This window comes from Apostichopus japonicus, chromosome 13 (assembly GCF_037975245.1).
Source record: "Apostichopus japonicus isolate 1M-3 chromosome 13, ASM3797524v1, whole genome shotgun sequence".
Lineage (NCBI taxonomy): Eukaryota > Metazoa > Echinodermata > Holothuroidea > Aspidochirotida > Stichopodidae > Apostichopus > Apostichopus japonicus.
This window is the reverse complement of record NC_092573.1, coordinates 20,336,370-20,408,458: the sequence shown is the minus strand read 5'-3', so window position 1 is coordinate 20,408,458 and position 72,089 is coordinate 20,336,370. Positions and strand designations below refer to the sequence as shown.

Here is a 72,089-nt window from a genome sequence, read left to right as displayed (position 1 = left end):
TACACCGAAGCCCAGTTATTATGTTGCATGGGTATCAGTTTTATATTCCACCTTCATGACATCGTTGTGGGGATGTTAAATTGTTCAGGAAGGGATGTCATGTCATACAGGGTAATAATGATCCATTGTTGGAACGCACTTTCAAATTCATCCGACTGGAAATTTCTATAGTAGGTCGCAGACGATCTGCGGTTCACGATGGTCGTAAGTGTTCATTTAGAGGGATTTAAAATGGTGTCGTATTTTAATTCACAGTCAACATCAGTTTACATGGGAAAAGTTAGATGTTCATCTGTGCCGAATTGTCCCGAGTCACTTCTTAGGAAACCTCATTGCACCATTTGTATTATGGATCATGTGAATTAATAGTGTAGTTTGGTTAGAGGAGTTAAATTGGTCAAATCATCCTTCCCTATTTCTCATTACAGTAGTGGACAGTATGGACCTCATATCAGTTACATATTTCACAGTTAGATATTTAAGTGTTCAAATTTTATGGTTGAGCACTTATATTTTACCGGCGTGAGAGTAATTATAAAGATAGGCCTATGTCATTTTGTTGTATGGGGGACTAGTGGACGGGGAGGAGAGGGGAGGTTGGGACTTTGGTGATGGGACCGGTCCCAAAAAATCGTAACCGGGTACCCGTCTCCACGGTTCGGCCGGCCCCTGGATACCCATTCATTACGTATTCAACCTAAAACACAATTCGGCCTTTACTATAACATATGCTTTATAATGTTACTACGTATATAGGCTATGCGGGCCTTTAGTCACGTAATGGTATAAGACTGTAAACAACTGTTGGTTTAAGTACATTAACCTGCAAACTCATGTATACGACAAGGCTGTATATTTATATCAACTTAAATTACCTCTCAGTTAAAATCAAAAACATGCCATGGTTTTCCCCACTCATATATCATTTCTTAAAAATCTATGAAAAAGTATGGTACGTGTCGTCACTTTCAAGTGTGCAATTTTACGCCTTTCAAGCCTAACAGTGGAATGCCGAAGGAACTGCTTGTGTAAATATGGTTTGAGTAACAATAGTGACCAGCATATTTTGCAATCAAACCTTTCTTACAAGAAAATAACGGCAACGCGATATCATACTCGCACAAGGTCTATCCAACACCTGTTCTATCTTTGTTCTGCACTATGGTTATCGTTCCAGGAGGTCGCGGCTATCTATAGATTTGTTGGAAACTCTGAAAAAAAACTGTAACATCAATCACCCCTTATTATTTAATGGTTGTGTCCATTGTATATAGTAACAAGCCGATCACACGTTGCCTAATTCTTGCAAGTATTAAAAGATTATGTTCGTTTTTTTGGCACCGTTCCACTAAATAAACGGGGAGGAGGGGTGGGGTGGGGGGGGGGTCAACTTATGAGTGTGAGAGTCCCGTCCGCCCAAAACTGACCGGAGAAAGTACAAAAACTTACTAACTAATCAATTACAAGGATATTAAGGAATTTTAAGAGACTAAGAATGGTTTTGGTAACAGTTCAATTATTATAATTCTAGAACTTATTTGTTTATAGTGCACATTAGTATAGTGAGTTCTACGGGAAAAATACTGTTTAAGAAAAGTCACCCAGGAATTAACCTGGGCACGAAAAACCAAACAACCGAACGGCTGATCCGCTCTCAACCCCAGCCCCCTTGCATCGGGACTGTGACTGTGTGATCATCGTCAAGTGTGTATCATGATTCCCCGCGAAGGGCAACATATACTACACATGATCTTAGCCAAAAGGCCGAGAAGCGATCTACGGGGAAAATTGTCGGATTAACTTGCCAGCTTTTAGGGAAATTCTAGTAGCTGATATCGGTACCTTTAAGGTATGATGTATAGACCCCGACAATAGCACACTATCATGGAAAAGTTTCTTGAGATTACGTATAATCGACCTGCCTTGGTCGTAAAGTGACTTCTTTTTACCAATTTGTCTGCAACGCCTGCCACATATTTTTTTCTTGTAGGAGGGTCTTTGTGTGAACGCTGTATGATTAACTACACTGTAGACATGAACATATTTCCACCCAGTGTTTACACAAAGAGCCTAATGGTGTTAAGAAGCTATGCAGGCTAATCTTAGAGTCTGAGGTGGATTTACGACCGTGACAGGTCGCTTACAAAACTTTCCTAGCTATAGCGTGCTATAATCGGAGGCAATTTAGCAGATCTTTAATGTTTGCTATCATGGTAATTGAGTTGCCTTTAAGTTGATTTTCTATAGTTGAAAATAATATGAAAAACAAACGGTAAGTTCATTTTATGAAAGTCTGAATTCAGAGAAAAATTAGCATGATTTAAGCAAACATTTCAACTGTAATTATATTATAAGGATAAATCAACAAGAAGATTAATATATTAATACCAATAACGTTCTTGAAGAGCATCCGTCAGGAAGATGTGCAGACCCTACAAATGTTCTCTTGTGATCTAGTCAGCCCTGGAAGAAAAAAAAAGAAGTTGATTTATCCTTTTAAATTAATATGTGCAATTCATAGTATGGTATCCTTTTAGTGTATTTTCATGTTTACTATTTGTATTATTCTTATTCCATCTTATCATTGTATTGTCTTATTGCGAGCATTTAATTGCCCTTTTTTGGTGCTTAATAAAGTTTATTTGAATTGAATTTGAATTTGAATTTGAATCGAGGGTTTACCCAATCAAACCAAATTACACAAAATCTTTGGTATATAATGACAGAGATATATTTGTGAAGAAACAATGCCTCAAAACAGTAATTACGAAAGTGTGGGAGGGATTGAAGGCTCGCCCCAAACCGCGTGCCTCGCTCTGAAAAAGTTAACTTTCCGTTGCTTGCAAGTGAAGTTTTTTTCTTGTCGCTTCAAAATGCAGACAGAAATGAAACGTGATACATTGTTATCTTTTATCTAGACCGGAGATGTCCATCGCTGCTATGTACACTGTGTTGTGGGTATTGACCGTATAGCTGCATGTACTGACTGTACACTAGTGTCTAATTACCGACGGCAGCAAGCTGTGTGTGTATTCTCTGGGATCGATGGTGGTGTCTAACACTTCTGTTACACCTCATTCGAAACTAGGTCAGATTACCGGCATGAGGCGTTTCTTTGTGCGCGAGTTTTCAGTGTCTTGAAATGTCGTATCTGGGGGCAGTCATTTTGTAAATCTGTGACGTCATAGTGCCACTGAGTGGGATCTGAAACCTATTACTTTCTCTCTGTGTTTCCTATTCATATTATCAACTTGGTTAAATGTATAAAAGCATTTTAGCTGAAACCAATGCCATCATACGATCATGTTGAATTAGGGTTCAATATTTAAGATTCAACATTTGGGGAGTGGGGGTGGGGGTGGGGGAATCTCTATAACAGAAAATAAATATTGTAATAACTAACGAGAGAAGATGAAAACACTTGATACACACGTGGTATGATGATGTCATATTTAGACTTGATCAAGTATGTTGTGAAGAAACATTAAATCTGTGAAATCTCTTAAATGGAGTCCGATTTTTCTTAGCGGTATGGGGAAGTTGTTTATTGTTATATTATAAATGTATGTATCACATATACAAATAATGATGATATTGTTTGTGTCTTCTTGAATAATGATCAAATCTTAAATTGCAATAAAAAATCAACCAAATTCATAAGGTCAAATTAAGGGTGCTCAGTTTCCAGCTAATTGGACAAAAGAATGTTCATTTAAGTGTTGACGTAGCCATATAGAATAAAGTAATTCAGCTGCGGTCTGAAACTGGTGTTAAGAGGTCATCATATATAAACAAGCCAATATCAACAATCAATTATATACAATGGTGCTAAATAAGTTATCAAAGATCAACATTGACATGCAGAATCATTGAAAGACATTTTTCTATTCCAGTTTAGCATTTCCTTGCCAAATGCTATATAGGACTGTTTCCCAGAATTACCCGGCGATTTTATTAGTGAATAGTATACATAAGCTTATGCATACCAATATCAATCATGGCATGCTCATGTGAAATGTTAGCACTCTGAATTCTTTCGTAACATGTTTTTTGAATCCTTAATATATATATATATATATAGACTTTATTGTGTTGGCATTGCAACTCTAACGAAACACGGAACAAGGAAATTGAATCACTGATTTGAATGTACACTTGATACGACTTCCTTTGTAAAAGCAAATTCCAATATTGATGTCTTGGTACTCTCAGCCCACCCCCCCCCCCCGCATAGTTTCCCTCATCCCACCCAATAAACGTCTATATTTGTTAAGATTCCTACGTTTTGTTGTTCCACAAATATTCTAGCTATGGTTAAAGGAAACATATTGAGTAAATTTCAGGCAACATTAGCAGTTTATAAAAACTTTGAGAAAAATCAACTTGTTTGTGCTTTTCAATCTAAATATCACCATGAGTTATATATATATATATATAAATATACATATATATATATATATATATATATATATATATATATATATATATATATATATATATATATATATATATATATATATATATATTACTGGTGATATTAGCAGATATAGTAACTACATACAAAACACTTGCCTACTTTGTATATAAAAACTTATACAGATACGTTTAAAAAAAGTACGCAAGACAGAGTCTGGCCATGAAACCTAAAGAACATGGTGCACGCTCAATCCCAGTCACGCTACGAGACTGTAACCATGCATGTGATCAATGACGTCATATTACGTTCAGCCTGAAGGCCAATCAAATTGTATAGAATTGTCTGTCTAATTGGGATTCCCCTTTTATTCACCCCCTTTAGTGTCCGATGTCTTAATCCATAGTGACTTCAAATATCCCCTTAAAGTATTCCTAGAACTTAAGTAAATGGTTATATAAATACACTTTGTTCTCTGATATGCCGATACCATTGTTTACAGAACTCCGCGATGACACCGTGAAAACTTAAGGTCACGAAATTGGCTCCTTGCGCTAAATAAAGGATATGGTGACAATAAGAGTAATTACTGTGTGTGCTGTCATATTACTGATTAGACATGTTTTCTCAAATCTCCTGAAAATATCTGAACCAAGTTGCATCCAACCCGTCTGCACAAATCGTCACCTCCAATTTGGACTATGAGCCCTTCCATATAAGTGTGTAATGTTTATTCGTTGGCTAGGATCATGATATACACTAGCTGTTCCTCCTACTATGGAACTCCTCATGTACACTGTAGTTTGACGATGATCACATAGTCACAGTCTCGATGCATGGTAACTGAAGCGTGTCCAGGACGGAAAGGGGGGGGGGGGACAAGCTGTGGATTTGAGTGGAGTAGCTGTAACCATCTCGGGTCCAATTCAGCATATTTTGATCACACGGGAAAGTGTCCCAAGTTTTGTGTAAAACATAAAAATTGACCCTATCCATGAATGCAACTACTGGAATTTGTTGCACAGAATGCAAAGAGGGTCCCGGCATTTTGTCGGGGCGTTGAGTTGATTTTGCTGTTTCCTTCTCTTTTTCCCCCTGAAGTCAAAGTCACACGTCCCACTCAGTGCCCTCCGAAGTTTTTGACTCAGACCCTCCACTACCCCCCCCCCCCCACTCCGCTCATATTGGACCCTATTGGACCCAGATTAGTATATTGAGAGTGCAAAGTATAAACAGTGAGCGGTTTACTTTAGAAGACAGTCAGTTATGTACCGTTCTCTTCATACAACCGTTATACTAACGCATTACTGCACACATAATCATAACAATCTCGAGTAGCAGTTTAGAACATTATGTGCTTAATTTACATCAATAGTCTTTAATATCATAAGAAGGTTAAATTATGGTCACTCATACTATTCAAACTTCATTTTAATGTCGCCCTCAGCCAGTGCTTTACGGAAGCTTGAAAGTGCCATTGACAACTTGTTGATGGCACTTTTAAGCTTCAGTAGTTCTTCCTCTCTTTGATATTTCATTGTCCAATTTAACACCCAATATTCTGGGAACAACTTGAAAAGCCACAACCTCCAGAAAAGTAGTTTCAAAGAAGAAAAAAAAATAACAATTTTTAGTATGCTAAATTTGGCGACAATAATGCAGATGGCCTTTAAATATTATTCTTACGAATCTTCTCGATAAAACTTTATAAAAACAGAAAAAGATATTTTGCCACTTTTCGTTAGGATAAGGCTAGCTGTACGTTTAATATCATTTTCACTACAAATTCGTGTTATTTATTATTTGTAAATATTTAATCGCATGTTGTGAAAACAAAATTAAATTAAATTAAATTAAAAGGCCCGTACGGTAAGAGAAGGCGTGAACAGCACGAGGTGAGTATTGCATGTAACGTGTAGGTCGTATATGGCTTAAGTGTGTACTTTCGGAATTTGTTTATTTAAAGCGACAGACGATATGCATTCGCATGCAGGCGCGTAGCCATAGGGGGGGGGGGCGAAGGGGGAACTCGGGGTCTCCCCCTTGAGCATATTTTTTTATTTGTTTTATGATATCGCTAGTAATTTCAAAATAAAAAAATACTTAGATGCACCTAACAAGGCCGCGTGGAAAGTGCCATTTCCAGTGATCTGGGAGGCATTTTCGGCCAATTTTGTTTTGAGCGCTTCGCGCCAACACACGGTGGCGCTACGCTTAGATAGTTTGCTACAGCTGCTACAGTTTTCGCCCCTCCCTTGCCCCTGTTCGCATGAAAGAGAATTGACCAAGTATGTGCCTGGTACGGATGGAATTGTAACCGACGAGAATGGGTACATCCGTATAGATCTATTTGATCAAGGTAAACAGAATAAGTGCTAGTACACTAACTTGATTCTACGAGTTTATCGATCTGTTTGACGAGCTGTCACCAAAACTAAACTATAAGGCAAATAACAGTAAGGAAGTAAAAACTGAGCATATATACTGCACAGGTCTTGGTTATAGACGAATATATATATATGTATATATATATATATATATTTATATATATATATATATATATATATATATATATATATATATAATATATATATATATATATATATATATATATATATTATATATATATATATATATATATGCTCAATAAATAGAAGTAGAGCGAGCAAGTACATATAAACATATAAGGTAACAACATGCTGTAAGGTATACCATATTCGTATATTATATATATGGTATGTGTTTGTGTGCATGTGATTTGCATTCTGGAGTGTAAAAATGTTAAGAAGGCTCCTACACCGACGAATTATGAAGCTCTCAGTCATTTCCAAACAAAGAAAAGGGCATTCACTATACATTTGCGCCTATTATTAAGGGGATAATATGCATAGTTTGCCATTATAAAAATGCTTTTCGTTAGGCGTGAAGACTCGGGGACGCTAAAGAAACAGTCTTAGTTTGTTTTTTCAACCGGCCTAGCTGTTTGTCTATCTAGAAAGACTATTTTTGTCAAAGAAATTCCTTATCCTGTCTTTACAAAGATTTCTTTGTCCGAGTGAAGCAAGCAAATTACTTAACCATAGAATGATCCAATAGGCTTATACTTGGAATAGTTACTTACTGCTTACGTATATAAATTGTGTTCGATCTTGCATGACTCTCTGCTCAGTCTTGACGTCATCAACAGGTCAGACAGAGGTTATTTGTTATTGGTCAATATTTACAATTAAGACGTCATTTATAGAATCAACGGTCAACGCGGTCAATGGTGACCGCGGAAAGTCGGTCGGACACCTGAATGATATCAAAATCGCTTGACTAAGACGAATAGTGATAAAAGAAAATAAGAAATGATTTTTAAGCTATGATTTTTTAAATCATATTGTATATGTTCATTCCTAAATATCGAACGTTCTTGTCAACTCCATACTCAAAATTTAAATTTTTGTCTATAAAAGAAGCTGTGACCGTTTTGATTTCTAGCAAATGCTACGACCTTCTTACGAGGCACATCACGATTGTTAATCGAGGACAGATCCAAGGACAGAACCCGGGGACCCGGGCCTTCCCCTTCTCTGAGTTTTGCACTTAAATTTGCTATAAACATAGTCATTTCTGAAACTTTGAAGGACCATAACAACGACAACAACATATATTATATAGGTGCTTTTTACGACTATACTATATGATACACGGATCCAGTCTAGGGGGAACTTTACTACGCAAATATTTGCTAGTTCTGATGGAATGTAATGGTATATGGGGTTTTTATGGGTTGTTTTGCAACAGTAACAATATGTGTCCCCTGCAGTTCAAACCACATTAGTTCAGTTTAACAGATTTCGCAACTGCCTTCGGCTTCCTATATGCGCAGCGTATACACCTGCTTAAACAGACAAAGTAATTCTACATCATACAATTTCCATGGAATTGCCTCTCAATGGTTTATTATTGTCATAAACGAATGATCGAATGATGCTTCACTTGTTCAAGGAAAGATAATTTTCATGAGTAATGAATGGTGTTTGTTATTTTTCATCTGTAAACACTAGCCAGGAGCGCAAAATTCGTTCATATACCGTGCAGCAATGTTTATACAATTTGATAGTTTAGAACCTTTATTATAGTTTCAGTAATGACTGTTTCATCATTTTATGTTTAAACCATTTAGCAATCTTATTTCTTTCACTTACCATTTACCATATCATTTGTTTAATCTTAACAAGAACTGTTTTTTGATGTACGCCTATTAATAAATATTTTATATTTATACTGGTTTAAAATGAATCGAAATCGAAATCGAGGAACTTAAATATTGATACTGCGAAGTAAACTATATATATATATATATATATATATATATACATATATATATATATATATATATATATAAATATATATATATATATATATATATATATTTATATATATATATATATATATATATATATATATATATATATATATATATATATATATATATATATATATATATATATATATATATATATATATATATATATATATATATATATATATATATATATATATATATATATATATATATATATATATATATATATATATATATATATATATATATATATATATATATATATATATATATATATATATATATATATATATATATATATATATATATATATATATATATATATATATATATATATATATATATATAAGTTCAAAGTATCTGTTCAAAGTATCTCTTTCGAGATCCGGCTTTAGGAATCACAAATGATTTTCGAGTTGGATAGCACCATGTTTGATCTCTAGAGTAGGGCAAAATATGTCACCAAAAACAGAACTAGTATTGTTCGATATAGGTGACAAACGCCTACAGTGGAATTACGATCTTCCTTACCGGTTTCGAACCTCTGGACATACAATCAGCGTCCATAGCCTAGTGGTTAGGGTGTCCGCGTACAGAGCGGGAGGCCCGTGGTTCGAATCCCGGTGGAGGCTGAAAGTTTTTTCACTGTTCTCGATTTTCCAACTCATTACGATTTTCATTTATATATATATATATATATATATATATTAATTTATATATATATATATATATATATATAAATGAAAATCGTAATATATATATATGTGTATGTGTGAGATGGCGCTAGAGTGGTAAGCGGATCGGAAACTCATCATATATATTTGACTATAAAACACAAACGGAAGTGAAGTGGCTTCTCTTTACAATAACAAAAAATGTATTTGTCAGCAAAATATCTTGCAACCTAGAGTAGTTTCAGAGGGTCCAACAAATGGATGTTATCAGAGGACCCAGTAATGCACTACTGACTTAAAGAGGGTTTATGTTATATCATATATCTATCATAGGTGACCTTTTGTATAGTAAGACACAATATCAAGTTTGCTTTATTGGCTCCAATTATTGCACGCCATAGCTAGGAAAGTACGTAATCGACCTGCCACGGTCGTAAATCGACCTCAGGCTCTACAATTAGCCTGCATAGCTTCTTAACACCATTCGGGCTCTTTGTGTAAACACTGTGTGAAAATATTTTCATGCCTACAGTGTAGTTAATCATACAGCGTTCACACAAAGACCCTCAGTCATACAAGAAGAAAAAAAAATATGTGGCAGGCGTTGCAGACATATTGGTAAAAAGAGGTCATTTTACGACCAAGGCAGGTCGATTATACGTAATCTCAAGAAACTTTTCCATGATAGCATGTGCTATAGTTTTACGGTCCGTTACATTAATTACTGCTCTCAATCCATGCAGGTAGTATATTTCTTAATCACTTTTAATTTTGAAGAAAAAAAAATAACCCTTCAAAATGTCCATGCATGATTGTTACCGAGCTTGAACCCTATAATGGGACCATGTGGTTAGGTAGCTTGAGCAAACCCAATATTACCCCACCATCTCTTTATTAAGATGGTATGTCACGGCCATGTACTATTGTTCACAGATCTGGCGAGAAGATGTCAAAACAAACTATGTAAACCAACATTGGAATTAGTTTATCATTACAGACTATATACGGTACTCTTTACCAGTTCCACAAGTCAATATCTTCATTGATTGGTTTGTTATGACTTTGTCCGAGTTCTTGTCTATATATTATTAAGGTCATTGAAGGTCAAGATGTAGAGCAATATTCCCCTGGCAGATATTACGAACAGCTGGGGGAAAGGAACTGCATGGCCCGGCATGTTCACATTGCTATGTATTATATTGTATAACGAAGAACCACAATCTCACAGTCTTGTTCCGATCCTATCTTTATTGAAAATATTTCCGGTTATGCCTGTGCTTAACTGCTGAAAATTGTCAGTATGGAAGCTTAAAGGTCACTAGTGTTGACCCCAACCTTAGCATGCTAAATTAATTTTTGCTACAAGGAAGTTTGCCAAAAGTACTCCTCTTAGCTATAGTCTGTTGGAGCATGGAGCTATTAGTATTATCGGTAATAGCTCCATGGTTGGAGGTTCGTGACTGTCCAAATGATTCCCAGGCCAAGACAAGGCGTTCACTTCGACTGTGAATGATATTTCCACGCTATTGAGAGGGGTGGGGTGGAGGGGGGTGCTCTGAGAGTGGCAGTAAAATTTGTCTCGAACTTTGATCATGTTTTGACCATTTTATTTGATTTTCTAGCATATTTGGAGGTAATAGTGGTGACTATTAATACCTGCTTTGTCAGATATACTTGGCTTCAGTCCAAGAAATGAGTCAGAAGGAGAGCTACAGGATATGATAAATGTTACTTGCATGACTCCGTTGACTTCCTTTAAATATATACCTTCTTATTTACTTTTTTTTTGATCGATATGTCATATAGTCGAAGGTTCATTTCAAAGTTTTTATGTTGTTTAATGTTGCTGCTCCTCTTTCTCTGTAAGAATATTATATTTCTTCTGAATATCTTTAAATCTATTTAATGAAGGCGTTTAATCTGATTTATAAATCCCGATGCTGTCATTCATTCTGTTGTACACATTCATACTAGATACAAATTTCTTCTCTTAAAGTTGTTTTTCTTAATTTAAGGGGGAGGGGGGCATGGTGAGCTTCAGAGAAGAATTAATTGACCCAAGTTGAATAAATTCTGGGAAATGCATAGTCCTATTCGTTTGTCGCTTCAGGCGTTCATTGAATATTTCCAAAACTTTGCAGCAGAGGTTATGAATGGGTATCATTTGTAAGTGTGTTTGTGTGCGTGTGTGTGTGCAAAGAGCGTGCATTTTAATTATTGCTAGATGGTACAAAATATGCCAACTTTTCATTCGTGTAAGGTGCTGATTGTTAAATGTCACCTGAAAAATATGTCAACTGAACACATTTCTGAAAAGTTATACTATTCAATTTTCCACCACTGAAGACAAAGAAATAAGGCTAGACCAACAAAATCATTGTTGAGGCTCAAGATTTTTACGACTGTAAGTTCATTGGGAGTATTATGTTTGCTTCCCTTGGTTGAATATATTGTTAAGTTGTATAAAGCTTAATTTTGGTTCTTGTCCATGTCAGCAAGTTCGTATGGGTTGGCGTAAGTTAACTTCAAAGTCGGTGTAATAAGTTGCTTAAAGGTATTGTGACATTTTTTCTATTAAATATAGGAACACGTTGCAACTGAGCGTGATTGCGCTCGATATTCTCTTTAAAAGACTAACTTGTTTTCATACCACTGATATTTGGAAACAAGGATCGGTTCGTCCGACAATCGCGAAACTGCTTAAAATACATCACCGTTCAAATTGATTACAGTTTGCCAAATCCTTTGTACACATTTGACTCTATTCGGGCTAACCTGTTAAATTCAATCGCCCCAGTACTTTCAGCTACATTCCTATTATTTGATCTTATAAACTGACTAAAACGACTGCAGTGGAACTTCAACTTATGTGGTTAAACAAAACATTAACAAAGATTCAATGATCTCGAAAAAGACAGTATATAAAGAATATGAAAACCATTTCTGAAAAAATGATAAAGTGTAAAAAAAATGATATCTTTCCTTTTTTGTCGAATTGTCGAGAGACTATGCAGACGCCATGTTTGGAGTTATGTTAACAACTAGTTTATTTTAGTAAAAAGAGGGCGCTCGGCCTTAACAAACAATGTACATATATGACATCTCCCTTTTTTTTGAAAAACAAGATGATAATATACAAGTTATTGGAGTGATTCTTGCTGTAAAAATCAGTTACTTAAGAAGCTTAACATGCAACTGAAAATAATTAGATATGCTAAAAACAAACATAGCCTATACACACATTCCAGTAGAACTGAACTATCTGTATCTAGCTGGGGGATCACTTTTCTACCGGCCTTGGTGCAAGTTGATGTTTCTCCATCCAGACCTTTACTCTTAACCTCTTACTATGAATGATCTAGGCATTGCAGTCTCATCAGTGATAACTGCAGTATTCCATGTTTTTGACTGACCAGTATACACTCTCACTCTATCACCAACTGAGAAATTCTGCGATGGACCTGCACTCCTGTCATAATATTTCCATTGTATCTTTTGTTTCTGGATTATGTTCCTTTCTACATTCTTATGCACCAACTGGGGGTTTTAACTGTTCATTTGTCATATGCCAGTTGATCTCTTAACCTCCTTCCCATGAGAAGCTGTGCCTTTGTATGGATCTTTTCCTTCATGTGCAGACTTCTTGAGGATAGCTTTGACCGTGTTGCACTGTCCTCTCTACAAGCCCATTCGACTGAGGATAATTAGGGCTACAATTGTTACATGCTTGAAATCCCACTGCTGACACCATGTCGAGTTGTCGAGATACTATGCGGACGCCATGTTTGGAGTTACGTTAACAACTGGTTTATTTTAGTAAACAGAGGGCGCTCGGCCTCAACAAACAATGTACATATATGACACTTTTAGGCGAAGCGAATGTCTTATAACCCTGATGTTACTAGTATCAATCCAGTTGAAATAGCCTAATAGGTATTTTTTTCTTTTCCATTTTCTAGTCAAGGATTTTTGTCATTAAAAAATATAGCATATTAAGCCGATTTTCTGTTACCAACGCTTCCCTGTCACTCGCTGGGTGGAATCGAATGCCACCTGGGGGTGTTCCCTGATGATACGCGCTATGCAAGGTACCACATATGTATTCTGACCCTCCGTTTCAGTTCAGATGATCTGCCAGTGGAGAGCTATAAATACGATTAGCTTTATCCAACTCCCAAGCACATAGCCAGGCTAGACACATTTGGACTCTCTACCGCCCCCCCCCCCTCTCGGGCAGATTGTTTGCGCCAACTTCATTCCCTCCCCGCCCCTCCCATCTGTACAAAACAAGTTACAGACACATCTTTTTCCCGTCCATTACATTACATTTTTGGTACCCCTTGACCTCAACCTACTACCCATCCTTACTTGGCAGAGCTTTCTCATACCCTTCTCTCAAATCTTCATTGAGTAGGGAAGAAATGCCATTTATTGCGCAGTGTGCATTCCACAATGAAGAAGAAGATTACGTCATATCATGATCACGAGTTCCGCGAAACTTCCTCCCAATGTTAGCTAGGCTATCGTTAACAGTACGTTAGGCTTTTGAATACATTACACTTGACACACAACATATAGTAGTATTAAGTTGGGGTGTAGCCTAGGACAAACAAATCGACTAAACAATCCAGAATCTCTCTAGGAAATTAGACATGAAAATGTCAGATTACCATCGCAGTGTAAGTGAGGATGAAGAGGATGATGACGACTTAGACGATGATGAAGAAATTGAAGGTACTCCAGAACTTGAAGACAATCTCAGCAAGTGGACAAATTACCTCCACGGTTGGCAAGACAGATGGGTGGTGCTACGAGAAGGGACTCTATCGTACTTCAAAGCAAGAAACGACATTTCCTCGGGGTGCAGAGGATCAATAAGTCTAGCAAGGGCCGAAATTGAGGTTATTCTGAACTGTCATAGTTTTCAAATCATATCTAAGTCATTTGACAAGGACATAATATTAGCAAATCCAAGACGAGACCCTTTTACAAATTTAGCTTGACCACCCTCCATGCAGCCTAACGTTGAAGCAATCTGGCGTAGGCCTAAGGCTATTCTATCATTTAACTTAGGCCTGGGCTTATGTGAGGCAACAACTTGATCATAATTCAGAACCTGGGGAAAGCATAGTCTGGTCAAACCATTCTGTGCACAATGTATGTCCACATCAGCATATTGAGCACTTAGGCTAGAATCTCTATAGGCAAAGGCGTGGTTCAGCGGCTAGAGTGTCCACCTCAAAATCCTTAAGTTCATGGATAAAAATTCAACCAGGACTAGGAGCCAGATTATCTTGACCTTTCAAAAATCGCTGCAGTGCAGTGGTGATGTGCGGAGTCTTCCGTGGCTATCGTATTCTGGTTTGTAAACTTGGGAACAGTTTTTTTTTTGTGTTTTCACTTGGTTTCAAAACAAATTTGGTCGTCATGGCTGCACTGCAGTGATGTTAAACGGGGTGCCTTTGTCTACCTTAGTATTTGAGAAAGTGGTCAGATGCTGGGGCACACTCTTGTTGGATGGGGACGTTAAATGGCGGTCCCGGGAGCAGGAATGGGGGCTAATTCACACCCCTGCCTCGTTATCCTCTGAATGCTTATCGAAAAAAGAATGCTTTGAAATAAGCCGGTGTTCATCCAAGATCTAACACAGATAGGGTCTCAAATAAGCTACCGTAAGGCTCCCTGATCCTTGGGTCGCTAAACTAAATTAAGCTAACTCACTGAGTTGCATGCAGTGCATTGAAACTATCGTTAGCCTAACTTCTAAGGCTAACTGTTAATACACATTAGGCCTACGTTTACATGCAACTAGTAATATGTCTAGTCGGTAGTAATATGCAAATTGGAAAAATATACAAATTGGAATGCAAATGTCAAGAAATTCATCTGAAAAGTTTTGGGAGCAATTTTGATCTATAGTTATCCTTGTACATTAGCATGTTGTGGAGATCTGAAGGTATCACACATAGGTATGAAATTTCAGTTTGGGTTTATTGCTTTTACAGAGACAATATTAATGGGACAAAAACAGTAATGCAAACTAAATAACATTATAAAATAAAGTGTAAGAAAGTACAGTTTATCTGTGATAACCCAGTAACACATGTTTCTTAATTTTTTGCATAAAGTAGAGACAAATGTACAGACTTTCTTACTGTACCATTTTTGAGGCATTGCCATTCTTTTGCAGCAATTATTTAATCTCAATAATTGAAAGCCTTGGAGTAACAACATTTAGTGCAGCAGAATTATGCTAGGAATCAGCAAAACCGGCATCGAGTTTGAAAGATTTGCCATGAAACAGTAAAACTTTACCACAAAGTTTCTTCACTGGATTAAAGAACTGTGGCTTACTGTAGGTGCAGCTTAGTGGATATGAACATGTATATAGAACTCTTAGACATTAGTTTAAGGGGTATCTAACTACAAGAGTCTTCTGTCAGGGTAAAATTTCAATAATCCAACTAAATCTGAGTATTACTATGTGTATGACATTGTAAAAAACATGGAAGTAATAACCGGAGTACTTAATACTTTCATAGTGAACTTGTATAGGACAAAATTACATTTCAAACCCAAACTACAGCTTAAATTGCTGCCCTTTGTTTAACAACTGTTTTGTTTATTTTGAACCGAAACAGGCACACCAGTTTGATGACAGGAGATTAGACATCACAGTTAATGAATATGTATGGTACCTCAGAACAAGGACCTCAGATGAGAGGCATAAATGGATTGATGCCCTGGAGGCACAAAAGTCTTATGCAGAAGATAGTGATACCTCAGGCCTGAGGAGGCATGGATCCTTGATGTCTCTAAGGTCAGGGTCTAGCTCCACATCAGCGTCATCTTTCAAAGTAAGAACACGTTCATATTTTTGTTTTTTATGGATTCATAAGTAGCTTGTAAAATGTACACAATAGAAAATCAAGAGCCAAGTGTCCGCCGAGTTGTATTCACCGTTAATGTTTCATTTTTTGTGATGCAAAATGTTAGTATTCGTTCTCAACACAATGTTTCGTTTATGCATGAAGGGAGCTTTAGGTCTCTTGGTTCGTAATCGAAGATTGATTTCATAAGAGTAAAGATGAGGTCAACTCTTTACCAATAACCCTAAAGCAAGATTTAAGATGGGATCCATCACTAATGAAGCTCAATATAAAGTTATCCTTTAACATTTTGTACTTTTGTATCGCAGAAAGGAAGAGGGCTGCATGAGAAGTTGGCCGAAATGGAGACATTCCGAGATATCTTGTGTCGACAAGTAGATAGTCTTCAAGGGTTCTTCGATACCTGTGCCGAGCAGTACGAAGACCCTTTGAAGTGGTCGGACGACGGCTGTGAGTAAAACTCCTACTCAAGACAAATTCCCCTTTCTTCTTCTTCTTAGGTTTTGAAGTGTTTTGGTATGCAGAGGAGTGAAGACAGATATATCCAAGTATGTAATAAGAAAATTCAGCGTGGTTTTTAATAGGACAACAGTTAAAACAACAGTCACTGGTTCTTTGTTTTCATCAAAAGTAATCTTATAGACTCCCTACAAGTAACAATTTAACTTGTTTAATCGCATATTGCACTGCCGTTGAGAAATGCATGGACGTTGGTACAAACAGTTGAGTGCTATTTCGAATATTAAAGAGAAATTACCTTCTTGGAAAAAAACATGTGATGATATAATCCTCCACCTGTTCTGTTTCCTTCCAGCGGAAGAAGAATTTGGTGAAACTGACAACCTGGCAGGGACTACACCCACCCCCGAAGCAGATTCATTCCTTCTGAACGGCCCTGAAAGCCACCGCAAGAACAGTAAAAGTAAGGGCTTAACCCTTTGCTGTGGTGATTATTATCAGCAATATGGGGCCGGGGGGGGGGGGGGAATGGCAAGTTTTGTAATGTATTCGATTAAATGAGTATGTGAGGGTGCTTGTTTGTATGTTTTCATATGACATATGCTGCACGGATTTGGGTACTTATTAAACGATTGGGGTGAAAAAAGCGAGGGGTGAGGGAAGAAGGATGGGAGCGGTCATATGGGAACCAACCAGCAGTCTCTCTTCAAAAATAATGAGTGATTCATTTGTAACGATTACTAACTTACCTCGTCTCACCATAGACTACCGTCCAGTCATCCAAGCTCTGATTTAAGGCTCCAATACCAAAGTATATTTTGGCAATGAAACTTGTGCAGGTCTCAAAGGCAAAACTATCTGCAGCCGACCCTTGGAAAAAATAAATTGATAGCGGTGGAAACAAGATTGATTCACCGTTTCCAGTGCTGTATGATTGAGTAGATTTTCGCTTGTTGTCTGTTGCTGCCCTTTCTCAAGAACATTCCCATTCTTTGATGAGTGACTTGGATTGCAGAGAATAATTCATCCAGTATGCAAAATAATCAAATCGCTCTACGAGTCCAAAGATTTATAGCAATTTTCATTTTTTTGAGGAACCAAAAGATTTTATAACAGACAAAAAAAGCTCAGAGCCTTTAAAATTGTTACACAAAATGGAAAAAACTAAATCATTCCCTGGAATGTCTTGGCAGGAAAAGTAGTCGGAAATTATTTTGTACCTGAATTTATAGATGCAACAATTTATTTTTGGTTCTCTATGTCGGTTTACTTCCCTTATTAAAATGTCTGAAATCAGTCAAAGTCACAATGTTTGGAATTAGTTTGAATTGTCACAGAATACATATCCCATTCCACAATCAGTTTATTGACCGATTTCAAGTGGCAAAACTTTAGTGCGCCTAAATCACTACCGGTCGAACACTAAAAGCGATTTGCATTTTAGTGAAAGTGTCTCAGTAATTCCTCTTTCATCCGTCTCTTTTTTTTTCTCTTTTCTTCAGCCGAGAAGCCCAATTTGGATCTGGCCACCATGGGGATCGACTTCCGAGGGGAAGCGCTGACATTTAAGGCCACAACGGCGGGCATATTGACGAACCTATCACACTGCATCGATCTGATCAGACAGAGAGAGGAACAGTGGAAGAAACGATTGGAAAGGGTCAGATTCGCAGAAATTGCTCAAAATTAATCCCACGTCTCCCAAACTGTTGTTTAGTTTCTGTGTATCTACAAGAGTCAAACGGAGGAGATATATATATTGCATTCAAGTTGATTAATGTCATGTTGTTGTTCAATTTAATGTGCAATATGAGATGGGTGCCTGAGAAATGTTTTTTATTGGAGGGGTGGGGGTGTAATTGGGAATGTCTGCACAAGAAGTCACTTAATATCTTGAACTTGGATTATATGAGAAGTTTGTGTCCCAACTTATCTACTTTCCCATTTCTACATTCTGATGAAAATTTTAATCTTCACTTTATTTTCCATAACTTATTGGCATTTTCTTATTCTTTGTAAATTGTTGTGTTCATCCCATAATTTTGTCTGCCTACCTACCGTTGGTGGCACCCTGCTAATGTTTCCTTGTCCGTCACATGCTCTTGAAATGTGGTATATTAGAGGGAAAAATATGTTTTTTTAAAAGAACTTTTAGTACAGTAGGACTAAATCACCATTTTTAAAATTTGCTTCATGGATTTACTGTACTAGTATGACAAATAGTGTAAGTCCTGTTAGTGCCAGTTAGTTGTTACCTCATTTAGGTGTAAATAAACAAAGAGCTATTAGTCTACGCAAACGAAGTTCAGTGGTAAGCAGGTTACCCTAATGAGGAAACGTTTCACATTGATTGTTGAGAAATGGCTCAAGTGAGTTATTTAGGAATTTGAAGCCAATGTTACGGTAAAAGGTCAATTTTGAGGTCACTATTGTTGAGTACAATGTCACGGGTACTCTTATTTTTAAATCTCAACATATTTCTCTTTCTGTTTGTTTGGGGGAACAGGAACAAGATAAAAGGAGGAAAGCAATGGAGGCTTACAAAAACATTGTTAAAGAAGTCAAAAAGAAGGCTCTTGAGGGCGGTCCAGACTTTCAGGTTAGTCTCTTCCAAGTATATTTTTTGTTGGGCGAGAAGAGGTAGGGATGCTTGATTTTTTATGATCCTCTCTGATCCCAGGGATCGTTTGCTCTGTGAATATGTTTCAGCAAGTGGTAAAACTTTTTAATCACATTGCTATCAAACTCCATGTAGTGTTAATATCGAGCCTCTGTCACTCTGTGAATATGTTTCAGCAAGTGGTAAAACTTCAAATCATATTGCGATCAAACTGTAGTATGAATATTGAGCACTGTGCAGATTAAAATGTTCATTTCAGCTGTTACCAAAATCCCAAATGAGTTATTTTGGGATCCTGTCGATAGGAAATTTGGTACACATGATGGATTTTAAAAACTGCGGCTGAACTATTTGAACCGTTAAACCTCAGTTGACAATGTCATAAAACGTAGGTGTCATGACACCTTGGAAATAGGTCCTTGTCTCCCTCCACTGATATCAAAGTTTACGTCGACCTTAGACAGAATCATTTCTTGACTGAGTAGAGGTATTGCACAGATAGTCTTTTTCCATGTTTAATTTCAGTTTTAAATAGTGTCTAGCAAGCCAGCCATCATGATCAAAGATGATAACATATTTGGCAAAACATCCAATGAATGTCGTCTCATCCTTATTTTGTTTTCTGCAGGAGGGTCCTCACAGCTTGTTAAATGAGGACCAATTCTTTGATGCAATAGAAACCGCCTTAGATATCAACGACAGTCAAGAGGAAGAATGGAACAGACAGGTAAGGCATAAAAAACAAGCCCTCTGTGAACGTTGTGTATTTGTATCACCAAGAGAACTGCCAACCCGAAGGGTAGCTAGGGGGTGTTTGTATCGTAATTTGTTTAAATGTCAAATACAATGGAATATTCAAATGCAATTCAAAGTTTAGCTTCTTACACAATTTCAATGCAGGTGTATTGTATATAAAGTTACAGTAGTTAATTGATTAATTAATTCCACTGCATGTGATAGACACGGTAAAATACAAATGGTTTGTTTAGCAAATTTAGTGGCCACAAGAAGAACAAACAGGAAGAATGGGAAATTAAAAAAGAATGAAACAACAAAATTGTAGAAAAACAAAGAAATGTGAAGCAATATGGATATTTAAGTCCTATAGTACATTAGAGTGTGTCGTTCTTTAAATGCGTGATTGAAAATTTTCAAGGTTGCGAGCTTTAAATACAGATTGCCAAGTATGGTTTGGTGGATGTATAACATTGGATAATAAAATTGATTCAGATTACTGCGATAAATGAACGCAGTAGTACGACCAAATTAATATGTACGAAATGTTATGAAGATAATTTTCAAGTGATTGCAGAACTGAGTTGTGCAGTATTTTCATCATAAATTTTAAAGGACAGTTTAAAAGTGAGAAAGCGTTGCACTTGCTTTTTTACAAAACAGACATACTACCCTTTCATAGCAAACAGTATTTAGCCTAGCCTTCTTTACATGTAAGATTCAGGGCTGATGACCTTTCAGTTGTGAACTGGTAAGGTTTTGGGAGAAATACTTCATAGAAGATGCACAGAACATTGCTGGAAAAATAAAACTTGAAACTGGCTAGAAGAGGAATGTTATTGTTGAAGGCAACCAGCTGTATTTAAAACAGATATTGGAATGAAGTCTCCTACCACACAGATTCGCCTGCTTGGTTTCATGTATCATGTTTCCACTTATTTAGTACATTTCACACAAATTTAACATGGTTAAAATGCTAACAAAAATAACATAATATCTAACATTATTGTGCACTGCTCTGCCATATTAACACACATGTTAACAAAGTGCTTCTTCCCTCTGCGAGTACTATGAAACATCGTCCCCTCGCCAGAAATGTGACAAGTTACATCTCATTACTTACCTAACCACTTGAGTTTTATAATGCAAATGAGGCTAGGCCTAGGTACATCATACATGGATGTAGATTTCGGTCTGTATCATGCTGTAATGCATAACAACAGCATCTTACAAAGTCAAGAGAAACCAAGCTAACAATGCAATCAGTACTTATGCATTTGTATTCACATATTCGCTTTACATTGTGCACACCAACAGCTATCATACGTAGGGTTACCATCTTTGATTTGAAGAGAGAGGAGGAAAATTGCAGTCAGGAGTGGGCTGGGGGGGGGGTAGGGAGTAGGGGAATTGAAGGGTTCCTCCTCTGCTTTGTGGAAAAATTTGTATTGATGGGTAACGTTCCTAAAATGGTACAAGATTTGAATCTAATGGGAGTGGCCAAAATCCAAATCCATGAAATGCCAATAGATCGACTGATCGGTCTTCGGATTGTTATGTTCGACAATTTGCCCTTCTCTACTCAAATTGGAGTAGCTAAATGGCTAAATCATAGTCGAGAAATTTTGCCACTGTAGGTCAAATAACTCTGAACTTAGAACCACCCAATAATCTGGACGCTATTTTAAATTTTGTGAATCAACCTGGACGTTCACATAAAATCATGAAATCAGAGGGCCGTGTCCTGGGAAGTCCAGAAATATGGTAACCATAGCTATAAGCTATCTAGATGTTCCCCAATCATGATTAACAAAGCAGAATCATGTTTCAAATCACCTTCACGAATCATCGTAACAAACGTACACAACAATCAAAGTATCAGTTCGGAACTTCTTCTGTACTCCCAACATCTCATTATTTTTGGGGTATTTTTAAAGAAATTCTCATTTCCCTGAGCCACCCCCAAAATAAAATGAAAACTACGTTTCCTTTGTTTAACAAGATAAACCAAAACCCGAAGTGGAAACGCTTGTTCGGTTATATGAGACCATTTATGGAAATATTTCAGAAGAGAAAAAAAAGCGAAAGGAGACTAAAAAAGACATTGCTGTGATTCAGAACTTTTGGAATCGGAAGTTGGATTTTTTACGCAAACCGAGATTAATCGAGTAAACACATTTCAGCAAACACATCATAAACAAGACAATGTCTGGATCAAGAACAAGCAAACAAATTAACACTGCTCAGTTTTTGCTTGCACTTTGTTTTCTGTTTTTTTTGTTTACCTTTATAGAAAGAAACTGGCTCCCTACACACACCAAATTACATATCTCCAGATTTTCCACCCAGCGAGCACAGGTTATCGAAAATGGTGAGTAAGGAAGCCTGTTGGGAACATACTCGAGGACACAGTGTTTGAGATCTCTGTCAGCATTCTCTGACCAGTGTAGCTGGTTCGAAGGATTTGATCATACCTATTTACAGCATGCTTCCTATAAATCATCACACCAGCTTTTCATTTCCTCAAATCACCAAAATATTTTGGTTATTTAAAACAGATTGTCAGAAAATTTCTTGTTCCCTCATTGGTTCCCACCAGTATCATATTTTGTTGATTAATTCACTTCACGTTTACCTGTTAGGCCCCTTGTTGAACCTAGCCTAAGCTGTGATTTTTTACAAGAACATATGCAAAGTTTCTTCACGACATGAAGATGAAGGAAATCAGATCATTGACTAATTTTACAGCTTCCAATTCATATGAAAAGTGCCATGTTGCACTAAGAGATGAATAATGAGGTTATCAGTTACCTTCAAGGTTGCATGGCATTGAATTGTTTGTCTTAGACTAAATACTTGTTTCTGAATGAGGTGTTCTTAACTTGGACATTTGATCAACAACCTTGAAACATAGAACCACCTGGAAAAACCATTAAACATACAGTTCAGGGAATAACCCCTTAATGACAGTATGGGCAGGGGTGGGGGGGGGGGCTGGGTGGCAGCAGGTAGGATCAATGTCAATAACATGTCACAGATTTTCCTGAAGAAAGTATTGTCACCTTATATTATTAACACCTCATTGGTCCTACATAAAGATCTGACAGATTACAATAACTTGGTTGTTCCTAAGTAGCAAGTTCATTCACTTTGTGATCCAAGCCATAAAGGTGGGAGGAGGGAAGGGGTGGTGCTGACAGCTTTAGTGATTTGGAATTGAAATTTCAGTTCTTCAAGTACACAAATAGGTAATGTTATGTCAACAGACTCATCTCAAAGGACTTTGTTATGAAAGGAAAATAGTTTACCCCATGGTTACCTGATAAAAAAAAAGGAAAAGAGGTGCTGCTGTCAGATGACAATATCATTTCATTCCATTTTACGCTTTGGTGCAAAATGTCATAGCTTCCATTTTTAATAACTCCAAAACAGTGGTAGAAATATTGATTTTAGATTTCATCCGGATGCTTGCAATTCCTATTTCATCCGTTTTCTCATTTCTCGCATGACTAATTGGCTTAAAACGATCTCACGTTTGGGGGCATCATCAAAGGCCATACCCTTTTATTGTCTTGATAATGAAAAAAAAAATGAAAAAAAAAAGGATTTTGTTCTGGTGGTGAGAGGTGATTGTTTAAAAAATAGAAAAAAAAAGGTGCTGTAAGTGTTTTTGCACTGAGTAGCAGAAATGTATATCCTGATAAAAAAAAGTGTTCATCTGTGAAAAGATTTAAATTTTTTTACATTTTCTGATAAAGTTTTATGAATGTATCTGGTAACATCAAAGTGAGTGACCTCTTTGTTTATTTACTTTCATATATTTCCCACTTCACAGTGCCAAGAAAAAGTCGATGAAAATGTGAAGTATGCTTTCACGAATATTGAAAAAGAATGGGATTTGGTACACCAAGAGGGAGAACTACAGGTAAGATTTGTAGCTTTTTTAAGCAGATTTGTAGCTTTGTACTATGGTCATCTTTTTGAACAATTGAACTTCCCACAAAATGTCTTCGTTGAGCTCGGAAAGCAGGATTTTCCAAACTTCGGCTTTGCACCTTGCCTGTTTAACACAATATTCTCTGAATTGACGATCATTATACCGAACCTGCGGATTACATATTTTCAGTTTAGTATTTTCATATGGTTTTTGTGAAGTGTCCAGTGTCAAAGTATTAAAGTAACCAAAGAGACTATAAAAATGTGAAAACTGTGTAAACGTGTTATAATCTCAAGCATGTGAGAATTTTGAGATCGCAAAACTTGACTTACAAATCATTTTTTCCCATTCTCATTAACTTCCAGATTTTAATTGAAAGAACCACACATTATTTTGCTAACCTTGAGCTTATTTATTTATATATTTTTTAATTTTTTTTTTCGGTCAAAGGTTTACAAGAGTGAGCAGGAAATAGACGGCATCATTGTTGATCCACTCAAGGCCATCCACACGGTCAAGGGTGTCTCGGCCTACGAGATGTGTTTCTCTTTCTGGGACGTGAAAGTCAGAATGGAATGGGATCGTAAGTATTACAGAGACAGGTGCAAACGTTATTCCTCTGTGCGAGAGAATGGGCAGACGGTGACTACCGGTTGCAAATGAGTCGTCTGGAAGCCTGTATCAGAAATATGCCGTGACAAGCTCACCATTGGTTCCCCGTGTAAAGTCACGGCCTGCTGGAATACTCATTTTTGCAGGAAGTTAGCACTGTTGCCAATTTACATCTATGTTGCCACAACTGAAGTTTTTGAATGAAGAGATTTTTTATAGCATTAGGTTTTGAGCTAGTAACAGTTACAGTCCTTCTGACCGCAAGCCCAGGTTTACACTTTTACAATCACTTCCGTTTATTTGGTTTTTCAACACGTATGGTGAAATTTTCATGTGGTGATAGGTTGTGGTTGGAGGAATCAATGATCCATGAAAACTATCCATATTGAAGATATGTCTCCCAAATATTATATTTCTACTCTGTCTCTTCTTCTCATATTTTTTTAATAAAAGACCCCTAAAGTTTTCCAAATGATACAGCATCTTACGTTGTCTATCATTTGCTGTGTTACAACTTTGAAGTTTGTACTCAACATTCGTCTCAGTTGGTTAATTCTGTTTTTTGCTTGATCTTACAGTCGTATTGGATTCGTCACATACCCTTGAGATCGTATCACCCGATACCGTGATATCACATCAGCTGATGAAACGGCTGTGGCCTTCGGTGCAGAGGGATACCTGCTTTGCGTCGCACATTCGTAAATTAGATCTCTCTTCGCAAGGCGTCACCAGCATCAATAACTGGATCTGTAGCAATTTTTCCGTGGACCATCCCAAAGCTGTACGTTATCACATCATCCCTATTACTTGCAGTCCAGATTTCTTCATGGGTGTTGTTTTTACAATATCATGCTTATTTTACTTTTCTCCAAGACAGTTTGGTATTAGGCAAGAAGTTTTGGAGGTAGTGGAAGGAGGAGGGGGCAGCTGTGTTGTTAAGTTTGAAGGGAAAAAATTGCTAAGTTTTAATAAGTTGCTTTTGAGTTTTCTGGAATTGGAAAATAATTGTCACTTGCACCATAAAAAAGTTTCTACAAGGTTTATTGTAGGCTACTGTTTTCCTATTTCTTGTCACGTACAGTTATTGTTTTTAGATCATTGTACTCCATCTGTGCATAGTAAAGTTGTGTGCACAGTCAAATTTTGTCAGATGAGGTTAACAGAGACTAGTAACAGTGTAAGAAGGCAAATACAAGGGTTGATTAGATGAGTGACAACCTAACTCTAACCCCCAGAATCTCATGAAGGTCACTGAATGATGGTAGTAGATCAAATGAAAAAATGTCTGAGGAGTTTGAGCTTGAGAAACATTTTAGAATCATTCATAGTAAACATTCCCAGTGAAGGGAGCAATTCAAAATTACCCTGATTTGATTGTCGTATCTCCGCAGACCTCCGGAAAATGTATCCGGGCCAAGTTGAACGTCAGCATGCTGTGCCAGACGTTTCTGGATCCTCCCGACATCAAACCAGAAGATGCCACCAGGGATAACCTACTCTGTAAAGTCTTTTACATTTCACACGGTGAGAATGACAGTCTCGTTCAGTTTCCCGAATCATAAATCATAACGATGATAAGAACGGTGAAAGTAATAGAAATCTTTATTATGAATAAAATATGTCAGTAGAGCGACGATTTAAAGTGCTTCACGAGACAAAGCATGAAATACTAAAAAAATAAGGAATTTCTTCAACTTGGATTCTATGCTTGCCAAAATGATTCGAACTTTCTCATAGAAAAACTTTGTGTAGCAGCTTTGAAGTCTCTGAATATTGTCTGTAATAAAATTCTCTGTAAAAAAACATCTTTGCCCTTGAATAGCAATTTGGCCATTTTGCATAGCAATTTGGCCATTTTGCGTAGCAATTTGCCCAATTTATGGAAAGGACTATTGCGGTAGGATTGCAGTCGAGTAGTGTGATTGACAAGGAGGGGAGGGGGGGGGGACTTCTATTTGAACAACCAGGGTAAAACTGGGCCATTGGTAGGGACGCAGGAGTTTTCATTGATATGAGGAGTGCCCACGGTAAAGGTGCGAAGGACAATGAGCAGTACCTTAAAGATGACTCCTGCTGGAAAAGCAGCCAGTGAATCGATTAGATCGTCTGGGTTGTTTCAGGAGGTACATTGACTATCGTCATAGACAAGATGAACAAGAACGCCCGGTCTCAATCAAGAAGTCATTGCTCCCTCCCATTGTTCTTATGTGTTCTGTCAAACAAACATTGCAAAATTGGATCTAATCAGAGTCGTCAGTCGATGGTATCGGCTGATATTGAAGAAATTGTTTCTTGCTGGTTTTCTCTGGTGGTAACATTGACATTATTTGGAAGTTGTTAGCAGAGTAAAGTGTTTTTTTTTTTTTTTTTTTTTTTTTTTGTGTCACCCAAGATAAATGTACAGTGTTAGTTACAACAGTGTTCTTTTGCAGTGAATAATTTGTTAGTCTCTGCGAGAAAAAGCCCTCAATGTTAAGTTTGGTACTTGGAAAAGAATTTATACCATCTATGTCCATCAGGCAATACTTAAAGGACTATTCTGGTGGCTAAAGTCCATTTATCATCAAAACCAAATTTGTGTAAAAGCATATTGTATTGGGAGAGACATGTAAATGTGTTGAAATTTGAGGAATGCAAGATCTGTGAACATCAGATTTTGGTTTAGTATTGTCATCATAGCAGTTCATCTTCTTTTCATGTTTTTTGTTGTGATGTAGATATCATTTATCTAGTATTACTTAAAGGAAAAGAAGAAATTTCTAAATTAGGAAACATTGATACCTAGGAAGCAAACGCCCTAAAATGTGTTACATTTCAAGGATAAATTAACAACAGTATTACAATAGGAAGCAACAGGGAAGGAGGAGTGGAGGGTTTGGGAAGGGAAAGAAACACCTTTTAAGGAATGTCAGCCAAGATGAATTTACGGATCGAAAAAATAATTTAGGTAAAGTTGACTGTAATTCGATATTGAAACAAGATGTTGAGATCGTTTTTAGCTCATACCAGCATGCTGGTGTGAGCTAGTGTTACAGTGCAGCGTCTATCACTCTATCATTCTATCACTCTATCCGTCAACAATTGGTAAAACCGCTCCCACTCGCACAGTGTTTAATGGAATTTCATGAAACTTGGACACAAGGACCATTGGGTATAGGGCCATCAGATATGGTCCGAAATTTGGGGTCAAAGGTCACCTGTGGGCCGTAATGGGCCATTTTGTGGAAATACGCAAAATGCTTCTTCTCCTACAGATTCCATGGTACAATGTTGAGGGTTTGTCACGATAGTACTATGGAAGTTTTATCTTCAGGGTGTTCATGAATTTGAGATCAAAGATCAACTAGGGGTCTTTTGTGGCCTGGGCCCCATCCCTATATTCTCAAATTGCTTCTGTTCATACAGTGTATGGCCAGTTATAATGAAACTTGGTCACAACGTTCCTCGGGATGAGGGTTATGAGTGGTGTTCGGAAAATTGAGGTCAAATGTCATTTAGGGGGTCATCGGGGGTCATTCTTTGTAATATTTTCAAATATCTCAATCTCCTCAAGATTTTGATGGATCATATTCAAAGTTGAACTGATGATTGTTGGATTGTTTATGAATAAGGTGATGCCTAAAAATTTTGGGTCAAAAGTTAATTAATTACAATTAATCCCCATTGTTTAAAAAAATCTGAGCCTTCACATTTTTCCTAAGCTCCTTTAATTTATCTACCAGTCTCTGCAGTGTTTGTTTACATTTGTGGTTAAGCTCCGTAGAGACTGTTAGTGGAATTAAAGCAGGATTGGGAGTTGTTATTAACTGTTGAACTGTGAGCATGAGAGCCCTATAGCCAATCAGCACTTGCCGATGCTTAAAAGTCTTTGAGCCTGAGGTATGTAGGCAGCCAGCCAAAATTTTGGGAAGGAGTGCTTGTGAAGTTATTTCTGCTCAGGTAGAGGGGAGAAAGTTTAATAGGGTAGGTCAGTGGTATTGTTTGAGAGAGTGGGTAAAATAGGACTGAAAGGGGGAAAATAGGAATTATCGCCAGTGGTGTGGCCAGGATTCTGCTAACGGAGGGGGGAGGGGAGGGGGGGTTATCGCCGTTTTGAACTAGGGGTATAAATTTGTCTCTGAACCTAAATTGTTCGGCCTCATAGGCCCAAAAAAATTGGTGGAATCTGAAAAATGGCCTGAAATTTGGTGGGCCATAAAGTTTTGTGGGCCCTACATTTTTGAGCTCGATTCTGCACCATTGGTGCTCTAGTTTTCATAATATTTTCCCCGTCAATGTTAGTCTTATTCTGCCTGGCAACAAAGAATCCCACCAAATATCATCGCTGGTATAAATGAATTTAAAAAATTGCTATCCTTCCTATCTTGTTCTCAACAGTAAATCCAGGCGGATGGGCACCCGCGTCAGTGTTAAGGACCGTGTACAAGAGGGAATATCCCAAATTTTTGCGCCGGTTCTCGGGATACGTCCAAGAGAAATACAAGAGCAAACCAGTAAGCTTCCACTGATGGAGGTAAATCACTTCAATTCTCTCTATTCTGCTTGTCTCTGTTGTCTTCTAAACTTTGGTATGAAAAGTATGAGTTTTCTTTATTTTTCCTGGTTTGGTTGTAAGTTGTCAGCTCCTAAACCAATTGTTTTTTCCTTTTTTTGTTGAGATGAGTTGATATTGGATCATTTCTTCATGCTGTCTAAAGTCCTGGGGGCCTGGGATTAGGGGGGGGGGAGGTGGCAAGAGGGAAATATGTTTCTTATTCATGAATATTGAGAGAATTAAGATGGAAAAGATGGCAATTTTTAGTGTCATTCCTGGTGCTGGTATCACCTCTAAACAGTCTGTGAACGACAAGAGTGTAACCCATTTACCATCTGACCACCCAACTTCCTTGGTAACAGTTAAATCCGTGCAAATTGTAAACAAACCCCAAGAGGTACATATCGACAGTAATTCCCTTTACCCTATCAGGTATGTTACTTTTTTTTGTAAATTTTGTGTAAATTATTTGTTGGTTAATGTTTTGGTGCCGATAATTTTGACAAATAATGTTACTTTATCACTCCATAGGTACCTGGCATTTAGCCGTCACGCGAAAGCATCAATCGAGAGAAAACATCCACCATGCAGTCGTCTGGCAAAACTATTCCAGTCCTTCTAAAAGGGAGGGATCAGTTGTTTTCTCGAGATCCTATTATACCGTTACCGTGTTTGAAAATGGATTTCCGCAATTTGGAAATATGGAAATGATTCACATCCTTTATAACCAATGCATGTTTGCGGTACTCTAAAGGATTGTTTTACTTATAAACGTTTTTTCCAATTAGATGTGATTATTTTCAGACGTAATAAATATCGTCCAGAAAATTGTCACATTGGTCATTCTGGGGGGGCATTCCGAGTATGATTTTTTCCGATCCATTTTTTGAAATGTTTTTATATGATTGTTTTATTATCTGTTTGTTTGTTTTTTTTGGGTTTTTTTGCCAACTGTGGTGCTAGTCAATTGTAACTATGACTTTTTATTCAGGGTGTTTCATTTTTAAGCCGTTATTTTTACAAAGAAAACAATAAAAAAAAAAACCTTGTTATTTTTGTTACACATTATGTACAATTTTGAGCACATTCATTTAGTTTGAAATGAAACTTGTACAGCAAGCAAGCACATGCCCATATAATCAACTTTTTGTAAAACATATATTTAAACTTAAGGCAAATACAAACATTGGTAAGGACGGAAGTTTGTAATCATGCCTATGATTAGATATTAAAATTAGATTGCAGTTTAGTTTGGTCACATTATTTGTTCTGTTTAATTGTCAAATATTTGGTAAGGTTTAGTGTGTGAAAGGGTGAGGAACTGGGGAAGGGTGAGGTACTGGGGAAGGGTGAGGAACTGGAGAAGGGTGAGGAACTGGAGAATGGTGATGATCTGGAGAAGGGTGAGGAATTGGGGAAGGGTAAGGGTGAGGAACTGCGGGAGGGGGAAGAAAATGGAGAAACTCACTAGACTCGTAGAAAGTCAGACTCGTATTCTAAGATAGTTGCTTGTATTTGTACTTGTACTCACCCTCGTGAATTGGTACTCATACTCCTACATTGAGCATTTAGAGCTGTGTACACATACTGGTACTCATATCAAATGGCAAATCTACTTGTACTCATGCTGTTTACTGGTATTCATACTGTAGTACTTGTACTCATGCTGTTGTACTGATATTCAATGCTGTTGTACTCGAAGTCAATGCTGTTGTACTGGTACTCAATGCTGTTGTACTGGTACTCAATGCTGTTGTACTGGTACTCAATGCTGTTGCACTGGTACTAAATACTGTTGTATGCATGCTGTTGTACTGGTACTCATGCTGTTGTACTGGTACTCAATACTGTTGTACTGGTACTCAATGCTGTTGTACTCTTATGCTGTTGTACTGGTACTCAATGCTGTTGTTCTCGTACTCGGGTACTCATGCTGTTGTACTGGTACTGTTGTACTCGTATTCAATGCTGTTGTACTGGTACTCATCCTGTTGTATTTGTACTCAATGCCATTGTACTGGTACTCACTGCTGTTGTACTTGTACTAAGAGTATTTTGGAATTCCAGTTTGGCGGGTTACAAGTGCAAGATGAAGTAACAGTACTCGCGTTTAGAGCCGTGTACTCATACTTGTACTCATATCAATGGGAAACCTACTTGTACAAATACAATGTAACTATTGAATTTGAATGCTCGTACAAGATTGAATGTAGTAGAAGGAAATATGTAAACCGGTTAAATTTGTCCTTGATATACACAAAGAGAGCAGGTTGTTCTGTCTCTCTGTCTACAAACCACTTAATCCGGGCCGAAGTTACAACCCTACGTGTGTTTTTAACACTAAGTATTATTGCTGTTTTTTAGCGATAGAAAACTTTCTTCATCGTCTTTTACATATACTTAATGAAACCCCTGGGATTTGTGCTAAGTATGATCTACTTTTATTCTTAAATCAGTATTAGTGGACCTCGGTGAACCAAAGTCATCTCTTATCATAAACAAATCAATTTTAACAAAAAAACCTTGTAGGAGCCTTTATTTTACATTCCTATTTTAAGTAAACATCACAGATTTTGTTGCATTATTTCCATCAAGATTTTATTACCCACTCATCACTACCTTCTCCCTCCCCCTACCCACTCAACCTCAGTTATAAAACTCTAGATGTATTTCAAGGTTTACTCGGGTTCGGAATTTGGATGGATGTACATTTCACGCCAAGGTAATAACAAATTGCTTTACCCCTTTATGTTGGTCTCCCATAAGAGAGACACATTGAATGCTTGTTTCTCTAGCAGATCTAACAGAGGGTAAAAAAAAAACATCAGTTGCTCCTGCTTGTGATCCAAACTAACATGTGCTTTCTTTCGTTAAATTTTGAGTTCATTTAAATATCTCGATATTAAAATCGCGAACAATGCAACTAAACAGGATTCTGCAAATGTCATAATTTTTTCTTCTTTTAACAAACGGCCATAGTCCTGAATTAAGAGAAATGATCATTTTTTGTTTTTGTCATATGTTGTGATTTTTCTTGTTTAGATAAATCTTTTCCAGAGTGAATTTTCCTAAAATAAAAAAATTACTGCATCACATTTTTTTAACACCTTTTTTTACGATACGATGAAATTGCATTTTGTTTCTTCCTTTGCGACGTTCTGTCAGTACTTCCTTGCTTTAACTTCCCTGACATATGCATGACGTCACCACTAATCTTTTGTGTTTGCATGAATATTCAATGAAGTCCTATATTATGTATTTGGGTGTATAGTGATTGAGATCTTATGTAAAATAATCTACCTCTTAATTTGCGAGATTGATGAATACTTTCAATTAGTGAATCATATGACGTCATTGCGATTAAGTATTTTTTTTATGTTACCTTACAGATTGAACGCCTACGGTAATAAATTGTAAGCAAATGACGCTATTTCAAACCAAAACCGCTGTGTTGGTGATGTTAGATTGTGTGCAATACTGTAATCCTTACATCATCTCTAACTGTAAAATATATCGTATTAAACAGTACAGTCTCTCACAAGCATACATCTATCTTTTGTTTTCTATTTCTTCTGTTTTTTTTTCACTTTCCAAAGGAGATTCTCGTCAATGGATTCAGCCATGACGAATGAATATCATGTTCAACTTTGTAGAGCACAAAACTTGGTTAAAAAAGTTCATTTCGTGAGAGTTTTTCCTCCCAAAATAAAAACGTTTATAAAAATTAAAGAAAGTAGCAATAATTAACTTTTCATTATAGTGGTTTTGGACGAGTAAGTAGGTTATTAATCTGGTTTGGTTAGTTTGTTCTACACATGCAACGTAAAGGTTATATCTCCCAAGCCCTCCATTTGCCTTGTGTGGTGCGTGTATTAATAGGATCACAAAACAAATTTGTGGATATGGTTGCAAAATAGCTCCATTTTGTCCTCTGAGCCATCTCTTAATTATAGGCTCACAGATTGTTTTACCAGGAAGAAGTTCATGTAAAGGTAGTCCACATCTTCAGTAAACGCACCACCTAGTGGCGGAGCGTCCATACAGTCAGAGGGGCGGATGCCCCCCCCCCCTGACGGACTCAAATGGACTGCTGGCGCCCTTTTCAGCTTTTTACCACTTTTTACTTATTCGCGATTATTGACTTTTTTATTGCCCTCTCATATACCACCTATTGACATTTGTAACATTTTGTTGGTGTAATTTTCTGACAAAATGGCGGTGACACCTATTTATTCTTCGTTTTTCTGCAAATTAGCAAGGCCCGGAAAGGGTAATTTCCGGCGATCTAGGGAGTATCTTTACTCAAAAATTTTTTCTACGCTCCGCGCCAACCTGTGGTGGCGATCCGCTTAGATAGTGTTGAAAGCGCCCCTTCCGACCATTCTCGCCCCCCTGACCAATACCCCTAGCTCCGCCAATGGCACCACCCTATACAAAATCACACGCCCTGTGAATTATGCTAATTAAAATAATGCAACCCTTCAATGCTTTGGTAATGCTTTGCTACAAACATCACTATGGAAGCACGTGGCCGTCATAATTAAATAATGATTCGTTGCAATGATTTTTATGACACAAGCAAACAAACGTTTGCCACGTTTTTCCAAAAAACATGTTTATAATACAAAAAAATAGAAAATCTTTAGCAATAATTATCGTTTTATAATAGTTGTTTTGGATGAGTAAACAGGTTATTAATCTGGTTTGGTTAGTTTTTTCTGTTTAGATCTCCCAAGCCCTACATTTGCCTACAAAACAAATATGTGGATATGGTTGCAAAATATAGCTTCATTTGTCATCTAAGAGATCCCTTAATTACCTTAATTATAGGCTCACATATTGTTTTGCCAGGAAGAAGTTCAAGTAAAGTCCACGTCTTCAGTAAACGCACCACCCCATACAAAATACCCGAATGTACACGCCCTGTTTACTCTGCTAATTAAAATAATGCAACCCTTCAATGATTCGGTAATGCTTTGCTAGAAACGTTTCTATGGAAGCACGTGGCCATCGTAATTAAATAATGATTCGTTGCAATGATTTTTATGACACAAACAAACAAACTATTGCCACGTGACATGATTACAAAATACGCGCATATGTCATCGTCCCGGGCCGCGTACGTAGGTAGTCTCAGCTAGGAGGCCTGCAGTTTGCATTTTGTTACAAGCTCACCTACACGATCTCCGTGTATACCACCCATGAAAGAAACGCGTCTCCTTGGTTACCAAGCAGATAAATCCTATTATGACGTATCTTTACAATAACACGTACAACAAAAGGAAGACGAGCCGTACCCATGCTCATGTCAATACATTCTGAGTAGTATCGTTAGAGCCAGGAGAGCCGATTGTTGATGTACACATCTGTTGACAGAAGTACATATCAAGGAAAATAGTCTTAAAGGACAATCTTTTAGAGACAAAGACCATTTTCATCGTGTCCGTCAGAAATCTCTTAGAAGCAAGAAGCATTTGCAAGCCAATTCCACTGTGGGTAAGTTATGTGATTTGATAAACAGTTTTCGTTGACGGATCTGTGTGGGATATCCCATAGGCTTGACCTGTTATAGGCCTATATACACTTATGTTCTTTGGTGTATAACTATGTCTACAAATGCCGATTTATCCCAATCTTTCGAAGTGTCTTGTACGTGTAAGCACATTGGTCGTGTGTCGTAAATTGCTGCTATCCATGTTTGTTTCTACCATATTTACATGGTTTGGTACCCTTGTATTATTATTTGGAGATATATAGCCTATCGGTCTGTGTGCAACTGAATTCCCCATATCCCCCCCCCCCCACAACTAAATGAACTAAGTAGGGGATGAGTTGGTTAGGGGTGGGGTGGCGATCAGTTTCAGTCTAGACTAGAGGCGTTCAGTACGTTGTTGCTGCCCGACGCTTTGACACTTCCACGTCTGCGGGAACAGTATTCAGAAACACGAGAGAAAGTTAATAGTTATTTCTACAAAACCGAATATCATCTCAGAAAACTGTAGATATGTTTTTTGTTGTTAATTCTAATCAGTTTTGACCAGATAAACACTTCCTAACATTCAGTATCTTGCTGGATGTTTCTGAAAAGGTTTATTTCACTTTTATAGAAGATTCTTCTTGAGTTTTACAATATGTGAGTATAGGTCTACAATTTGGAATTTTAAGTTGGTTATCAATTAATGTTTTATTCATGTCGAATTTCATCGCCATGCATTTTCCTTTGTTTCCTCCGTGGATTAATAATTTGTACAATAGGTGGGAACAAAAATTGTTTGCAGTACAATTGCCATGAAGACATCACTATATCATCTGCTGTTTGCAGATGCATCCATACAAAAATGAGTTTACAAAATTCTAAAACGTTATATCTCAATGATCAAATTAAGTTCTATTATGGTGTGGTTTGAAACTAATGATGCCCCCCCCCCCCCATGTAATACAAGCAATTGATGCTACGTATAGTCAGTAATTATAGACATAGTTCTGAAATATGTACTCCATATTTACTACAGGTATATTTTTAGGTTAAATAACTTGTTTAGGTTCACATGATATACAGTGCGGTCGTATCTTAGAATTCTTGAATCAATGGTAAAAATAATTTGATATTTTTTGTTTTTATTCACGATAATGAGAGAGAACAAAATGTTTCTTATATTCAATACAATAAGCATGTGTAGATAAAGTAGATAAAATATACAAATCAAAAGTTTAGAGGGCCTATCCACTTTGTCATTTGTCTGGCCATAGCTAGTCTATGTCTCTTCGTATTATTTTACTAAGCAGGATCATTCAAACGAATATCTTATGCCTTGATCTAACAGACAAGTTAACTCATATAGCCTAGACATGAACTGATCACTCGTGCTGGCAGCCACATACGATATACCTATATACAGTAGTATTCGACAATCATTCCAACTAACAACCACCATCTAATAATCTTTCGTGTCCACGGAATGTAAATATCACCTAAGTTAGTTGTTTGCAACAAACAAGTTGATACGGATGGTCAAATGATAAATAGCCATTTGTACACACACAAACACACAAACACTGTAGCCACGGTCAAGCACTTAGAGCAGGGGTTGAATTTGGAATGTACTAATTTATACAGTGTTAGCTGTTATTATCTTCGGTTGGTTTTTAAGTGACTTAAATTTCTACACGCCAAAGCCCTTTTTTGTGGGGAGGGGGGGGGGGGGGCGGCACACCAATATGCCCATATATAACCCCGTAAAGATTTTTATGGTCGGAAATCAGTGGCCCGTACACAAAGGAGGTGGGGAGGGGACCTTGGACCTCCATCGTTATTTGGGAATGGGTTCCTGGCCCAGGAGGTAGGGGGTGTACACTCCCTTCAACTGCCAAGATCCAAGGGTATTTATTCACAAAACCTTGTCTTTGTGGACCTAATTACAGAGTGGCCTTATGTAAAGTCTAAATGTGTCTCAGAAAAACACCATTTGACGACTACAGTATTAATTCCCCAACGGCAACACCCTACCTACCTCTAGCCCTTCCATAAATGTTTCTGCGCTCTATCGAACTCAGTCAGGCCCTAGAATTGAACCCCCCCCCCCCACCTTTGAATGCGCAACTCCATTGCCTGAAATGACTTATGTACAATGTATTACAAATTCGTCCACTTCAATCATAAAAAATAACTATTATTTATTTATTGTTTATAATGTTACTATTTGTCCATTTTGCACACCATTTTGCTATGCTACTGTATAACAGATACTTAACTTTTAACCTTAGGCCTATTATAAACGCAAGTGCTACGTCAATGTTATCATTTTCATTTGGTTTATGATTTTTCCATCACGTTATCAGGTACTTAATATCATCATGCCTGAGAAAACCGTTGCTTTACCGACTTTGAAACCAGCACAGTTAAAAGGAAAGGACTTCTTAGCTGCATCTCATTTCAAAGTTGGTTACGACAAGCGAATGTCGAAGAGCGCCACGAAGAGGAGCCTTTTTAAGAAAGACTTCATTGCGCATGCCAATCATGACAGAACGGTAGCTGCCAAGCCACCTGACCCCGCAGAGGTCATGCATTCAGATCTGACCTTTCGACCTCCCGATTCGACTGTGACGCAACAGTCTTATCAGGTTTGTTTTTGTCTTATATGTAAAGTTTAAAGTTGTTAAAACGGTTCATTTTTGTTCTTTGCCAAATTCAATATTACACGTCCTATAATCGTTTATAAACAAAGCATTAAACGAAGGCCTTTAAACGAAGGTCCCCATCCCACCCTTAGACCCTTGTCGTAGAGTTTACAGTTGTTAAATTTTTGTCCGTCACAGTGCGACGTAATGTTTTGAAGGGTGTTTGGTGTGTTAAAACCGTCCTCAAAACAGATGGCGACGTAAATTGTCATAATTTACTATACTGCGCATGGATAAGGATTTAAATATTTTGATATTTACGACCATACGGATTTGGGACCATTTTGGGGAAGGGAGGGGGATGGGAGTGAGAGGGACCACTCCTCTAAGTACTGATATCGCCTCCTACCGTACAATCACCACTGGTATTTACCCATTGGTTGATATCCCTTCTAAATGTTTTTTTTTTTTGTATCGTAGAGTCACTAATTATAACTGTTTTTCTTTTCTTTTTAAATTATATGTGATTGCTCATTTCCATTTTTAGAAGTAAGAGTTGATATTCTCATAAGAAAGTGAAATTAACAATCATCGATATTGACCAAACTCTATCAATCTCAATGATTTTACATGAAACTTTTAATATCTGAAATAAGACTAAACTTTCCAGCCGTTTCTAAAAGTAGTTTTAAAACATTATCATTTATGAGTCATACAAAAATCCGACAGATGGATGACAATTAATTCAGCTCTCTGTGATTTTGTTCTCATTTTTTTCACAGGGCGAAACTCCTCCAAAAGTTGCCCAATGCAAAGCTCTCACCAAAACAAACTTCAAAATGGACGCCGACAAAAGGATCGACTCGTTCCATACTAGCCACTCACGTGACTATGAACCGCCATCATTCGTCAGCCGAAGTTTCCCGATGTCCAATCCGATGAAGAGCTTTGTCCCACAGGGCGATCCTGTTAAAGAACGCATGCCGGTATCCGATTATCGTGGGAAGTTTATGGGGCACGATACACTGATATTCAAGACATCACGCGCCCCTTGCATGCACACAGGTATTGTGTACAAGTTTAATCGGTTGATTTCGACCAGTTCATTCACAACAATATCATTCAAGCAACCAACGCCGAATGTTTTAAAACAAACAAAGGTTTTGTAAACAAAGCAACCCCCATAAGAAAATACCGTCTCCAATCCTCACCCCCCAAACAGGTGTAAATACTTAACCATATAATCTCATACCGCTTCTGCAAGTCGAGCTGTGCTAAACGTGTTTCAGCCACTTCTATCAAATGCTTCGTAAATGTCCAGAGTATTTTTTTCCTCGAGTACAAAAGTAGCGTCGCTATGAAATGTAAGGTCAGATGACAGTTGTAATTAGCCATGAGTTTTATTCACATAGGGAATGAAATATTAAAATTTAAGACTTTTAGAGAAATCTGTTACGTAGTTACCAAGCAACGAAAATATGTGGCATAGTGTAGGCGACGTATGTAGTCAGAAGTGATATTTGAGAACGTTGTGCCTGTTGTGGTAATTATAACTCGGATTAATTAAGTTGTCAAATCTTCTTTCATATCTTCTTGAAATGAAGTTTTTTTTTTTCGCAAGCCGATGTTCATTTCAATTCTTTTTTTTTTCTCTCGGCAGGCGGACCTTCCACAATTCTTGGAGATAACAGAACACACAGACAGTTCGCGACTTCATCCCGTGAGCAGTTTCCAGGAGGTTATCTTCCATACGTCGCAAAGAAACCATACGTGAGTATAATCCCCTTTACGTACACTCATTAATTACATAAAAGTCTTCATTTTATCCCCAATACCGTGCATATGCTAAGGCTTTAATACCTACCCAAATTATTTAGAGACGTGGATGTAAGTTTAAACTCTTCGGGGCAAATGTATTGACGTTGAAGCAGGCAACCTGAACGTTTAGTAGTGACAAACAATAACAGACTATAAAAGATAATGATTCAACCTTAGTGATGGGGAAGGTTAATGCCGAGGGACGTGGGGATTAGTTTCCCGCTAATGAATGATATCTGGAACAAGAACAAAAGTATGGTATTACCCATTGTTCTCCCCCACACCGCTCCCCCCCCCAAAGTAAATACATAAAAAAGTAGCAACAAATAAAAAATAAGTAATATCAACAACAAGTGAATGTTTAAGAAGCTGGTTGTAAACAGATGACTTTCAATCTTTAATACCAACGTGTTCTCACCGATGCTTGATACTTAAGTGGCTAAACATGTCAGTTTTCCAATTTTTTTGTCCCCAGCGAATTGGGTCAGACATCCCTTGCGGTGACGTCGAGAAGTTGGTACATCGTGAAACCACACAGTTGTCCTCCTTCGCCAATCACGATAAAAAGCATTACAAAGGTTATCATCGCGACAACGCCCTCACTCGGATAGGAGAGACTAACTTCAAAATGGGCCATAACCCGAAAATGGATAATTTCCAGACCTGCGCAATGGACTCATTTTCAGCGAAAGAAGCTACCAGTAAGTTATTGATTTTCCAATATCCAATAATTTATTCCATCAGTAAATATGTCGCGATGATATTATACAGTATCTTATGTCTATGAATTATTGGAAACTATGGTGATACTGACACAAATACCACGACGACTAAAACATAATAAAGGTGGATATAATATTTTTTATCCCCTTCATGTTGAACAGAGCCAGTCAAAGTTGTGACTCATGACAGCAACGCCAGCAGTTTTCCCGAAGGGGACAGACATCCAGACAGGGTTAAAGAACTCGTAACGTCAACGAACTATGGATTTCATCATAAAATGGTAAGTCGCTCATTGTAGTCAGCCAGTCATTTCTTGTCAAGACAAGCCCAGTCACAATACAAACTTCCCCAAGTCAAGTCATTTTGAATTTACCGAAAGTCAAGTTAAATCATTTGATTTTATCGACATGTTCAGTCACGTACGTAGCATATTCATTCTGAGATGGATCCTAATTTTGAACAAGAAAGAAAATTGTTAATTACATTTAATTACATTTTGAATAAAAAATTAAACAAAATTTTAGTGTGTTCTATGAGAGCACACATGTTCGTCTCAAGTTCACTTCTGTTGCTGCGTTTCAACTTCAAATCTCGAAAACGGTCTTTAGGAATTGAATGGAAATTTCATCAGGGATGCTGAGAATATGTTATTAATTTTTATCCCTCAAATGTAGCTTTTGCTATGGACCCTTCCGTTAACATTGATCTTGTTTATAACTGTCATCATCTATACCATAGGTTAGGCCTATCAATTACAGTTTTTCTGTGGGTAACGTTGATTCATACCTTTCATCTGTTAACTTACAGCCACCTAAAGGTTTCAAGAATCCGATCATACGTGGTGCTAACAAACGGACGGCTAGTAAAGTCACCTTTGGCGAGCCAAGTAGAAAAGAAGAATTCTACAGCACAACTCAATCAGAGGATTACACACCTATTAAATTACAATGGGGCACTCTAGGGGCATCAGGACACCCTAAAAGCAAAGTGCCTCTTGATTACTACAGTAAGTTCAAGCGACAAAGATTATTGCATGTTATGTTACGAAATAAGCCACTTTCTGTCAGTTTAGTACAATAAAAAAAACACACAATACAAAACACCAAAACAAAACAGACGTTTAGATTCTGGTTGGACCCTGAGAATGCACCTAGCATGGAACTATTAACTGTAAGTCCCTTATAACTACAAACCACACGCATTGCAAACATATCTCACAAAATCAAATGGAGGTTGGCAGCGTTTCATCCCACACTAAATGACGCAGACTAAATCTTGATATTTTCCCCTTTTCCTTTCATTTCAGAGGATGGACACTACACCACAACCACTTTATCGGAATATCCACCCTGGTTGAAACCACCAACACATATTGTCAGCAAGGAGGAACTGAATCAGGTAGGAATATCGAAAGGACCCACTTGAAGGACCCACTTAATCCCACTTAAAAGGACCCACCTAATCCCCATTCCCTGACATTTTTTCACTTTAAGTTGAATATTCTTACCTGGCGACTCCGCGAATTAATCGTAAATAATTCAACAAATATTTATGAACTGTCAATCAATCGATGGTCATTGTAAGTTGTTTAATGTACCTCCATCACCGCCCCTCTCCTCCTCCTTCCTCATTGAGGTTGGGCAGGGGGGCTGTTTTGAGGTTGTCAGTGAAACAAGAATTAAATAGTGCTAACACGATCATAATATAATCTCTTTTTCTATTTTTTCCAACAGTTGAGAAAGTCCAGTGTCAGTCCTCCGCTTCACCAAAGTCGTTACTTCGACACCACGAATCTGACAACTTACACCGCCAAACGAGCCGAGAAGCTTACATACGACAGCAGCAGTTTACAAAAGAGTTCATTGCCTCTGGGTACAATGACAATCTGATATCTGGCATGATGAGATATAGTCAGACATCAGTCGTTTAAATATGTGTATATTATGTAAATATTTATCAAATAAATAAATCAAAATCCCTTCAAATCACACAATTTTTTGTATGTTTGCATCTATTAGGCTCTTAAATTCTGTCCAACTTTTTTATAGCAAGGGGGATGTGGGGGCGGATGTGGGGGCGGATGTGGGGGGCAATACTGAGGACAGTGGGAGGGGTTGCATTTGATTGGCTGAAATGTTTTTTTGCACCAGTTTTTGTTTTCAATCTTTGTTGATAAAAGCCAGCAGATATCAGATGAAAAGAAATCTACAGGACCTCATCAAAGACATATGACGAAAAAAGAGGGAGTGTGTGACTATGGGGACTTTTGCAAGAGATGAAGCTGTCAATTGAAGACACAAAGACACATTTCTTGATGGGTTTAAAACTCTGTAATATCTCCAAATTGCCTTACTGATCAGCTCAGCAAGAAACCACAAGTGTTATACATGTAGATATTCTGCAATGAAGTACATCACAGATTTTCACCAGTGAAGTGTTAAGATAACAGACAATAGCCATTCAGAACAGACATTAGGAAAATCTTGATAAATTAAAGCATCAATTACTAACTGGTGGTCTTGGCCAATAAGACTTTGACCAACACAATTCTTTTTTCATTAAATTCTTTCACACTTCACTTCTGTCGAATCAAGTCAAAATAGATCACGGAAGCTTTAAGTTTATACTCGATGGGTTTCAGTTACTAAGGTGAACTTAAGTGACTAATGTGAGAGTTTGAGAAATGCAATTTTTGAAGCTAGGCCAGTATTGTTGTTCACATATTGCTTGATTTTTTGTGTCTTGCACGTCACCTCATTATCAAGGTTCCAACTGATATTTCCATTAAGGTGACACATTTTTTTGTTAAGGTTACGTTCTTTCTGTAAATATTAACAGGGACACGACCACCGTAACCTTGTGTGGACATGGAAAGTCTCCTTTATAACATTTTAATCAAATTGGTACAAAGGGATTTATGAAAAGTGTGAGCAAATTTCTACCACATTTTTTTTTAATTTTTGAAAGTTATCTTGCAAATTGGCTTACAAAAAGGTGATGATCCTTCTCTTGCTCCAGGGTTAATGCTTTGCTGCTTCTCACCAATAATCCTTTCTGTCGCTCTTCAACCAGAGTGATCATCTTAAACACTTCACCCGTTAACACTACACGTCATCGACACCACCTCTCAGTTCTCTGTCAAAGTTCTTCAAATGATATTTAAATGCTTGGGCAGAGATCAAACAAATGTGTTGAATCCAAACATTGCCTCATTCTGTTCCTTGGACTTGGCTAAATAGTACAAGTCCTCTACTCTCGGTCGCACCCATCTCTTTGTGTGGTAGACCGACTGTCCTACGACCCAATCTGGAACATCCTTCATGATGATGGCTTCTTGTTCTTGAGTGTGTTGCAGTTGCTTCAGAATGCTGCAAAAAAAGTAAAAGAAACAAGAAAAGACGGTTCGATTGCTGCTTTATCTTCCTGATCGTATCAAACTGTAGCATTAACCCAAGAAGATGCAGTACACCTCAAACAGTGTGTTTGCTTAACTGAATTGTTTTGATATATTAAGATCTCATCCGAATACAGTTCACCGGGCTGACTGCCGGATGTCATGAACTCAACCCCCCTTTCAAATAAAGAGAAAAGTCAAACATTTTGAAAATTGGCTTTTTCGCATCGATAGTGATTAATACCAGGGTCGTAGCAAGGAGCAACTGGACCCCAGTGTGGCGATGGAAATTGGCCATTAAAATATAGTTTACATGCACCCAAGCCCAACCTTGGTTTGGGCCTGGGTGAGTAATTTTCGATATCTCGCCCCCCAAGACACCCAGATATGGCACTCTCGGACCTTCTTCGTCTGTTGAGGACAGTACAGTATTTCATTTGAATTCACATTTTGGCCTACGGCCCCCTTGAGCGTATCAGTCGGTAGTTATTTTGTCGTCACTTTGAAGAGATTAAATAACTGCTCCATCTACAGTAAGGGAATAAATTAAAAGAAATATTCTCCTTATCCTTTTTTGTCTACAAAGTGAAACTTGAGTAATCCTTGAATGATACTACAGGCCTTTGATATTTTTTTGAAGATAGATCAAGAAATGAGATACTTACTCCCGGTCCCATTCTGCTTCCAGTAAGGGCATAATACCAAAGAAGGCTTCTCGTTCCTCAAATAGTCGTCTCCTGCAGAAGTGATAACAAGAAAACCCTTTGCATTTCACTGGCTTATTATAATAATGATCAATTGCAGTTTTATTTTATGTGATCCTCTGTGGTTTTAGTAAAAATTGACAACTATATATCCAAAAAGGTCCTTTGAGTCTGAAGTAATCCTTTATCTCTCAAACAACAAATAAAAGTTTTATCTGCTCATTCTTGGCGAAAATGGCTAATTCCTTTGCAAAAGAAACATCGGACCATAACAATGTGATCCGAGGAACCTTAAAGATGATTTACCCCATCATGATAAACATTGTTTCCTACCAATCTAAAATGGAATGCATAAATTTAATTAAGAAATAAAAAGAATTTAAATAGGCAAACCTCCTGTTGCGATTTGTATATATCAGTCCCACGTAACCAAGGCTCATGATTCCTATGCAACCAGCGAATAACATGTAACCTATAACAAAGACAAGAAGAATGAAATGACAATTTTGTAAGTGGATAAGTACTGTTCAATGACACTCAAATGACAGTACACAATGTTTTAACTTTTAAGATACATGCTATGTTTGAAACACAAAGTCCACAAGCTTACATATTTAGGTAGACCAAAATTTCTTGAAAGGGTGGTTTTAAAAAGTAGGCCTAAACAGCATGTATTCTATGTGGAGCTTTAGCCAGAACTGAAAACTAGAGAAGTGTAGTATTTCACAATTTCTTTCACATAATTTCTCAAAACATATTGGCTTTTCGTTTTTCTTTAACAAATGGTCTCGGCAACAGGCACCCCTGAACTCTAGTAGACCTATCTGCCACACAGTATCGAGAAAAGGCAATGCCGCAAGGGTTATTAAATCAACCAAACGTGGAAACTTTCAGCTAGATATTCAATATAAAGTTACATAAATTTCTGACATAACAGTACACTATAGTAACCAGATATGTATTTTTGTTATTAGATATATATTTAAACAAATGATCAAGTTTGTTATAGTTTTTTGGTAAACACTTTCAAAATGTTGTATGAGCGAACTTGTTCTGTACTTCATCATCAGCAATCAATATTCAGTGACCAACTTACCAAAATAGTATTAGTGAATGCCAAACCAGTTTAACCAATGATGGGGCTTATTCGCAGGGCAGCCCTGCGAATAGCCAGACACATAGACCTTATTCACAGGGCAGCCCTGCGAATAGCCGGACACAAGTATCTTATTCACAGGGCAGCCCTGCGAATAGCCAGACACATACACCTTATTCGCAGGGCAGCCCTGTGAATAGCCAGACACAAGCATCTTATTTGCAGGGCTGCCCTGCGAATAGCCAGACACATACACCTTATTCACAGGGCAGCCTTAGACTGGATTAACGGGCTCAGTAATTTTTGGGGCTATTCGAGTTTGCTTCTGAGCACCAGCTATCTTTTTGAGAGTCTTAATTGGGATCGAGCCTCTATATTTTGAGGAATTTATTGGCCTTTGGGATTCCTATCTTAATGCTGTTAGGATGGTTTTGGGAGCCTAGGGCCTTAAGATTGAACCAGTCTAGCATTAGTACCCCCAACATAAAAAATGTCATCCCTCATTTTCACCTTTGTTTTTGCAGAGTGACTGCTCATTTGCATGTAAAGGTGTGGGAGGGGGGGGGGTGTCACACCCTTCACCATATTGGCTTTCAGGCAATATCGGCTTTTGGGGAATCCCAAGATAAGCTCCCTTAAAATAAAGCTTTTAAAATTGAATTGCTGGGGTTCCAAAAATTAGCTTATGAAGTGGCTAAGACTATTTGGGCCCAAAAGGTTGGCCTTTTCAAGGCCCATAAACTGACTGGTATCAATAGCAAAACCTAATAATAAACCTATTTTCAAAATCGTCACAGCCCTGCGAATAAGGTGTCTGTGTACGTTATTCGCTGGGCTGCCCTGCGAATAATCACTTCGTTAACCAATTGCCCAAATGAATGGGTAGCCCACACTCCTAGTCTTACATGTTCGCATTAGAAAAGCGGTATTACCCGTCAGTATTTTGTTTAATTTTGTCACCAAACATTACCAATGACTTGCTGTAGTATGCAGTTACTCTGCTATTCCATTATTTATCTAAACAATGTGTGGTACATACATTGGGAGCAACGTTAAAAGTGTTTATGTTTCTTTACCTTTTTTACTTCATTTTCTGCTCATGGTCAAGGCATGGTTTCCTGTGCTGCAGAATTTTAGAAACTACTTTAGGACCTACCGAGTAGGTTTGGCTAGTTAGTCATACTGACCATAGGTACATATCGACCATAGATACAGGTATTTGGTTAGGCTTCATTATAATCCACCGTAGCCTATCTAATGTAGGCCTAGGCCTAGGGGCCTATCACAAAAGCTTAGGCTAGTTACTGTCATCGTTAGTTAGGCTAGGTCTACGACGTTCATGTTTTTCTCGTCATAGCTTCCAAGATTCATGCAACGTTCCACATACCTGAAGGTCCTCTCTTTGGCATCATTCGCTTATAGTCGATTGGACCGTAGCCTCCTCTCGGGGGCATTTCTTGCTTAAAGGTTGCCCCCGACATTTTTATTTTCTTCCCTAGCTGTATGGACCAGTTTGAGATTTTCTTTATTTGCTAGATCCTACTTCTGAAAAAAATTCTAGACAAATGTACGGAAGCCGAGAGGTTCGAATATGGCGATAGCGTTGTTCGTTTACTCCTATGGTTGGTCATTCGGCCTCCATAATACCGGATATGTATTATCCTGATGGATGAATAAAACGTTTTCGTAGAGGTTATACACTGAGATGGGGTTTACTTTAAAAAATTAATAGTAATGAAAAATAAAACAAACAAAAAATTCTTGCAAAGTACAAAAATATCTGCGTGTAACAATTATGCAAGAAATTTGGACTTCGGAAAATGTGTGATTCCGTCTTTGAGATTTGACCTAAGTGAGTGCCATAGCCCGATCTCGAAGAAATAGGACCATTATTCCGAATTTATATGAAACAATAACATTTACCTTACACTAATAACTAATTGATTGTGCGGTCTTAACGCTGTCGTTAAAAATAAAAGAACATGGGCACACCGAACCAAAGAACCAAAACGACTGACCCACTCTACACCCCAGTAACCCCAGGGAGAGAATGTGATTGTGTGATCATCGTCAAATGCGTACCGGTATCACGGAAATGGTTCGATCCTTACAACTTGGTATTATAATTAATTTTAGAATGAAACTGAAAGGCTCATCGGGTCTTGAAAGTCTCTGGTTGAAGAAGAGAGTTTATAAAGGGTTAATTGGTATTGGGAAAAACATTCACCGCAAACATGACGCATGGATGACACTTTCAGTTTAGAAGAACCAGGAAGAAGGATGAAATACTGATTTGGCTCTTGTAAGCTTCCGTAGGCACAGTCGACCTCTGACCAATCCCCCTATAACTCCCTGGTTCTTTAATATCCATCGACAAAGGCACGGGTTCTTTGTAGGTCACAAAGCAGCATCATACTGCTATCTAATGACATGATAGTTTCCCCAAATTCAACTTGCTCCAGTCTTTGCAAATTTAAGCTTAGTCAGTTAAATTGAATTTGAGTTCAATGTTTCATAGAACGATGTCCCACATTTCAGTCAATAGTTAATGGTCACAGTCGTGATATGCCTTACTAGTATAGTAACATCAATCTAGACGAGCACTAGGTTACTAGAAAACAATTTGATACAATTACCACCTGTTGAACCCTATGGTATCATTGAATAAACTTTTCTTCACAACTTTGAGACTTCAACAATGTATTTCTTTACAGTAATCACTCACACAATCAGCGCATCTTGTGAAAAGCGAAACTTAGAACATATTTCAAGAACAAATGTATCAAAGCCCTCAGACTCTCAAAGGTTCTGCCTTCTCTGATAGGTCATGGTAAACTATGGAACGCGAAAAGGAAAAACTTATTTCGTTGCTAAGTTTAACGTAAGTTTAGACAACGACGTAAGTTTAGACAACATACATTTAGACATCAACGTGAGTTTGAGCAACAGTGTGGTAAAACAGCAGCAACAACTTAAGTTTGGACAACAACAAACTTATTTTAGACAACGAAATAAGTTTTCCCTTTTCGCGTTCCATCGTAAACGGTTTGAGACAAATTGAACGACGAATGGAATTGTATTTTTGTTGACACACCCTTAAGCACCGTTCTCGTGCAAGTTTAGTCACCTCATAGTTGTCGAGTAGAAAATCGAGACGGTTAGTCCGAAGGCGTAGCCCGTAAACATCTATTTTTTTTTCCGCTTATATTTCGTTCAAGTAAATTCAAAATGTAATTGTAGTCAGAAAACGGTTCATTTTTTTTCAAATAAAGAGAATATGTAAATCATCAAGCTTACAAACTCCAACTGGAGAAATATCATTACTAATCGTAAGAATTATATCTCGGAAATAAATAAGTGGTTAAACAGGTATACAGCAATATATTTGATTATTTAAACAACTCGATTCAATACTAAGAACCATTTATTGACTATTTTCTTTATAGGAATAACAGTGGGTGGGGTTGGGGGGGGGGGGGTTGGGGTTGGGGGGGGGTTAAACAACTAAGCTGCATTTAGAGAAAGACGGGATCTCGAGTGAGATACAAAAATTAAATTAAGTTAGTGATTGGAAGTGAAGCAGCTAATGTTTGGTTTTTGCAGAGCTTTCGAGAATAACTAGCTCTACTTCAATTCATGATCACCGAAAGGGACAAGGAGTAGCAGGATTGGAACTTTTATAGGAGAATAGTGTCGGTATGGCAGTGAAGTCAAAGCGACTTCATGAGTCGAAGCCGATTTTGATTTTCGCCGAAAAGAAGTGTCACTACAACTTCTCAACATACACTATTTTCGGGGTTCTATCGATAAGGCCATGAAAAAGTCCAAAAGCAAACCCCGTAATGAAACATTGACTTACAAAACTCGGCAAACCAGTTCCAAAACTTGGTGCCATCGGTTATTGAATTCCACCTGGTCTCCTACCGCTGGCAAATATCATTCAGAAGAATATCCACATACTTCAAAGCACTGACCGTTTGTATTAGTTTTCTCAGAACAACCTGTCATTTCATTTACGAGACCTACAAACCCACGGTACAAATCCTTTGGCCAGCGACGGCAGACCATCATTTCTCAAAAAGGATTAAAACGGATGGTCTGCACTGTTTGTCAATATTAGAAAAACATTCAATGTTTACTACAGAACTTGGTAACCCCCTAGACAATAGTCCATGTACCTGAAGCTTTGGTTAGTACCATTATGCTAATAGTGGTAACGTTAGTTGGCTTTAAATAAAAACAAAAGTGGAAATAAATCTATAACGGAAATAACTGCCTGCACGGCAAAAGACGTATATGGAACACATGTATTTATGTATTCTGAAATAATGTTCCTATTCGATACTCAGAAATGTATATATTACATGCTAACCTTATGCATTACGAGTATATCCCCTGTGACAAATCTTACGCGGTACATGTAGGACCCTTGCAATGTCATTTGCGCATTCATCAGGTCACACATTCGGAGTCTATGCATGCTAAGTTTTTCACTACCGCCCTCATTTCTTTTCGGACCATTTCATACTGTTGTTTGGTTTTCTATAAAATTGGTGGTATACATTAATTGTGATCACTTGGCAGACTGTGGTCTCACTCTCGGCAGGCAAAAGTGGTGAACCGTTAAAACTGCAGAATTTTAGAAACTACTTCACCAGGTAAGTTTTTTGGCTATAGTTAGTTATACTGAGCATAGGTATTTGGTTAAGCTTCATTATTATCTACCGTAGCCTAACTAATGTGGGGGCCTATCACAAATGATTAGGCTTGTTATTGTCATCGTTAATTAGGCTAGATCTAAGACGATCTCCTCTGGGGCGTATTTCTTGCTTAAAGGTTGCCCCCGACATGTTTATTTTCTTCACCAGCTGTATAGACCAGTTGAAAGTTCCTTTATTTGCAAGGTCCTATATGTCTGAAGAAAAAAACGTCTTAAACGTGCGGTACTTAACCCTGACACGGGCCCGTTTCTGCAGTATGTTGGGTCGTGGGGGTGGGGGGGGGGGAGGCGATGCTGAAGTTCTCTAAGGCTCGGAGTACCGAGCATCAGTGTCCGACTGCAGCCTTTTAGAATCCGAGTTCCCATGCGAGAGTATTTTTTCTAGCTAATACTTATATGATTTATTAAAAATACAATAACTTTTTGCTTTACATATGCTTCCTGATTTAGCCTGATGGAAATGACAAAATAGTTGAATGCGATGACATTGTTCGGATCTTGTTATATTTGTAGAAAGTTCCTATACTGGAATTACAAAGTGACATTATAGAAACCCTGTGTATACTCATCTAGCAACTTCTCGACATGTTGACAGGGTTTCATGAACCACTGAGTGATAATACCGGGCATCATGCTACTAATCAACATACATTAATCACGTAGTCTTCGTAACGTACGTGGCCAGGGCGTAGGAACCGGGGGGCTGGGGGCGCCAGCCCCCCCCCAGTGAAAAATATGGAGGGGCGGAAGTATCATTCCGCCCCCCCCCCCCCGCTTCGCAAGTCAGAAAACCCCTTTTTTATTTCCAAATGAGAAAAAACTCATTTGGAGCACCAAATTGCATCTAAGGCCAGGTAAAAATGCAAAATTATATACAATATGGAGTGGGTGGGTTGAAGTGTGCTATATTGCACCAAATTGCATCTGAGGCCACCTGGAAATACCAAAAAGAACCCTCCCCATAGACCCCTCCCCCGGGCCGGCCATCAGTCTTCAGCCCCCCCCCCCACCCCCCCCCCCACTCAAAAGTACCTTCCTACGCCACTGGTACGTGGTATACACAAGGATACATAATTATGTATGATATTGCTACTGTAGAGACGGATGAAAAAAAAAACACAATTCTGCGGTTTCTAGTTGTAATATGAGTACCAAGTATCGAGTACCAAGTACATTAAATCGATTACGAGTACTTTAGCATCTGAGTCCGCGTACTGAATAGCATTGGCGTAGGAAGGTACTTTTGAGTGGGGGGGGGGCTGAAGACTGATGGCCGGCCTGGGGGAGGGGTCTAAGGGGAGGGGGTGTCCCCCTCCCCTTTGGAATTTTTTTGCATTTCCAGGTGGCCTCAGATGCAATTTGGTGCAATATAGCACACTTCAACACCCACTCCATTTTGTAAATTATTTTGCATTTTCACCTGGCCTTAGATGCAATTTGGTGCTCCAAATGAGATTTTTTTCTCATTTGGAAATGAAAAGGGGTTTTCTGGCTTGCGAAGCGGGGGGCGGAATGATACTTCCGCCCCCCATATTTTTCACTGGGGGACTGGCGCCCCCAACCCCCCGGTTCCTACGCCCTTGCTGAATGGCGATAGCACTACTTAAGCATCCGGATACTTTTCGTCATCAAGTTTGTGGGACATTCAGGACTATGAAATAATTTCCTCCTTCTTACTTGCTTAAGGACCATTAGGATACGCAATATGAAAACAACACTTAGGTGGCATTAAAATATTTCTTGTAACTTCATCGGAATCGGCTATTGTTAAGACTGCAGTCATGCATGTACTATTTGTTGTGTTCTCAGAGTAAATTGCAAATACCAAAAGAATTTATTTCAATAATTACAAATATGCAAATTATGGTGACATATACTTTTACACTGTGGTATGAGTGATGAATATACTGCAACCTGCATCTTACAGCATTTGGGGCAGCAATGATGAATGAAATAATAATTGGGTGACATATATTCCCGCATCCATAGACTTTATGGGGGGGGGGGGGGTTCATGATATGGAAAGAAGTGAGGCGCTTTAGGTTAGTTCATGATACTATAGCACAGCTAGAGTAGTATACTCAGTGACTGATGCTGTGTTACCTCCATTCTCTATAGATAATCAATGTGATGGTGCTGGGGTAATAATGTACTTGCATACTATCACTATTAAGTTCATACCAACTGAGACAATGCTAAGAGTTACATCAGATGGTACCAAAGAAATTTGGGGCAACCTTGCTGTGCAGTATGGGTTTCACATATATCTTGATGTGAAACATGTAGTCCAATCCAAAAAAACATTTGATTTTTTATGTTTAATTTTAGAGGATGTTAAACATGAGTCCAATCTTTTATAAATCAATTAGGTATATTTGGTATCATACGATAATGTACTATGTACTGTACACGTTTCCATAATGATTGATTGATAGATAGATAGATAGATAGATAGTTAGATAGATAGATAGATAGATAGATAGATAGATAGATAGATAGATAGATAGATAGATAGATAGATAGATAGATAGATAGATAGATAGATAGATAGATAGATAGATAGATAGATAGATAGATAGATAGATAGATAGATAGATAGATAGATAGATAGATAGATAGATAGATAGATAGATAGATAGATAGATAGATAGATAGATAGATAGATAGATAGATAGATAGATAGATAGATAGATAGATAGATAGATAGATAGATAGATAGATAGATAGATAGATAGATAGATAGATAGATAGATAGATAGATAGATAGATAGATAGATAGATAGATAGATAGATAGATAGATAGATAGATAGATAGATAGATAGATAGATAGATAGATAGATAGATAGATAGATAGATAGATAGATAGATAGATAGATAGATAGATAGATAGATAGATAGATAGATAGATAGATAGATAGATAGATAGATAGATAGATAGATAGATAGATAGATAGATAGATAGATAGATAGATAGATAGATAGATAGATAGATAGATAGATAGATAGATAGATAGATAGATAGATAGATAGCACTTCTTATTCTGGATATCCTTGCATCATAAAGCATGACGCATTAGTATCATTTGTTTCCTCTTCGTACAAAGGTATATCTGATGATAAAATAAAACATGGCCACGAATCAGGAGCTATTGGACAGTGTGCTGGATAAACTCGAAACGAATGGAATTCAAAATGTTAGATTTGAATTTCTGGACTTGTGTTCCGTTGCAAGATCGAAGACAATTCCTGCTCGGCATTTCAAAAGAACAACAACTTCTGGAATTCTGTTTCCGATAACTTTCTTCGCCTGCGATCCGTATCTCGAGATGCAGTGTGAGAGTAAGATATGGAAGAAATATACGACAGCAGACACTGTGTTTTATCCTGACTTGTCCACTTTCACTATACTACCCTGGAGCAAGGATACAGCCAGGGTCTTCGTATCTGCTTCATCTATTGACGGAGGGGATGATGTCAGGCTGGTAGATCCTCGAAATATCTTACAGGCTCAGTTGCAGGACCTCGCAATGAAAGATCTATCGATATTATCGGCAATCGAATACGAATTTTGGCTGGTAGATGAAAAGACGAGGGTGCCAATCAACCCCGATATCAACGGTTACTCTACCCTTCAATTCGCAAAACACCAAGAATTTCTCTCCAAGATAGCTCTAAACCTTTTTGAGGCTGGTGTCGATGTCAATTGTTCCCAGGTGGAATACGGAAAAGGTATGTTCGAAATAACCATGGAACCGTCCTTTGGTATGAAGGCCGCCGATACCGCAGCAACACTGCGCACTGGAGTCAAAGAGATGTCGATGCAGAACGGTATGATAGGCAGTTTTATGAGCAAACCTTTTCTGGATGCCGTAGCAGCTTCGGGTCATTTGAACCACTCGCTGTGGTCGCCAGACGGTAAAACATCCAAACTGAGTGACCCATCTCGTCCACATGGCCTTTCTGATATCGGAGAGCATTGGATTGCTGGACTATTGGATCACGCACCAGCTCTCTCATTTCTTCAGGCACCGACTCTGAACTGTCTTCAACGAATCAATATTAGTGACATTTTCGTGCCGACCAATGCATCTTGGGGAATTAACAACCGAACCTGCGCTGTACGTATTAAGAAAGGTGGATCTGATGGTATGTACTTCGAAAATAGACTCGGATCGAGTGCTGGAAATCCATACATAAGTCTCGCGGCAACGATCGCTGCAGGGCTCGACGGAATTAATCGTGAGCTACGACTCCCACCTGCGGTACCCATAGATATATTGGCTAGTGATGAAGGCAATGTCCCAGCCGGTGCGGCACCTCTTCCGAGAGATCTAGAATCTGCCTTGAAAGTTCTGAAAAATGATGAGGTCATGATGAATGCAATGGGGACAGACTTCGTGGATGCCCTGGAATGTGTTAGACGGTCAGAACTGAAGAAGGTTAAAGGAGACAAATACGCCTGGGCTAGACAACTTTATTTTGACTATATCTAATAAAAATAAAAATGGACTATATATAATCTAAATAAAATTATAACATGGCTCAAACGTTTCAATTGATTCAACTATTTAATCACCAGCTGCGATGGCGCAGCTTTTTTTTGGGGGGGGGGGAACATCTCAAAAGTGCCGCTTGTCGACTAGAATTTGATTGCGCCTTTTTGTTAATGAAAACCACACGTTCTCATGATTGCAATAAAAAATGGTCCCTTTTTATGGTATCTTTGTTGAAGAATTAAAATGGTATAAATGTATCGTTCTGTTGAAAACCCTTCAAACACTGTGAACTTAATAGTAGAAAATGCACTGAGGTCCATTTTAGTTTGGGAAATTTTAAGGTGATTTTGTGGTTTACTTTCTTAAATCCAATGTCCGACTGCCCTTATAACGAAGTTTGTGCCCGCTCCCTACCCATTTACTCTTCTACCATCACGTAACTGGTTGAGCATACATATACTTTTTCCTAATATGAAATCAATATATATATAAATAATATATATATGAATATATATATATATATATATATATATATATAGCGCCGAAATGAAATAATCGTCATTGCAAGATTCAGTTGACTCTTGCAATGTAATAGCGTTTTATCTATGTAAATATATATATAAATATATATATATATATATATATATATATATATATATATATATATACATGTGTGTGTGGTGGTCTTTTGTAATAAAATGGCAAACTACTTATGTTTTTCTTGTTCTGTTTACACATCCAATGTGTACACATTCCTCAAAGTCTGCCTACTGAAGCATCTACACTTGTTTCTCAAAACGAAGTAAATAGCTGTAGGAACGAAGATGTCATGAATTAGGAAAGTGTAGGCCTATCTCATCGTCGAGAGCCATACAGATTAGGCCTCGGGACAATTATGTCATAGGGCCTCTCTTAGTATATTTATTCCGTGCCTCCGAGGTCCGCCCCCCCCATCGCGAATTGACCACGGGTCATAGGGTGTCATGCTCTAGCCACCCCCCCCCTCCCTGGTCACGTCAGAGCTGTCTACATGGGCAACGGACACGGTTGCTATATGTTTTTAATAAGCTAGCAGTAGGCTATAGTAGTTATGTGGAAATATTTTTCAGTTACGCAGCTTGATATTCTTTATCAGTGCACCGACCGAAACGGGAGAATAGGCGGCTATTCGAACATATAAAATGATCAGCCATACTGAGGCAGTTACCGATTTTTCTTTTTACCAATTCTCAACAAAGACATCATTTATTTTAAGACAGCAGCTTAAAACTTGATATTTCGTCTTTGTTCGGTTCCGATCACTCCAGTGTAAGTCTTAGATTACGTACTATCGGAATTAGTAGAGGGAAAGGTATGTGGAAATTGAATACATCTCTCTTGGATGATCCACTTTTTATATTGATCTTGAAACTGATACTATATCTCCAGATCAATAGCTAGTTACCAAGGAGATAATCCAGGTACTCTTTGGGAGGTTTGCAAAGTTAATATTAGATCGGCATCTATCGCTTACTCAAAATCTTTTGCACTGCAACGGAAATACGAAGAACGTAATCTTATTAAAGGATTGGTTCAGGTGTTTGACATGTCTATTTTGTATGAAAGAGAACAAAAAGACAAAAAGATAGTGAAGAAACTACCATGATAGCATGCTCTGTTAAGGAGATATGACACTTTGAAGATATCAACATTTCTTTGAAAATGACTGGTGTAGAAAGACTAACTGTGAGGGTGTGATGTCACATCCTCACTTCCTTAACATGTGTGAATATATTTCTTTAAAAATTATTTACATTTTTTAACACATTTGAAAATAATATAATCAAAAATTCTTCAGATGTTTAATCTCAAATACTTCCTTTGACAAATATGAGATCTCCTGACATATGTTTTGGTTGAAAGCCATGAAATCTCACAAAATATTTAGATAAAAAAACAAAAACTTTCAGGAATGTGAGGATGTGACATCACAGCTAGTCAGATTTCAGCAGTTTCTACACAATCTGATAAAACTTTACACTTGAATATCTTTTTAACCGCAAAAGATATTTGAACATTTTTTTCACCATTGTGTTTCTTTTATTGTCCTCTTTCATATCGCATAAACATGTATGACAACTGAAACAATCCTTTAAACAAATCTCTTCATTAGAACAGCTCAACGCGGTATGTCCATACGATTTATATAAGAATCAATTAATTGAGGCTCGGGCTGCGCTCAGTTATACTTGTATGATATATAAGTTAAAGGGTATTATCATTTACGGTCTAGGGCTCAGTGGTCCGCTGAAGGAGGAGGAAAGAATACAAATTACTTTCTGAATCTAGAAAAGAGAAATAAAACGGTGAATATACGATTAATGAACTTGTGTTGGAGAACAAGACTGTAATCAATACTTCAGAGAAAATTATGCACCACGATGACATTCCAGGGGCATGGACAGGGGCATGGACAGGGGCATGGACAGGGGCATGGACAATTTTATTAGACAAGGCACTCAGCAAATGTGGTGGAGGTTTTCTACTAAAGTGTAATTTTTCTAAACATGATATTGAAATTGCGAACACTTTTAATTTTCAGGTGTGTAGTTCGTGGTCAGATAATAATTTCCGTCCTCCAGAAAGTAACTTCTCAAATGAGTATATACTCATTAACCTCGTTTATAAGGATAAATCGATATATTGTTTTCTCGAACAGATACTATTGGAGAAAAATACATATTTCATACGTGATTTCTCTGACGGAAATGGGAATTGTTTACTAGATTATATTTCTTTCAAAAGAAAGTTCGATATTACGGAAAGTTTCCCATTCACTTTCTATTTTGGCTTGATATTGGCCATTCCAAATTCTTGGAAAACTAATATGAATGAAACGGATACTAATGAATGTGAATATCTCTCTCGTCTAGTCATATTTACTAGCTATCCTCGTGTAACAAAAATTACTTATCAATATTTCATTTTTCAGATAGCTTCACAACCGAGGTCAATTTCTAAATGGCAGAGTTTAGACCTTTATGAATATAAATTAAATGCTATTTTTAGTCTTCCTTATGCTGCTTTGAGAGACGTAAAATTACATTTTTTTCAGTTTCGCTTCATTCATAGAATTATTAGCACGAATACGTTCTTGTTCAGGATTGGTCGAAGAAATTATCCTCTTTGTACCTTTTGTCAACATGCATGATGATAAGACTCTTGAACATCTATTTTGTTTGTGCCCATTTGTCCAAACGTTTTGGTATATCGCTTCCAGAATTTGTTTGAAAGATATTAGTAAAATCACCGTATAGAGAACGTCAAATTCGGTTACATCGAAGACATAAGACATCCGATGAAACTTGTTTTTGGCTACATGCAAAATATTTTATTTTCACTTGTAAACAATACGAAAAACTGCCAGATGTTTTAACGTTTTGGTTTTTGGGTGACTTTATTTCTCTATTAGAACATGAATATTCAATTCTGAAGTAAAACGATGAACGTAAGCTCCGGCGATACAGAGAATGTTATAAGTAAATGATTGTATTCCATTCGTTAATGTTGCTTTTTATATGTTCTGATATATAGAGATATTTGAATAAAAAGAGATGGAAAAAAAAACTAGGCATGATATTTTAAATCACACACATGCAGGGCCTTAGTTGGATATAGTGAAGTACATTACAAGACGTCTATCATGTAGTCTCCAGTTAATCACTAGTTTGGAAAATTAGACAATTAAGTTATTAAATGAACGTTAAAGAACTGAATTAAATAAGCAGAAACAATGTCATCAAATTCTATGCCAAATGCTGAGCCAAAAAAAAAAAAAAAATCACGCAACTCGCATTTTGCGGTGAAAAAAAAGTAATAATTTAAAAGTAATAAAATTCTGACTAAATCATTTAATACTTCACTTGTTGAGAGTATACCCACCTGAAACGCCTAATAAACACAAGCGACCGTCTCAAATCAAGTGGTTTGCATTACGTAGACGAATCTATAGATTATAAATACACTAACAAATATGGGATTTCTTGTTCAAATTTACAGACAGTGTTGTCAATCTACAGACTATATGCTGGTCCATTTGTTTTATAAAACGTATTGGTAGCAACAACGATCGGTTTTTGACAAATCTCCAATTGTATATACCCCTCTCCTTTCTCATCTCCTCCTCCTCTTCACAACAGTGAAAAAAAAAATACATCTATAGATCTCAGAAAAAAATAGTCCTCCTTTTGGAGTTCCGATTATTGAGTATTACGTTATGGAACGCGCAAAGTGCAAAATTATTTTGTTTAAACTAAGTTTGTTGTTGTCTAAACTAAAGTTGTTGCAGCTATGTTACCATGTTAATTTTGTTCGTTGGTGCCTAAACTCACATTAAAGTCTTATTCAACGTTGGTTTCTAAACGTACGTTGATGTCTACATTGACATTAATGTTTAAACTCACGTTGATGTCTCAGCTTTCGTTGCTGTCGACAGTTCCGTTGCTGTCTAAACTCGCGTTGCTGTCTAAACTTACGTTGATGTCTAAACTTAGGTTGATGTCTAAACTCACGTTGATGTCTAAACTTTCGTTGCTGTCTAGAGTTCCATTGTTATCGGTGCCGTTTAACTTAAGCACGTGATGTAAAGATGGGCTTTTTCACACGAAATTAGCCGTTTCATGAACACAACTTCGCATGTCTGAGTTTGCCAAAGGTCACGTCAATCGGGACTATTTGCTTGATCAAGTTCGTATTTATCAATGCTGTACTGTATACGTTTCGCTTGAGTCCGAAGAAAATATAATACGCAGATTCGGGTAAGTTTCGTCAAGAATTTCCAAGTTTGCTATCCTCGAACTGTAACATATCTAGTTTGATGTGGAACGTGGTTGGAAGGGGTGGGGTGGGCGGGGGTGACTGCATGGTGACTTATGTTGTAATAAGTTAAGAAAATGTCTTTCACAATAGTGTTATAGAACAGTAGTTTGCCTTCTTCAGAAAGGATGCAAAGTTTTGAGTCCTTATTTTGTTTTCTTTTCCAAATTGTTTCCACAGCTTATTCTTTTGTCAGCATTACTTCTTGTTTTTTTGAAGGGAGTGGGTTCCATGCAAAATGACACTCGTTGAACTTGATTTCCAACTTTCACAGCATATGCACACAACATTTTAAGGGGCTCAATTAAATTATTATTTGAACAGTGTAATAATTTTATGCTGGTATTTTGTCTTTATAGACACTCGTTTTAATTGCTTGATTTGCGACATTCACGGCATATACACATATCATTTAATTGTCTCTCAACTCAGTTAAAGAGTAAATGAAATGTATGCTGGCATTTCGTCTATACACTTGGTTTTTGCTTGATTTCCAATATTTTACAGCAGTGTGCATATGCAACAACATTTTCGAAGACGCCTTGTTTTGGAGTTGTACAGCAGTGTGCATTGCATACCATTCAGACCTTAAGCTCTGCAGTTTGGACCCATTATTTGGTCAGTTCAGTACATGAACGGAACAGTCTTCGGTTTCTGTTAGAGAGTGCACCATACTGCCATTAGGTACCCGCATCATTTGGGCACATTTGCTGGACGTTTGACCTCAATAAGCCCAGTCCCACAATTTTTATATGAGACAATACCGTCAAGGCTTACTCCCCAATGTATGCTTTTTCTGGGAATACATATAGACCACAATCATTCACCTTTGTATAGTTAGGTGGCCCCACTACCTTTGTATAGTTAGATGGCCCCACTGCCTTTGTATAGTTAGGTGGCCCCACTGCCTTTGTATAGTTAGATGGCCCCACTACCTTTGTATAGTTAGATGGCCCCACTGCCTTTGTATAGTTAGATGGCCCCACTGCCTTGGTATAGTTATAGATGGCCCACTACCTTGGTATAGTTATAGATGGCCCCACTACCTTTGTATAGTTAGCTGGCCCCACTACCTTTGTATAGTTAGATGGCCCCACTGCCTTTGTATAGTTAGATGGCCCCACTGCCTTTGTATAGTTAGGTGGCCCACTACCTTTGTATAGTTAGATGGCCCCACTACCTTTGTGTAGTTAGATGGCCCCACTACCTTTGTATAGTTAGATGTCCCCACTGCCTTTGTATAGTTAGATGGCCCCACTGCCTTTGTATAGTTAGATGGCCCCACTACATTTGTATAGTTAGATGGCCCCACTACTTCATTACTCTGACATAGCAACCTTTTACTTGTACTTCCATTTCTGTGCCATATTTACTTCAGGGCTGGCAAATGCGGAGGTGGGGTTTGTGTAACCCTATATTTGCTTCACCGGGGCTATTGTGCCCACACTGAGATCCTCTCTTAGGCTACAAACTGTTCTGACCACCAGCAGGTGGACTACTGAGGCAGTTATCTTTCCCCTTCCCCTGTCAGCCCAAAACTTACACCTATACTTTGCCTTCTATGAAGTTCTTCAATAGGAATAACTTGCCTGAAGCTGAATACAGTGGGATCGCCTTGAGAAAAGAGTCAATATGTCTGTCCATGTCTCCTGTCCATTTTCTGACTCACAGATGTGGCTTTTAGTTTGACTTTATTCAAGACCTGAAAAGTTTGTACGGGTTGGTGTGAAACTAACGTGCCACAAACGTGATTGTGGCCTCCTTAAATTGCACTGCAGCACGAATTAAATTGAAAGGCAATAATGTTCATGATCATGTCATAATTAATGGCAAAGTAGTTGAGAAGCTACAAATACCTGGGAACGTATATTGATAATAAACTTAATTGGAATGTTCACACAAAAGCTGTCAAGGGTAACGACTTAGAAAATTAAAACAATTCAGAGTTAATTATACGATCATGTATTATATGTAATGTTTCTTTGGCAGTATGCCGAAGAAGTACAGGGCAGAGCTGAAACGTGTTCGGAAGTTAGCTGAACGCTGCATTGGTTCAAGCCTTCCGTCACTCTCATCCATATATGAAGAGAGTCTAATGAAGAAACTAAATAATATAAAAGAAGATCACACACACCTTTTTCATAGTCTATCATGTTCAACAGATCCGGGATACGATTACAGGTGCCCCATTCTAAAACGACCAGGTTCCGTACTTCTTTCTTACCTGAGGCAAGACACTTGTTTAACTCGCGTGCAACTTCGCGTGCAACTTGTGGAGTGTTAGCTCAGTGGTTAACGCCGGTGCCTTTCAATCATAAGGTTCCCGGTTCGAGTCACTCCCAGATTAATGTTTGTCGTCCAGTTACAGAGTTGTTGACAATTAACAATTCATAATTATGGACGTTAAATATGAATGTAAGAGACTGGCTTCGGTCAGCTTGCGGCTTTGATAAGCCAATTAGGCTTCTTCGCGAGTTCCTGCTTGCAGGAGGATCTAATATACATACATACATACATACTTCAGCGATTTGGTCACAGTGTGTGATCTGTCACTTGCAGCTCTCTGTGCTGATTCTGTTACTGTTCTGGTTTTGCTTATTAAGTTTTATACTCGTAGTTGTTCACTAATAGCTTGTTTATTGTATGGTTTTGTTTGTATTCACTACTGTTTTATGTTTACTGTCGACGGGAAATAATTTCCGTTTCTTGTTTTCTGAAATGGACAATAAAGTTGCTATCTATCCTTTCCATTGTTGAGATTTTAGACATCACACAGAGTAATCTACTTACACCACTATGACACTAGCCTTTCATAGTAGTTGGTTCACGCATTATCTTGCGCTGGTGATGTTTGTTGAAATTCGTGAGACATATTGTTGAACACGCTGATGACAACAACATAAGTTTAGTCAACAACGTAAGTTTAGATAGCAACGAAAGTTTAGACATAAACGTAATTTAAGACATCAACGTGAGTTTAGGCATCAACGTATGTTTAGACATCAACGTCAGTTGAGACACCAACGTGAGTTTAGGCACAATGGACGTGTACTTAGACATCAACGTGAGTTCAGAATTCAACGTGAGCTTGAATAGCAACATGGTAAAACAGAAGTAGCATCGTTAGTTTAGACTACAAGACACTTAGTAGAGAACTTCATTTGCTACCAATTTTCTTCAGAATCATCTACAAATTTCTGCTCATTATTTTCAAATCACTGAACAAAATGGCTCCAATTTACATCTCTGAGTAACTAGAGTTTTACTCACCATCACGGAACCTTCGTTTGAGCAACAGAAACTCATGGGGTGATAGGTCTTTTGAGGTTGGTGCCCTTAGTCTTTGGAATGCACTAGTACCACTTCAACTGAAGTCTTGCACCAGCATTTTCACTTTCAATGAACTACTTAAAACTCATCTCATGCGTGAAGCTTTCAGTGATTTAGATTTAATTTAAGTTTTTAGGTTCTTTTACCAAACCTTTTGTTTCTCTATTTTGCGCCTTGAGCACCCCGCAGGGCGGATATGTACGCATTATAAATCGCTATTATTATTATTAGTTTATACAAGAAAATAATAATCCCCTTTTCGCGTTCCATAGTACGGTAGTCAGTTCTGTTGTGGACAAAGAAAGATGACTTCAGTACTGAATACTGTGATGAAACTAATTGTGAAATATGCTATCTTCAATACAGTCGAGAAACATGTGTTATTCATAACTAGTTCCGTATCATCTACCTACGCACAGTACGTTAGGCTTCCGTAATTGAAAGACAAGAAAACATAATTCGTTGACAATTTTAGTGCAAAAGAGTAAAAATGCCGAAACACAAGTCAGCCGAAACTGTTGATAGTGGTGATTCCAGCAGCGACTCAGGGCCAGACCCAGAGGTTTGTTGGTGTATTAAAAAAGCAATACAATCCCACTTCATCTCGTGTAAATATACCATTGCCAAAAACCCCTCCATTTCTATGACAATAGCCCACTGTATAAGCGTACAGCCTAGCCTATAGGCTTATACCTACTGTAGGCCTAGTGCGGTGCTACAGTAGATCCAACTTTCACTCGACCCTACAGTATAAAGGGTTAGGCAAAGAATTCTTAAGCCTATTAGTGTTCGCTGCAATGAGATACGATAAAGATTGTGCCTAATTTAGTGCCTAACTAGCTTACACACTGAGAAAGGTTAGAGCTGAGTATAAAAGATCTTAATCATGATCATTCCCACTTCTCAGGGGCTTCAAGTTCCAGGGGCAAGGGATGGTATTAAAGGAATTTTCTGGTGGAATATTTTGATACATTGTCCTCATAGTTCTTAGTTTTGTCTTTCTAACCATGTAGAAATTGTCCTCATTCGATGTTTTCCTCTTGTAGAAATCTGGTTTTCAAATTTACCAGTTTCTGACCAAAACCTAAAACTAAGCACCGTTTGTTCGAACGCATCAGTTTGGTGAATGACATAATACGGGCAATTAGGCACAACGAGGGACTTGAGGTTAGCACTCCCATAACCGCAACAAATACACTCTAGCATGTACATGCACAGGTCATTGCCTAAATTATATATTACGTACACATCATGAACGTACATGTACAGCCTACCATGCCCAGATTTGCACACTCACAGTTCATGAACCGTCCTTCAAAATCGCAGAAATAAATTTCATGGATCAACTTTACAGTAAAAGGAAGCTTCTTTAATATTTCTTGATAATTATTTGGAACATCGAAAGGTGAAACATGGCGGAATCGATGTCAGAGCAGAATGTATTACTGAGAAGCTTAGGCTTCGTTGAACTGTCCGATTGTAAATTTTACAGGAGCTTACATACAAACATTCTTCGCATTGGAGCTGGACAGTGCAATGTAAACAACGAAAGAGTGCTGTTCAAACTTACCTTGTGTTACACAAAGACCACAAAATCCCCAATGCACTACGTATATGACGGCTTAAAACTTATCTAATTAATAAGAAATTTCATCGAAAATTAAGGAAGAAAATAATCTGTATTCAAACACGGTTTTAGTTGTGGCTACTGTAGGAATGTTGTGCAGCGTGGGTTGTCTCGCAATCTGCATTTGCCCAGATAACGTCACGTTCGCAACTGTTCAGAGTATATTTGAAATATCCATCCTAAACGATTTAAAGATTGTTTCACTGTCAAACGCATATTTAGCGTTCTTATACTTTGAAAACACGTTTGGAATAGTGTTGCTACGATAATCAGTTTCAATATCGGAATCGGCCGATATTTGCAATATCGGCAGCATATTGGTATCGGTAAAATTTTGCCAAATTGCTGACAACAGCAAACTGATATTGAACTTTTTTTTTCACAGCAGAGCTACTTCTTTATACTTGCAATGATTTGTTAAACTGCCCAAGACGATCCATTTCTTTAGCGTCAGTTAAACTCAGATTCATTTTTGATTAATATCCATGGAAACCTGACCCTCCGTAACCTCTACAAACACGTCTACGGCGCGAATATAACCAGTGAACTTCGTGAACCTTGGCCTACACACAGCATTAGTGCAGCATATATACACTGTACTAACCATTCATTTTCTCAAAGGCCTCCGTGAAAACCTTGAACATGATGCATAACTGCACAGTTCAGTACAGCTAGCTAGCTCTTCGGATCGTGCATGCATGGGGCGCGCGAAGCGGTGACTCAGTCAAAATCTGAATATTCATTTTGAAAGTTGCTTGTTACATTATCTCTGATTGGTTAGCCTTGTTTGTAAATAAGCCAAGAATCTTGAATGAAGCAGATGAAATAATTGAGGGAGGAGCAAGCACTGCAGCTACTGCAAGTTGTGTTATTTCAGCAGTAATAATTTTTGTTCCCCTCACGTAACTTTATTGTTACCCCAGTCTAAATGAAACGTTCCAACAGATTGTACTGACCAATCGCCATTCATCTTACGTTGAAGTAGACTACGTCACACAACAGTATTTCTATACGTCTGGGGCTTGACTTTTCCACTAACCATTGTTTACCTCTGTTTGAGGTGTGTTGCAAAATGTGAGCTGTCACGTGTCCCCGAATAGCGGGTTTTCCCAGGGGCTCGCTAATAAATTCACCTGTTGTTCCAGGAATGTGTGCAATTGGTATTCCATTGTAGAAGCCATGGTTAATACATTACATAGAGTGTTTAGAAGAAGGATGTTGTACTTATTCTTTGAACTTGTGTGGTAGGTAGTTTCACGGTTGAATACCATCGATGCTTTATGTAGTAGTCTTGCTGAATGTTCCAGTTTGATATTTGAAACGTAGCCTGCAACTGTCATTTTAAATTTATTATAACTTTTACATTGTGATCGACAGTTTGTAACCTAATTAAGATGCATTTTGCAAGCATACGTTAACACTGTAGCTACTTGTAAGTCTTTACGATGTTAAGGCTCACATTTACTGCGTCCATTTTATTATCGTGTGCAGCGCTGCAGTGAAAAAGATTCCGGTTGGATTTCAATTACCATTCTCTTTTTCAAAACCAGAAAAAAAGTCATTCTTTTCAACTTAGGACAAAAAGAAAACAAAATACCATATTTTGTTGTTTACTTGAAGATTTATTTGTGAATGTATGCATGACTAAAAGTACCATTTTGCCTTTATTTTGTCTGTTAAAAAATATCGGTATCGGACCGATATTGGGATGATAATATCGGATATCGGCCAAAACCGATATTGGTGATATCGGCACAACACTATTTTGGAAATTGTTTATAGTTTTTTTTTAAGGTAACTTCTAAGGGCTACCAGACATTTCTTTTAATCACAAAGTCTTGTCATCCAAGGTATCCAAGGCAATTGTCATCCAAGGAAAAAAAGGCTACCAAAAGTACCAAAATCAAAAAGTTTTTTTTCTTCTGCTTTCTAGCCTGCGCCAAAGAAGCAAAAGCCAGAGAAGAAGAAGGAGAAGAGCAAAGTAGATGGTGATGATCAAGAGCATATGTATGCAGTAAGTACCTGGCCGTACATTATACTAGTTCTAGTTCTGAATGTTCGTGTTAAAGGTCAAGAGCATAGGTTGGCAGTAAGTAAGTACAGGTCTAGAGAGCTAAAAAAAAACTGATTCCATTTGGGAGATATCACAGCCTTCACACACACAAACTGAACACTTGATCGTGATCAAGTCTAAATATGGCATTATCGACGATCCACGTGGGCTTTCGAAATGTTTATTATGATTTGGTTGATATTTTGGCAATGTTTGTTTTCTTCTGCAATGAATTTGTGTTTTTGCAAATGATGAATCCATATTATTGAAGAGCTCAGTTTACATGACCAAATATTGGCATTAGTGTCCTGGGCTTAAAACTGTTAACTCTCCCAACTTTATGATATTAATCATATTAAATTATATAAAATAATATTAAATATTAATTATATAAAGAGAAACAAAGAGAAAGTGAAAGGTTTAAGATCCTATAGTGGCAGTATTACATCACAGATTTACAAAACGACAGCTTCCAGGCGTCACTTTTAGTTACCTACAACATCGTCCAAATGGAGAAAGATGTTTCTTAGCTGTTTGGGGGGGGGTGGTGGATGGGGAGGGAGGGAGGGGTGGTGGATGGGGAGGGAGGGGTGGTAGATGGGTAGGGGGAGTTGTGATTCACAAGGATCTCTGTCATAATTAAGCTAAAGATGATGGCTGGGTTTGTGGTCCCTTTTTAAGAACTAACTGTACCGTACTGTAGGTAAACATGACTTTGATGGAGGTAGGTTAATGAGGCTTTGCATGATATTTGTCAATTGAAGAAAGTGTACTGTGCAGCCTGTGCTGTCAACAGTATTTCTCCATTTTCATACCTGCATTTGTTTTGTCATTGTGTGTCTCTTGAAAATGCTGTGATTATTGATTATCTTGATTTGATTATCGTACAGTTGTCGAGACAAAAATTTGTCAATGTCAGAGAGTTCAGAGGCAGGATCTTGATTGATATTCGAGAATATTATGACGCTGGTGGAGAAATGAAGCCAGGCAAAAAGGGTAAGTACACTTAACATGCAGGTGTTCAGGGTAAGTACACTTAACATGTAGGTGTGCAGGGTAAGTGCACTGAACATGCAGGTGTTCAGGGAAAGTACACCTTCACATGCAGGTGTGCAGACTGAGAGTCAATCTGTCCTCATGATTACAGACAGTATATTTTACAGCTTGATCTTGAAAAATCTCGATAGATCTAGAGAACTATATTTGGTTTATTTTCTTTCCTGCTCTTTTGTGATTTTTACTCCTGCCTCTCTTGTGAATCCATCCGCGGCATCACACAGACAATGGTTTGCTTTGTCTTTTCAGGGATCAGCCTGACGGTGGAACAATGGAGGAAACTGGAGGAAAAGGTCGACGAGATAAACGATAGCATCAAGACAATGGCTTAACCGCCCCAGCTGTTGCCGAGCGACAGATGAGGAGGACCGGCTGGAAGCTGTTCCTTTCATGCAAGAAACTGTGACGGTCAGCTATATACTTCTTTGGTGTCTTAAAGGAGCTTGCTGTGTCTGGAGCACATAAAAAAAAAAAATCCAGATTTTTTTTGTAAAGTAGCATTCTCATTTTATTCACATATGTAGTATGTATCCAGAAACACTAACAGTTCTATTGTGTCAAGTAGTTGTCAAATTCCACTTGGTTAAGGCTTTATTTCAAATAACAAATTTTACAAGCAGTTGAATCAAATTTCTGAAAATTACAGAGAAAAGTTTGAATTAAGTTATTTTGCCCATCTAAAACTGGGTTTCTGGAAAAGAAGGAAGCAACAAAATGTGAAGTTCCTTAATATCTGGACCCCTGCTACAGATAGATCAAGCATTTTCATAACCTCCACAAAGAAGAAAAATAACTTTTTGTATATAGTTTCTAACTTTTGCTCTTAAATATTCCTTAATTGCTTAAGAAGCTCATTTTGGGATCCAAATGAGTTCATGATTACCTTTGACCTGTTGTAATTACCTGGTCCTTTTGACAGAATTGTTTATGGCATAAATCATTTTATTAGGGCTCAAAATTACAACAAAAGAATTGTTGGTAAAGCTCTTTGGTTGTTTTGCCAAAAAAAATCTTCCAAAATTTTTCCCACACACAGAGAAGTGGTTCCATCTCATTGGTGCCAAGTAGATTGATAGTGACTGTAAACTTCTAGTTAAAGTTTGTGCATCATCAAACCTCTACTCAATTTGCTAGCATAGTTACCACTTTTAAAATTATGATCTGAACAACTGATAAATGTTATTCTATATATATGAAAACTAGAATTTTGGACTGGAGTTATTTTACAAGGATATTATATTAAGCTGAATCCTGAAAGAAAAATAGGACCTTTGTACTTCAGGACCTCTGGGTCTCGTCTCAAATGAGCTAAATTTTCTGCGGCCGCACGTGGATGTCTTTTCTATCTTTTCTATGTTTTTTGACTATCATATATATTCGTTGTCCGGAAGTATCTGATGTGGCTTTTAATGATCTATCTAACCAGTGTTTTGAACAGAGCAATGCATAATTGTGTGGGCTTCTGAACAGTTTGTAAATAAACCTCAATTTTGTCTGCTTATAAGGATTAAGATCAATGTGTGAATATGAACTGGAAGACGTAGGTCATGTTTGTGTCTCGCATTGAGCAAAAAAAAACAAAAAAAAACCCACCAATCATAAAATAGGGGCGGGCAAGGGCGTAGGAACCGGGGGGGCTGGGGGGGGCGCCAGCCCCCCTGTGAAAAATATGGGGGGGCGGAAGTATCGTTCCGCCCCCCGCTCCGCAAGTCAGAAAACCCCTTTTTCATTTCCAAATGAGAAAAAAATCTCATTTGAAGCACCAAATTGCATCTAAGGCCAGGTGAAAATGCAAAATTCTTTACAAAATGGAGTGGGTGTTGAAGTGTGTTATATTGCACCAAATTGCACCTGAGGCCACCTGGAAATGCAAAAAAAATTCCAAAGGGGAGGGGGACACCCCCTCCCCTTAGACCCCTCCCCCAGGCCGGCCATCAGTCTTCAGCCCCCCCACTCAAAAGTACCTTCCTACGCCACTGGGGGCGGGTGAAGGATATGGCCCGTAGGGGGCAGAAGTCTGGGTGTCCTCCATTCATAATCTCCTCGGATTCTTGAGCCGTACGTAACAAATTTGAATTCTTAAACCTTTGCTAATTTTGTAATAGCTAAAACTTTATACTCCTGAGCAAACACACAAAGCGATCAAACTTTCAGTATATATTTTGATTTTGATTTATTTTTTGACAATTGTGGCATTTAAATATTAAATTGGCTCAAACAGCAGTAAATTGCCAAAGGACAAAGGGGTGGGGGTGACGTAAAGTGAGATTAATTAAACGTTACTGCAAACGAACTCTTTCTCTGTGATAAAACAAAGACTGTCTATCTTGCCTTACTGTTTGTAGTTGTATAAATTACAGTATGTATCACATGAAGAAATGCATCAGACAATCTTGATGTGAGATTTGTGATGATTTTATCGACTTACCAAGACTTCCTCAGCATTCAACGGAGAAGTCCATCTGCCTCTCACTACCGTTAAAATAAATAGTTTAACATTCAATCATGTTGATGAAATTATTTGCAACTTTGGCAAAAAAAAAACATTTAAAAAAAATTAACACATTCCTATTTATTTAAGTAAACCCAATTAAAGTTTAAATTAATAACTTTTCTTTCTTTTTGCAAAGCAGGTGAATTTTGGAGGTAATTTCGGTAATTGGTTGTTTTCCATTGTAAACAGAAGTGTTGCCTTAAATCATGCACCGAAACTGTACTTTCAAAAAGTCAACAAATTTATTTACATATTACATAACCACCAACATTACACAAATCACTGACCTATTATTGAAAGTATTGACCTAGTCTACTAGAACAATGTTAAATTTATGACAAAGCCATTATGTAGCATACTGATCTTTTATCTGTATTTTAATGTATCATGTTCCTTATTTCGTGTACTATCATATCTCGGTATCGTAGCTTTTATAGAATCAGGTAGGGAAAACTTGTGAATTACAAACATTTTGGTGCTGTTATGACCTCCCATCGATTGAAGATATTTTATTTTGGTATCTGGTTTAGTTGTGTTGCAGACACACCCTGCCTCCTCCACCCCCCCCCCCCCCATCCCGGTTCCTTGTATATGACACACAATGTTCATGTACCAAATCTGAAAACGTGATAAAAATCATGCAGAAATCTTTTTTTTACTAAGAATTCTTAACATTTGCTGTCGACTGTTAATCTTAACTGTTACATCCTGAGCTCTTCTGTAATCTGCAGATTCTAATCTCTCATAGTCCTCTTCTAAATCTACTGATTTCATGCTTTTGTGGAAGTATCTCAGATGAGAAATTAACTTATTTTTGTGATTAAATGAAATGGCGGAGAGCTTTCTGCCCTCTTTGAGTGCAATCAAGGATAATGTTGACAAGTTTGTTTGTCTTTCAAGATTACTTTGAAGGTAGAGAAAGTTGAGGAGAAAATAAACGGTGTTGTTTATTTCTTGTTGGTCCTAGAAGGAATTAAGAATGTTCATTAAATGTGTTACCCATTAGCTTTATTTGATTTTTCAATATTGAGAATGCTGTGTGTTCCCTCTTGCGTAAGTCTTGAAGCTAGAGAATGAAAGAAACATCGAATGTCATTTGAAAGGAGTCTTTTAAGTACCATCCTGTAATCCTGGTACAAATGTGTAAGTCATAGCTTGAATCTCAGTAAAAACCCAGAATGCTGCCTTTAATGCGGTTAGAATATGTTCATGTTTTTATGTTTGAATGTTGCCAATTTTGTGTTATGTGTATGGTTATGCTTCCTATTGTCATTCTTGGAGACCGGCCTGGATGCCCTAAGCCAATCTTTTTCAATCGTATTTTTTGTTGTTTTACTGTTTTACCTTGACTTTCGTTTTTTTGTTTTTTTTTATGATGATGGTTATTTTCTTTTCCGCCAATCTTTTCCTTTCACAAGAAATGTGCTTATTGTTAAACCTTTAATTACTAATCAATGTTGCCAGATTTTGCCGCCTAGAAAAACATAACAGGAATATTAAGATTGTTTATATTCAACAGATGGGCTTAAGTGTTCCTAGTTTGCAAACAAAATCTACACTGTTTTTGTTGTGGTTTATATTCAAACCGCATATTAAGATCATTTGCAAATTTTCCTTTTGTTCTTTTTCTTCCTTTGACCTGATTAATACTGTCTTGTCATTTCAAAAGTGGTGGACTATTGTACTCTTACTCATGCGGTTGTACCCGTACTCACACTGTTGTGCTCTTACTCATGCTGTTGTATACTTATGTTGTTGAACTGGTACTCATGCTGTTGTACTCTTACTCATGCTGTTGTACTGGTACTCATGCTGTTGTACTGGTACTCATGCCGTTGTTCTCGTACTCATGCTGGTGTACTCGCTCGACAAACCTGTGACGAAGCGACATACCCAAAGTGATGATTTTGTCATTAGGGATACCAAATATGATAATTTGCAACATAATCAGAAAGGACTATATACCATATAGAAATGGTATTACAGTATGTGTGTGTACTTGTATTGATATGGTAGCCTTACTGCTGTACAGTTATAGTAGAAATGGTTTATTGTAAAATAAACTGAGACGTTGTTTAACGATTTACAATATATTACTGTTTTATTTGTAATCACATTCATCCCGGACATAAAATGAAGCATATTAAAACAAAACAGAAATTTTGTTTGTCAGTTATTGTATAAAAATGTCCGTCTATAAGGTACGAAACATCCGTGGTTTATATTGGTGGTCTAGGTTAATGATAAAAAATAAAAGAGAGAGGAGTGGGGGGGGGGTTGTTTGACAAAATTATCAGTGGGGTCCAACTGGCAATCAACGTCTCTAGTCATGATATCTATAGGGGAATGGATGTTATGGGAGGGGTGGATTTTGTT

The 72,089-nt window shown here is 37.7% G+C and overlaps 5 protein-coding genes across 6 annotated transcripts in view; 4 read left to right on the top strand and 1 right to left on the bottom strand.

Annotated features, from left to right (window-relative positions):
* The first annotated feature begins 13,991 nt into the window (after positions 1-13,991).
* Positions 13,992-32,773, top strand: LOC139978496 (ceramide transfer protein-like). 2 transcript variants are annotated; one of them, XM_071988777.1, is made up of 14 exons: positions 13,992-14,343; positions 16,084-16,299; positions 16,641-16,782; positions 17,147-17,254; positions 18,294-18,451; positions 19,298-19,390; positions 20,040-20,138; positions 22,440-22,517; positions 23,982-24,071; positions 24,534-24,666; positions 25,274-25,476; positions 26,087-26,219; positions 29,073-29,208; positions 29,761-32,773. In XM_071988777.1, exons 1-13 carry the CDS (start codon positions 14,095-14,097, stop codon positions 29,201-29,203), a joined length of 1,833 nt encoding a protein of 610 aa, XP_071844878.1. In that variant the 5' UTR covers positions 13,992-14,094; the 3' UTR covers positions 29,204-29,208; positions 29,761-32,773. The 2 variants fall into 2 exon arrangements, with proteins under 2 accessions (XP_071844878.1, XP_071844879.1); XM_071988778.1 differs by lacking the exon at positions 22,440-22,517.
* A 1,763-nt stretch (positions 32,774-34,536) lies between these two features.
* Positions 34,537-42,744, top strand: LOC139978687 (stabilizer of axonemal microtubules 5-like). Its single transcript, XM_071989092.1, has 9 exons — positions 34,537-34,725; positions 37,069-37,350; positions 38,130-38,412; positions 39,008-39,117; positions 39,641-39,866; positions 40,050-40,168; positions 40,696-40,894; positions 41,195-41,286; positions 41,622-42,744. The coding sequence occupies exons 2-9, from the start codon at positions 37,084-37,086 to the stop codon at positions 41,775-41,777; spliced, it is 1,452 nt and encodes a 483-aa protein (XP_071845193.1). The 5' UTR covers positions 34,537-34,725; positions 37,069-37,083; the 3' UTR covers positions 41,778-42,744.
* LOC139978688 (NADH dehydrogenase [ubiquinone] 1 alpha subcomplex subunit 13-like) lies at positions 42,204-46,626 on the bottom strand. Its single transcript, XM_071989093.1, has 4 exons — positions 46,470-46,626; positions 44,380-44,458; positions 43,948-44,019; positions 42,204-43,256 (listed from the first exon to the last, which is right to left on the bottom strand). The coding sequence occupies exons 1-4, from the start codon at positions 46,561-46,563 to the stop codon at positions 43,067-43,069; spliced, it is 435 nt and encodes a 144-aa protein (XP_071845194.1). The 5' UTR covers positions 46,564-46,626; the 3' UTR covers positions 42,204-43,066.
* A 3,006-nt stretch (positions 46,627-49,632) lies between these two features.
* On the top strand, positions 49,633-54,941 carry LOC139978659 (lengsin-like). The gene is made up of 2 exons (XM_071989039.1): positions 49,633-49,740; positions 52,908-54,941. The coding sequence occupies exon 2, from the start codon at positions 52,932-52,934 to the stop codon at positions 54,294-54,296; it is 1,365 nt and encodes a 454-aa protein (XP_071845140.1). The 5' UTR covers positions 49,633-49,740; positions 52,908-52,931; the 3' UTR covers positions 54,297-54,941.
* A 7,923-nt stretch (positions 54,942-62,864) lies between these two features.
* LOC139978404 (activated RNA polymerase II transcriptional coactivator p15-like) overlaps positions 62,865-72,089 on the top strand; it is a 9,682-nt gene continuing 457 nt past the window's right edge. The window contains exons 1-4 of the mRNA XM_071988618.1: positions 62,865-63,045; positions 66,044-66,124; positions 67,054-67,159; positions 67,469-72,089. The exon at positions 67,469-72,089 is cut by the window's right edge and continues 457 nt beyond it. Coding sequence (XP_071844719.1) covers positions 62,974-63,045; positions 66,044-66,124; positions 67,054-67,159; positions 67,469-67,551 — 342 coding nt within the window. The 5' untranslated portion in view covers positions 62,865-62,973 and the 3' untranslated portion in view covers positions 67,552-72,089. The remainder of the gene's footprint in view (positions 63,046-66,043; positions 66,125-67,053; positions 67,160-67,468) is intronic.

Coding starts and splice junctions, on each gene's coding strand:
- LOC139978688 (XM_071989093.1), bottom strand. CDS start 46,563: ATGTCGGGGGCAACCTTTAAGCAAGAAATGCCCCCGAGAGGAGGCTAC. Junction 44,459..46,469: donor GCCAAAGAGAGGACCTTCAG/GTATGTGGAACG, acceptor TCTTTGTTATAG/GTTACATGTTATTCGCTGGT. Junction 43,257..43,947: donor GAAGCAGAATGGGACCGGGA/GTAAGTATCTCA, acceptor CTTTTTTTGCAG/CATTCTGAAGCAACTGCAAC.
- LOC139978659 (XM_071989039.1), top strand. CDS start 52,932: ATGGCCACGAATCAGGAGCTATTGGACAGTGTGCTGGATAAACTCGAA.
- LOC139978496 (XM_071988777.1), top strand. CDS start 14,095: ATGAAAATGTCAGATTACCATCGCAGTGTAAGTGAGGATGAAGAGGAT. Junction 16,300..16,640: donor CATCAGCGTCATCTTTCAAA/GTAAGAACACGT, acceptor TTTGTATCGCAG/AAAGGAAGAGGGCTGCATGA. Junction 16,783..17,146: donor GAAGTGGTCGGACGACGGCT/GTGAGTAAAACT, acceptor GTTTCCTTCCAG/CGGAAGAAGAATTTGGTGAA.
- LOC139978687 (XM_071989092.1), top strand. CDS start 37,084: ATGCCTGAGAAAACCGTTGCTTTACCGACTTTGAAACCAGCACAGTTA. Junction 39,867..40,049: donor TTCAGCGAAAGAAGCTACCA/GTAAGTTATTGA, acceptor CATGTTGAACAG/AGCCAGTCAAAGTTGTGACT. Junction 40,169..40,695: donor ATGGATTTCATCATAAAATG/GTAAGTCGCTCA, acceptor GTTAACTTACAG/CCACCTAAAGGTTTCAAGAA.